At 32.8% G+C, this 72,089-nt stretch overlaps 2 protein-coding genes across 2 annotated transcripts; one reads left to right on the forward strand and one right to left on the reverse strand.

The window, feature by feature from the left end:
* The first annotated feature begins 22,291 nt into the window (after nt 1-22,291).
* Nucleotides 22,292-24,812, forward strand: LOC115720163 (probable UDP-arabinopyranose mutase 1). Its single transcript, XM_061112240.1, has 4 exons — nt 22,292-22,881; nt 23,618-23,868; nt 23,959-24,127; nt 24,234-24,812. Exons 1-4 carry the CDS (start codon nt 22,558-22,560, stop codon nt 24,576-24,578), a joined length of 1,089 nt encoding a protein of 362 aa, XP_060968223.1. The 5' UTR covers nt 22,292-22,557; the 3' UTR covers nt 24,579-24,812.
* Nucleotides 24,813-35,759: 10,947 nt separating this feature from the next.
* On the reverse strand, nt 35,760-36,827 carry LOC115710800 (uncharacterized). Its single transcript, XM_061112786.1, has 2 exons — nt 36,292-36,827; nt 35,760-36,156 (listed from the first exon to the last, which is right to left on the reverse strand). The coding sequence occupies exons 1-2, from the start codon at nt 36,825-36,827 to the stop codon at nt 35,760-35,762; spliced, it is 933 nt and encodes a 310-aa protein (XP_060968769.1).
* Between the last annotated feature and the right edge of the window lie 35,262 nt (nt 36,828-72,089).

Consider the following 72,089-nt stretch of genomic DNA (forward strand, 5'->3'; position numbering starts at 1 on the left):
CTGTTTCTTTATTGATGTTGAATAAAATAGATTACATTGAAATGGAGTTTTATTTAGGGCATAAAACCCAACAGGTAGGACATAGCATGAGCTTCCTACCGATAGGAAAGCTTTTTTTTTTTATTGTTTTTAAATCATGTGGTTATTATGATATAAGGTGCATACTCTTATAATATGACTACTTGTATATAATTAAAACTTTATACATATTATAATAATATTTAATTATATATTTTACTTAAAAAATAAAATAATATTAATAATTAAAGAAACTATTAATTTTAATTTAAATTATTATTTTTTTAAAGAAAAAACGTTAATTTAAGTTGTTTATATATATATTTATTTGTAAAAAACAATTTTACTTAGTTATCAATTTTTTTTTATACAAATAGCTAGTTATAATAAAATTGATTATTTAAGTATTTTCACCACGAGACCCAGACTCGGATCCGGACATGGACCCAGACCCAAGACCCCAACCTGAGACCCGGATCCAATCACAAACCCGGAACCCGGACCGAAACCCGAACTCAAATTCGGACGGGGACCCTGGACCTAGACCCCGAACTCAGACCCGAACCCAAAACTCGGGACTTGGACCCGGACCCAACCTGTAGTTGGTGTTGCGGTCGAGTGTATTCAAATATATTATAACTTTACATAATCTATTAATATAAGTTAATACCGAACATAGTATTGTATTAAATAATACTAATACAATACAATACAATATAATACAGTGTACCAAATGAGCCTTTAATACTCTATTTAATGTAATTATCTATACAACTTGAATTCATATATATTTTTTAATTATATAAAAAATTTAGTTTAGCTAAACGCTATAAATTATACTTGCTAACACATTCTTATGAATATAATATAATTTTTATGATACATTCTAATATTTATATATAAATATATATATTCATTTTAAAATTATATATGTGTTTTTTTAAAAACATATTTATTTATTTATTTTAATAACAAAAAAAATAAAAATAAAACAACAATGGCCATTTTTTCTTTTAACCAGAAAAAATAATTTTATGTGTACGTACACATTACCATGCCATATATCTTCTATTTGACTTTAATTTTATTGGTCAAAAAAACTACCTATACTATGAGGTATAAATTAAGGGTCCTATAGTAGAATTACCCTATATATATTTAGATAAAGAATTTATATATATATATAAGATACTTCTACAATGCACCTCTAAAAGAGGTCTACTGATGCACCCCCTATTTTCTCAGGATCTGCGAGAATTTTTTAGTCTAGTTTTTTTATAGTCGTCTATATTTTAGTTATTTAAGACATCCTGTAAAAATTTGAGAAATTTGAAAAAATTTAACAGGCCAAAAATAGTATTCAAACAGCTTGTTGCATGGTAGACTCTTTTATTTTATACACGTGTAAAATATACTGTTATACCCGAAATTCGACTACCATTTCAGTGGAGGACACTTGTCAAGTGAAGGGGAATATGGATCGATGTGTGTAACGTTAATCACATGTAATGGAATAACTCATTAAATGCGAAAGTAACAGAGTATACTTGCAACTCGCTAGCTATAAGGTCTTATGCGAGATAAAGATATGCAAACTATTGCCTCATGTATTAACGAGAAACAATACGACATTGGATGCATAAAGCGAGATATCAACTTTGTTACACCTGGGAAGCCAAATGCGATGCATATTGACTGTGAAAACACTTAGCGTATAATATACAAACTAAGTATAACAGTTGGGTGGACTCCAGACCTAATAAGCGAGGTGCCTATCTGGCTATAGGAAGGCACACTCTTGCTACTTTCACCAATCAATTTCATACGTCTTTCAGTGAGACTTATAGTCTTGACGAGTCAGAAGCTGACATCCAAATTATGATGACTGCTGAGGTTCTCTCTGTTAATAAGAACGACGACTGTCAAAATGAAGCGTTAAGCCTTCAAACAAAGAAGCAACGAGGCGTACATCGTCAACCTCGGAAAGATAGGGGAAAAAGCTCCAACTCGCTATCAAGGTCATTGGTATTGAGTGTTGGGATTTTATTCCCTAAATAAAATATGCAATTTGATTATGCCTTGAGCGCATAATCCTTAAATCTCATTACATTTGACATGGCAAGGCATTTACACACATATATCACTTGGGTAATAACCCTAGGCTACCAGACCATTCCTATTAGGGTAATAACCCTAATCCCGGTTACTAAATGATCATACATATCATTTCCAACATAAGCGCCACTGCGCATACTCTACGTGCTAACTACTGTCTTACCTGATGTCTCACAATAGTAAAGATTCTAAATCCCCGGGTGCTCCTGACCAGGTGCCGGTAATCCTAGTCACAAATTCTAGGATTTTCACAAATAGGGTTAACCCTTGATTTCACATTCATAAAATATTTACATAGAATTTAAAATTCAGATATTCACATAGAGCTCAAACAGAGCTTTCCAACGATATAAAGAACTCTCAAATCGGAGTTCGGAATCAAAAGTTATGGCTATTTGATGTTTGCATAAGGATCTGCCAAGAAAGAAAAGGGTGCACCGCGACATGCTAAATACCATGCCCCAACACCTGGGTTCAAAACCCAGAAAACTAGCAGCAAAACACGAAAATCAGCCCCAAAAACTCAACTAAACCATTCCAAATCACAACCAAACTTCCAAACCATCAAATAGGGTTGTTAACAATTATTAAAGAGTCAAGAATACATACTTGATGCATAAATTCTAACAATAACTCCCATAATTTCAGATTGTAACAATATACAAAATCAAGAACCAAACTCACTAAGTTCAAGCTCAAAACATGAACCTCAACCCATTCAATCATTTAATTTCCAGCTGCAAATTCTACCAAGCGTAGCTAGGTTTCAAGCACAAGAAGCATCTAATAATTAATTCCTTAGCTCAATAATGAAGCCACCACAAAATTATAGAATTCAACACAACTTAGGAAGATCAACACTAAATTCATAAGCATGCATTCAAGAGAACATACAACAATTTCATGCTTTAGAATCACCAATTTATGTCAATTTCAGCAAGAACTTTAGAACGTAAAACAGTAAGAGCACTACCTCAAGTATTGCAAGAACTTCCTTGAATTTTCCAAACCCCAAAGATGGCAAGATAAAACTTTCAACCAAGATTAAAACTAGAAAACTTAGAGTTTAAGAGAGTGAGAGAGAGGGTTCGAGTAGGAGGCCAAAAGAACCAGAAAAATCTTTCCTTTTTTATCAAAATTTCCATTTGGTTAAAATCCAATTAAATGGTCAAAAGACCAAATTACCCCCAAGGGCCATAATTCACACTCACACACGTACAAGGATAAAAGTAACATTTCATGCACAATTAATACCCAATTAATTTCAGATTATCACCATTAAATAAAAATGCCAAATATTTCAATCCAAATTGCATTTTGGGCCCGAACCCGGTTCAGCCCGAAACACCCGGTTGTGACTACACCGCGTCAACCTGTCAGAATATACCTAAAAAGACAACACAGGCATACTATATAATAATATAGTTTCATTAAGCACATAATTAAATTAATTTCATCATTTTACCCTTCTCGGGTCATAATTACTAAAATGCCCCTAACTCATCAACGGGGTCTTACCATGTTATAAATCATATTAATTCACATATATTGAACTATATAATAATATAATTCCTCAATTATTCATAATTATCTAATTATGATTTTACTAATCCATTTCATAGTTCTAAGGTATTACAATTACCCCCTCCTTAGAGAAATTTTGTCCCGAAATTTACCTGAACAACTCCGGATATTTCTGCTGCATATCCGTCTCGAGTTCCCAGGTTGCCTCTTCCACTTTACTGTTTCTCCACAGTACTTTCACCAGTGAACTGTCTTGTTTCTCAAGACTTTCTCTCTTCTATCGAGTATCTGCACCGGTTGTTCCTCGTATGATAAGTCTTGTTGGAGTTCCAATGCTTCATAACTCAGAACATGGGACGAGTCTGAGACATACTTCCAAAGCATCGAAATGTGGAACACGTCATGTACAGCTACCTGCGCTGGGGGCATAGCCAACCTGTACGCTACTTGCCCTATCCTCTCAAGGATTTCAGAAGGTCCAATTAACCTTCGGCTAAGCTTTCCTTTCTTACCAAAGCGTTTAATGCCTTTCATTGGAGATATTATGAGAAATACCATGTCTCTGACCTGGAAATCAATATCTCGATGCTTTGGATCACCATAACTCTTCTGTCTACTCTGGGCTGCGAGCATTCGCGCTCTAATCTTGTCTACTGCCTCACTTGTTCTCTGAACAGCCTCGGGACCCAAGAACTTTCTTTCACCCACTTCATCCCAGTGAATGGGCGATCTACACTTTCTGTTGGGTTTTGTGCCCTAAATAAAACCCATTTCAATATAATCAGATTTACTTATTAATAAAGATCAGAAATAACATTTTATGTTGCATGGTTCACATGATTTATTTCATGATTATATATATTATGTATGAATTCCATTTAAGTCCAGAACATGTGAATTTGTTAATGATTATAGTGTTGTCAGCACAGTGGAATATAATCTTAATTATATGTTTGAAAGTTTTGTTGGAAATTATTTTACCAGGATCTTAGATCTACTCACAAGTATGTTGTTTAAACATCCTAAATATGAACTTTCTAAAACGATAAATTAAACACATATAAAGTTAAGAAAACCTTACATTGATGCAGCGGAATTAATGTCTCCTTCCACTCAGATCTCTAACCCTTGTATCCTTTCTGTAGCAGAGTATAATCAAGATCTGAGCCCGAATGTCCTTCTTCTTCAAGTTTGATCCTTCACAGTCTTCCAATCTATCATTGAGTTACTGCTTGCTGTGTGTGGGCACTTACTCTTTCACTAGGGTCACGAAATTGATGAAGGAGAAAAGAGAGAGGGTTTCGGCCAAGGTGTAGAAAGTGGGGAAGGCTCAGTTTTTCTGAAGAGAGAAAATTCTGTCAGAAAGGCTTATTCAAAGATGTGTATTTGACTGAGCCATCACTTTCTATTTATAGGCAACTACTAGGTTTAGGTTTAGAATTATTTGGCATTAAAATAATGAAAATATTAATTTGAAAAATCAACTTAAGTGGTCGACCATGGTGTTGTAATGGGCCTCACTTAATTTTGCAATTTCATCAAATTTTATCTCTATTTTCTCAAAAACGCCAATTTTCCAATTCTAACCTTTTAAATGCCAAAACTAATTATTTAATAACTAAAATAGATTATTAAATAATATTGACATTTAATTTAATTATTAATTAGACATATAAAGTCCATTAATAAATAAATAAACCTAGAAAACTCTTTTCTTTACAATTTCACCCCTGCTTAGTGAAAATTCATAAAATTAGACATAGTCTAACTTTAGAATTATAATTGATCAATCACGAATCAATTAATGAGTCTTACAAGCAGAATGTTCTCAACTAGAATGGGGACCATGGATCTATATACTGAGCTTCCAATAAGTGAACCAAATTTACCAAGTAAATTCCTACTTATTAATTCTTCGTTGAATCCACTCTTAGTACTTAGAATTGCACTCTCAGACTTATATAGAGCATATTGTCTGTTTCACGATATCAATATACTATCTCATTTAACCATTGTTATAATCTTATTGTGATTTAAAGATCCTCTATATAGATGATTTAAAATCGAGATGGGATTTCTTTACCGTTCTCACCCCTCAATGTATTTTGCCCCTTAAAACACTTAGCTACCTGTAAATGGTGTTTAGTGATCTAATAATTAGTCAGTTAAACAAGAGCTCATCCATTTACTTCTATTTTCTAAGCTCGAAGGGAATCATCACTTAACTTCTATACACTAGTAGAAGCTATAGATTCCATATTTATGTTCAGCACTCCCACTCAATCATACTATCATGTTCCCAAAATATACGTATCACCCTGACCCAAAAGTAGGCTTAACTAATAAATCAAAGAACATGAATAGCACTCCTGAGTTGAGCCCAAGCATATCAGGATTTAGATTCTTTTAATCTTAAGATCAATTACTGATATTGACTTGGAAAGATATGTATAACGGTAAGTTTGTAATATCTTAACTTAGTTGCAATATCGGTCCAGTCCAATGTATACTCCATACATTCGAAACTAGCATACTTTACTAATGTCCTGGAAAGAACATAACACTTACTCCAAGTGTAAGTATACATCATCGCTGATTATCACATTAGTGTAAATCCAATAACACTGATGAAACAGGGACCAAAATTTTTGATTCATATGATCACAATCACATTCCACTGTGTTGACGATACTGTAATTGTGAATAAACATATAATCTGGATTTAATTGATTTTGTGTGTATGAATGTAATAAACATATTTAACATATTAAACCATTAGCATGTAAAATTCATGCAAACATCAATCACTTCAAATTTCTTATATTTATAACTAATCAGATTGTAAAGAGTTTTATTTAGGGCATAAAACCCAACAAACTCCCACTTGCACTAATATAAAACAAACTGTGCAAATAGGTCAATCTGGTGTCTTGATCTTCAGATCAAGTGTAGTACATTTGAATCCACCCAAACTTCTTGAAACTAGTTCATAAAACTCTTATGAAACATCCTTTACTATATGCTTTACTCATCAAGGGATACTGAAATCTTTACTGTTTTAAAAGTACATCTGAATTAACAGAAGACATATCTCTCATATTTTAAAATATGTAATTGAGATAATACAGTGTAGACTTTTCTTCAGTGATATAACTTTCTGGTATTTTCGAATAGACCAAGTTATAGTTCTTCTCTGGTAGAGGTTGAATTATTATACAATAATTCCTCCACCCCCAAAGTAAGCACCATCTTATAGAAATCGAAATTAGATGGTGAGATACAAAGACAACTGATACACAGTTCCTTAATATCTGACATATAGATCACTTTCATAAATCTTTCTTGAATATCTTCTAATGTTCCCTATTTGATTACATCTCAGATAGCTCCCACTCAATAGCAGATGTCTGGTTAAATAATACTTTTAACCTCTGATTGTTTAGAGAGTTACCTAGTTGCGACTTTTGTGTTAGTCTGAAACTTTAAGTTAAGACTAAGTCATCAACATAGCAGACTAGTATTTGAAGTGAAAAATACATGCCAGAAATAAAGTAATCAAAATTAAGATACCATCAAATTTTATGAGGATTAAGAATTCTTGGTTCAAGTCATTTGAATGGACTGAACTAGAGTTCTTTATCTTATTCTCATAATTCTGATAAGCTATTCCTATCCATGTGAATGGTTAGATTTGCTTTTCAGTAGTGTTCTTAAGTACCTATCACAATTATCAACCTAATGAAGATGGGTATAGAATTTTAAAATTCTCCCACTCAATTAAGGTAGTGTGAAACTTTAACAAAGAACTTTCAAAGGTATCAAACTTTTACTTACAACAGTAAAATCGAAATGGAACATACAATCAAGATCAAGAATTTATATTGACAATAGCTGAATCATTATATTACTTCCATGTTTAAACAAGATATGTGTTTCATAGAGAATTGTGGAATAGACTCCACCCCTAAGAATATACATGTAGGGTACTATGGATAACCTCCACCCCTAAGTATATAGAGATTATGATCCACCCCTAAAGGTTGTAAAGATCATGATTCTCTTAGTGTGATAGAGTTTATGTGGAGTTGAATACTATCCAGAGTTCATTAGATATAAAAGATCGTTGAACTGCATAATTTTCTTAACTTTTCTCCACCCCTATCAGATCATAAGATCCTTTTATTAAACAAATTCTTAATAATTGTATGAGAATGAACAATTATTGATAAACATAGAAATAATTTCTAGTGTTTATATAATATAACTCTATGAAGAGTTGTAAATATTATAGAATTTGCATCAATAATAAAAACACTTACACATACAAACATACAAATATAATGTGGTAATGATTGATGAAGATAAAATAAATGAAGCTCAATCTCATAATTTGCAATGGTGATTTCGAAAATAAAACTTTATTAATAAAAAAAATGTATTGCAACAATATGAGAGAAACAGGGATAAATATCCCTAACTAAAATTTGAAATCCAAATTGTCTTTAAATTAAAACAATTAATTCAAAAATTGAAGAGCTTCATCTTCATCTGGACGATTTCACCCTTGGTCCAGCTTTCTGATCCAACTCAATTGAGTTCAAGTAGCTTGGCCTATAAGAAGAAGAAAACAAATAAACAAAGTTTAGTCCAGAATCATAAATCCAATTGGATAATAATTCACTAAAACTCTTAAAGTTTATAAATGGAAATACCTTGTTTCTTTGCAAGAAGTTTAGGACACTGGGGTTTCCAATGACCTTTCTCATTGCAGTAGAAACACTTTCCTTTAAGTGTAGCATCACCAGAAGGAACAACCTTTTTCATGGCTTTTGTTCGCTTCTTGGTGTTCTTCCACTTCTTCTTCGATTTAGGCTTTGAAGCAGAGGCAATATTTGCTTCAGGTTTTATCGTCCCATTACCATTCCCAGGATTATGAGGTTTACTCCCTTTCTTCTTGGGTCCTCCAATCAAATTTTCATAAGTTTGAAGGTCATTGACTAATTCATGAAAGTCAATTTCCTTCTTATTCATGACATAATTTGATGTATATGGTAGAAATGCTGGAGTCAGGCTATTCAAGATAAGACTAACTTGAGTAGCACTGTCCATTTCAGCACCATGATCCTGGGCTTCTTGGAAATAACTGGACATGAGGAGAACATGATCACGCACGTTTTGATGAGGTTCCATCCGTTCATTAATGTACTTCTTAGTCGCGTAAAAGCGTGACTGAAGCGATGCCTTACCGAATAGCTCATTTAACTTCGTCATAACTTCAGCAGCCTTCTCAGTTTTAGAAAACCGAGTTTTGAGGGTGTCAACCATGCTAGAAAGCATAAAGTATAGAGCTTTGTTATTTGCTTTCTGCCAACGCTCATACTTTTCTTTCACAGCTTTGGATGCATTATCCCCAGGCACTTCAGGTGACGGCTCAGTTAAAACAAACAAGGCACTTTCTCCTATGAGAGCAATATTAATGTTCTCATTCCATTTATTAAAGTTAGATCCATTCAGCTTATTTTCAGTCAACGGTGATAACATGGGATTCATTTTGACAATACAGGATACTACAAAATAATAGAAATCAACAAATAGAAATTAAATAATGGTTTAACACACAATCAATTCAGAAATTATAAGCACATAGCAAGTAGGAATGATATGAGAAAATACTTTAAAAAAAACAATCCTAAATAATTTCCAAGGTTTTCAACAAACTGATATCAGTGTCCCGTTTAGGCGAGAGTCAAAGCTACCATCCATTGAATAGAGTTGTCAGCTCATCTAAAATGTTAAACATTCTAGCAACCTTTTATTCGATCAAGATCAGAATCCAGCGTTGTCCCGTTTAGGCGAGAGTCAAGGCTATTCTATCTCACGAGCTTCTACCATTGTTTCGCAATTTGCAAGTCAAATATGGTCGCCACCATTAGGGTGATCTATACCATATAAAACACTTACAAACCACTTATCATGCGAGATTAAACGGTGCGAAATTGTTAATGAACGTTCCTCCATTAGGGAGGATTACTCACTAAAACAAACGCGGTGTAAAACCCACAATGGAGATCGAATATCTTAATAATAATAAAGCTCATAGTTTATTGATAACTAATCAGATTGTAAAGAGTTTTATTTAGGGAATAAAACCCAACAAGTTTATTTCCTGATTTGTCAGAACACTGGATTTAGACTGACATGGTATAATCAGCGATAGGTATTCTTACACCTTGGAAAAGTGTTATGTCCTTTCCAGGACATTGGCAAACTTTACCAGTATCGGATGTATGGAGTATACATCGGAAGGGATCGATATTGAACTTTGATTAGATATATTAGAATTTACCGTAATATCTATTCAATTCAATATCACCTGTTGATCCTACATCAAATGATCTTAATCCTGATATGATTAGGTTCAATCTCAAGAGTGTTATTCGTGTTCTTTGATTTGTTAGTTAAGCCTACTTTTGGGTCAGGGTGATACGTACATTTTGGGAACACGGTAGTGCAATTGAGTGGGAGCGCTAACATAAATATGAAATCTACAGCTTCTATCTGGCGAATAGAAAGTAAAGGATGATTTCCTTCGAGCTTAACCAAACGAAAATAAATGGTGGAGTACTCATTTCACTTAGCTGAAATGTCATTTATACAGGGTTAAGTGTTTTAAGGATAAAATACATTGTAGGGTGTTAAGGTAATTTAATCCCTTTACAGTGTAAATCATCTATATAGAGGATCATTGATCAAATTAGGATTATAACAATGGATAACTAATGATGTATCTATATCGTGGAACATATAGAGCATTCTATATGACTAAGAGTGCAATTTCAAGTTCTAAGAGTGGATTCAATAAGGAATTATAAGTTAGGGAATTTACTTGGTAAATTCGGTTCGACTTATTGGAAGCTCGGTTATATAGACCCATGGTCCCCATACTAGTTGAGACCATACTGCTTGTAAAACTCAGTTAATTGATTTTAATTAATCAATTATAATTCTAAAAGTTAGACTATGTCTACTTTATGAATTTTCACTAAGCAAGGGCGAAATTGTAAAGAAAAGAGATTCTAGGTTTATTTATTAATTAAGATTCTTTATATGTCTAAATTAATAAATATATTAAATGGCAATATTATTTAATAATTATTCTCAAGTTATTAAATAATTAGAATTTACATTTATAAGGTTAAATTGGAAAATTGGCATTTTTGAGAAAATAGGAATGAAAAATAACAAAATGGAAAAGTTGCAAAGTGAGGCCCAATTTCCTATTCTGGCCGCCCACTATGCATAGGCTTTTACCATTTATTTTTTCATTATTTTAATGCCACAAAATTCTAACCTAAACCTAGAGGGCATTCTATAAATAGAAAGTATTGGCTTCAGGAAACTCATGACTTTGAACATTGTTTCCTTCAGACAAAAGCCAAGCCGCCCCTTCTCTCTTTTCCTCCCCAAAATTTCAAAAATTCCTTGAGTGATAGAGTAGTGCCCACACACATCAAGTGGTACCTCAATCATAGTATGTAAGACTGTGGAAAGTCACAAACAAGAAGGAGAGAAAGAGATCTAGATTCAGATCTTGATTATGCTCTGCTACAGAAAGGAATCAACGGCTAGAGATCTGAATGGAAGGAGTCATAATATTCCACTGCACCCAATGTAAGGTTTTCTTAAACTCTTATGTGTTTATTTCATTGTTTTAGAATTCATATTAGGATGTTAATCAAATATACTTGGTAGTAAATCTAGATCCTGGTAAAATAATTCCAACAGCTGGTATCAGAGCCATGGTAATGATTTACTTTCATGTAATATGAATTAAAACGATGTTTTACATGTTTTGTGTTGATTTGGATGGTTTCATGTTGGTTTATGTGCTTATGTGATAAAAGTTTGTGTTGTACGAATTTTTTTCCTTGAAAAATATTTTTTCTATTTTTGAAAATATTTTATTTGGATTTCTTGTGAAAAATTAAGAAATTTTGTTTTTTGCGGAACTCGATTCCGATAAAAATTGAAAAAGTTAAGAATTTTTGAAATTTGAGTGCCATGGCTGTCGAGTGGGTGCATCGAGTGCACCAGGCACTCGGACGAGCCAGGCAGACACGTGCGCCCATCACCCTGCAGCTGACCGAGCATTCTCGGTCAGGGACCCTGCAAACGCCAACGTTTCTCGGCGCCTCACTCCTTGTCCGCGCACATAGGAGGCTGCATTCTCCCAAGCGCGATTTTTTGGGATTTTTCCCCAAAAATCCAATTTTTTATGGGATTGTTTCCCAAAATTCATTTTTCCAATTTTAAATATTTCCAATTCGAAATATTTCCAATTTTAAAATATTTTTAATTTGGAATTTTTTTTTTCCAATTTTAAATATTTCCATTTTGGAATATTTCTAATTTTAAATATTTCCTATTATGGTCAGATTTAAAAATTTGTTAACTTCTTTAATATTTATTTATTATTTAATTATAAGATTAGAAATTTTGATATTTAACATATTTTAAATTAAAAGATAACTTTGTCTTTTTTTTAAAAAATATTATATTAAAATTATCTTATATGACAAATTAAATAATTAATAAATTTGAAATTAATATAGATATTTTTATAGATATACTTACCATAATATTTTCAAATTCAAAAGTCTGTTATTTTGTTAAATATTTAATTATTTATAAATTATAAGTTTAAAAATGATATTTTTCTATATATATATCATTTTTTTTTCTTATTGGAAATTTATAAATCATATCTTAAATATTTAAATAACTTAGATATTTTTGTAGAAATTTGAATATTGCTTAATTTGAGATATTTTGACATATAGTTATTGTAATTATTATTCATTTATTATTTTATTCCTAAAATAATAATTATCTAACCAAATCTATTTCAAAATTGGTTTATTTTATTAAATTATAAGATTTGAAAGTGATATTGAAGATTCTTTCTTTCAAATTATTGATCTTATTAGATATTTAATTTAATTTTGATTCAAATAAACCTAGATATTTTAAAATTAGTTTCTTTACTTTGAGATTTTAGGGTTTGTTTTAACAACCCTAAATTTTCAAAATCTAGTTGGTTAGTTTAAGAATAATAATTTAATTTTATTAATATCTTATTTCACATCTGTTACATGGACAATGTTTGTTTATTAATTTATATTATTTATTCAAAAAAATTTAACAAACCTATTATTTATTTGATCTAAATTGCTATGATTAACTTGTTGACAGATCCAATGATCTGATTTTAATCATAGTCCAATTGTCAATATAGATCTTATAAATAATTTGTAACAGGTAATTTTTTGTACTTCTTTCATCTGTGTAAACCTAGTAACATGATAGGACCCATCCAAATCATTTGACCTATGTGAGCCTATATGTTTGTTATTGGGCTTAGATGCATATAGGAAGCTCATTTAAGTTTTACTAAGTAAATGGACTAGGTTGCTAAAATAGAATTTGACATAAGTAATTTTATTTAGGCCTAATTAGATTTGGAATTATTCAATGAATAACAATTGTTTATTTTAAGGTTAAATTCCTCTCTTTTGGTCCTTGTGTGAGAGTTGGGGGCCAATAGAAGTGGGTACGACATACTGAACCCAGCTCCCCCTCACATGAACTACCCCAATTGTGAAGGCCCATTTGCCTTATTTAAATAATTGTATTAGGTTAATTATATTAGTCTAAGCTAATTAAAATTGAATTAGCAACATAATTAACTTTTAAAATATATGAAATTTATTTTTCATTTAATATTTTAAAGTTAATTTTAGAAAAACACTTAGTTAATGATATATAATCTAGATAGTTATTTCTAGTACTAATTATTATTTCTAATATCAAAATAGGAAAATATCATTGATTGTGAAATTAATTGTTTAATAATTAATTTTGGTACAATCTAAGTTTAGTATATTTTCCTAGTATTAAACTAGAATTAATAATTAAGATTCCTCCATACTTAATTATTTATTTCTTGAATTTAATACATTTAATTAAATTGAAAATTTCAATATCTAAGTTGATTTTCATCATGATACTTAAATATTGTTATTTTCATGTTATTTAATTAAAGTGGAAAATTATTTTAAGTTTGGAATCTTATTTCAGAATAACTTAAATCTGAATAATTTTCAAAATATATTTTATTTTATTTTATTAATCTTTTTCCCAAAATTTCGAAATTGCATTTATTTAATGCAGAAATTTAAAATTTTATTTGAAAATAGATTAAAGTTGAAAATTATTTATTTTAATTTTGGACCAACTTAAATCAATGATTTTTTCATTTTATGATTAATTAAAATAAATGAACTAAAATATATCATTATTAGAAATTGAATTGATTAGTCAATGAAAGTCTAGATAGTAATTTTCTCTTTTGCTTGAAGTATTTTTCTAGTGATATTTAATTAAATAGAAAATTAATATTTAAGTTGATTCTTAATCATGATACTTAAATATTTGAATTTTTTTAAAATATTTAATTAAATAGGAAAATTATATTTTTTGTTGTAAATTAATTTTATTAATTAATTTTGGGACAACATAAAATTAAGATAATTTTTCCAGGATTTATTTTTTATTTTATTATAAAGCATTTTCGAAAGTAGTATTTCTATACACTTCATTTTTCGAAATGCAATATATATTTATAGAAAATTAAATTTGAGTTGTAAATTAATTTAAATTAATTTTGAAACAACTTAAATTGCATATTTTTCTAAATATTTATAGAAATTATTACTAATATGGAAATAATTCACGTTATTTTCATATCCATCTAAGTATAATTTATAAATATTACATTAAAATTTATATTTAGAATTTTTCATTCTAAATTGGAAATTTTAATTAAATAAATATATTTAAAATAAATAAATTAAAATAAGTTTTCAGAAGAAAATACAACTTTCTTTAAATAATGAGCTTTATTATTAAGATATTCGATCTCCATTGTTGGTTTTACATAGTTCTTGTTTTAATGAGTAATCCTCCCTAATGGAGGAACGTTCATTAGCAATTTAACGCCGTAGAATCTCGAAAGATCATATTATTTGTAAGTGTTTTATATGGTATTGATCACCCTAATGGTGGCGACTGTATTTGGCTTACAAAAGTATGAAACAATGGTGGAAGCTCATAAGATAGAATAGCCTTGACTCTCGCCTAAACGGGACAACGCTGGATTCCAATCTTGATCGAATAAAAGGTTGCTAGAATGTTTATCATTTTAGATGAGCTGACAACTCTATTCAATAGATGGTATCACTGACTCTCGCCTAAACGGGACATTAATATCAGTCTGTTGAAGACCTTGGAAATTATTTAGGATTGTATGTTTTAGTATTTTCACTTGTCATTCCTACTTGCTCTATGTGATTAATAATTTCCGAATTGTGTATGAATTTATATTGAACCATGTTATTTTCTATTATTAAATTGTAGTTTAATTTTGAATCTTCATTGTTGGTCTAACTTGGTTTGATTTTCTAATGAGATAAATCCCTAATGGATTTTCACCATTAGACTAACATAATAGTGTTAGATCTCGAAAGATAAATATTGTATATGCAACATCTAGCTGTTCATCAATTGATGACACCTTAGACTAGTATTTTACAATATGAAACAAGAAGATTGTATAAATAAGAATACTTTGACTCTCGCTAATCGGAGAATCGTTGGATTCTTATTTAAAACGAAATTATCCTAATTCCTCTTAGCTTATTTCGAATTAGCTCAATAACATATCATTGGATGAATGGTCTATAAATCATTTCATGTAATTCTATATTTTCTCTTAAGAAATTAAATGACGCATATGATTATATTCCCATAAATTCTATCCCAAAATGATATAAATCCTCAATCTTAGAAATCTCCTACTTGTATGGGTAAATCAACTTAGAGTTAAATTAGTAGTGGTGGTCCAAGAAAGAATTACTCATTATACAGTTACACTTTCACAAGTGTTTCGAAACCATTTTCTATCAATGGATTCAAACTGTATTAGTTGAGTATTCTGTGACCAGGATCCACTTACACTATTCTAAGAACTCTTTAATGTAACTACATTGAGTCATCAAAAGACTACAACCATGTTTTATAAATCTATGGCATTTGTATCTTGTTCATAGTGGTTTTGACAAGATCATTCTCTGCAAAGAGTTAAATATGCCTATATCCACTGAAAGTAAGTTCATCTCATTTGCAGATGGATGTACATTCAGGGGTGGATATGAGTTTTTCGTTGTATTCTTAAAACGATCACTCTAGATTTTACCTTAAGCAAAAGAAATTTGAAATGTTTGAAAAATTTCATGAATTTCTAGCAATGGTGAAAAACCATTAAGGTAAGTGGTTAAAGATCTTGCGAACTGATAGGGGTGGAGAAATAGTTAGCAGATATGCAGTTCAAAGATCATTAATTTGATTTTTGAATTCCATCCAAACTTACCTCCCTAGAAATTTTGTTTTGCATATTGATGATTAGTTACTAGTCGTTGCCTAAATCCTTCTATGGTAATACAATTCAGAATGATGCAATGGTTGTATACTTAATGTAAATCATTACTAGATTCATAGATGACCTAATCGAAATCTTAAGAAAAGCTAGAACTGTTAGCCTTGGTTTGCATGTTTGTTAGCTATTCTAAGTGATTAGGGGTGGAACATCCCATAGTCAATGGATAAGAAAGTGTTTGTTTAAACAAATACTACTTTTCTAAGAAAATGACTTAAGTCTGAAAATAAAGTAACAAATAAAGGAGATAATTTTTTGTTGATTCCAAAACTGTTCTATCATCTTATTTGACATATGATGATCCCACTGCCTCTGTTGTCTTGACACAACCGAAGAGGTCAATACCATTTAGTTTTCTTAGACATAATTCACGGTACCTTGTCGTAGTGGGAGAGTTTCTAGGAACTCACCTTCTTATGACTTGGAAAGATACAACGGTAAGTTTATAATATCTTGTCTAAGTTCAATATCGGTCCTGTCCAATGTATGCTCCATACATTCGAAACTAGTATACTTTACCAATGTCCTGGAAAGAACATAACACTTACTCCAAGTGTAAGTATACTTCATCGCTGATTATCACATCAGTGTAAATCCAAAACACTGATGAACAGGGACTTAGTCTTTTGAATCATATAATCACAATCACATTCCACTGTATTGACAATACTGTAATTGTGAATGAATATATGTTCTGGACTTAACTGATTTTGTGCATATATTAAATATGTATATTAAACCATAAACATGTAAAATACATGTTAACATAAACCACTTCAAAATTCTTAAATTGATAACTAATCAGATTGTAATGGGTTTTATTTAGGGCACAAAACCCAATAAATACTCCAATAGAATGGCCTCAATAATTGATAGTATGGTGCGTGACTTTTGTTATTGGGTTTCAAGAAATCTAGATAAATGAACCAAGCTTTTCTAGCCAAGTGGGGGTGGAACATCCTGAATGAAAGTCAATCTCTGTGTTGCAGAGTGCTTACTGTGAAATACCTAAAAGGTAAAGAGTTCCTTAACTGTGGTTCCAAGAATTCAGATTCCAGGTTTTGGAAAAGCATCATTAAAACCAGGAACATCCAAAAGAAAGGTGCATGCAAATTGGTGGCGGTTGGAAGGGATACTCGAATTTGGGAGGATCCTTGGATTCCCCACTTAAAGGAGTTCAGACCAAAGCCCCGCTCTTCTAATACTGGAATCATAGATTTGTGGCTAAATTGTTAACTTCAGATGGTGGGTGGGATGTTCATAAGCTTAATAGCCTATTCGATCGAGAGACTGTGTCGGCTATCTTGAGAGGAGGGTCTCCTTTCGGTATGGGGCAAGATAAGTGGGTTTGGACTCTTGAAAAGGATGGGCGGTTCTCCTGTAAATTTGCTTATCTCTGTCAAGCTTTGGAGAGAGCTCCTTATTATGTTGTAGCTCCTTCTCTCTAGAATAAACTTTGGAACAGTAAAGTGTTAGAACGACATAAGGTTCTTTGGTGGTGCATCCTTCCCAATGCTCTCCCTCTTAGATCTGTTATTAGGAAGAGATTTCATATTGAGGAGGTCAAATGCCCTCTTTGTGGGAGGGAGGAGTCGAACATCTCTTTCTTACCTGTGATATGGCTCATCATGCCTGGCGCTCTTCTCCTTGGGGTATTTATCCGATCAGTGATACTGGAATCAGAATGTGGGATTGGGTCAAATTCATCTGGGATCTGAAATACAAGGGGATAGATGTGGAAGAGGTTTTCCTGTATGCATCAGTTGTGGTCGACATTTTATGGCGCACTCAAAATGAAAAGGACCGGTCCGGATTCAGGTCGTAGTCCGAGTTCCGGGTCCTGGATCTGGGTCTAGGGTCCTAAATTTGCGTCGGGGGTCCTGATCTCGGGTCAGGTTGGGTTCTGGCTTTGGATCTGGGGTCCGGGATTTGAGGTTTGGGGTCTAGGGTCCAGGGTCCAGTCTAGGCGAGGTCCAGTCAAGGACCTGGTCCATGTTTGAGGTTTGGGTCCAAGTTCAAGTCCGGGGCTCAAAGTTCAGGTCTGGGGTTTGGTTTGGGGTCCGGTTTGGGATAGGTCCCTTGTCTGGGTCGAGTCCCGGGTTTGGGTATAGATTGGAGATTGGGGTTGACCTCGGATCCTTTGTAAATATTTTAATACAAGCTAATATAAACCATTTATTATATATTAAATAATTTAACTTTTGTATTAAAATTTTTGGTCGTAATAATTAATGCAATATATTACTTTATCAAACATAGTGTTATTATCAACTGGTTATCCATTTTCAAGAAGTAATGTGAGGAAATTCCACTATTGTTGCTGGTGTTGTTCTTACTTGAAATCACTATTCAAGCATTGTCATCCTCGGTAGAGAAGTGGATCGTTGATGGAAAGGTTTTAGAGTTGGATGATTCAAACTTTGATTTCACCATTGTCGCCTTCGATTGTGTATTGCTCAACTTCTACGCTCCCTGGTTTGAGTCAGTTTCTTGGTTAAGTTCTCATTATCCTCTCGATGATGAGGTGGTGTGGTTGGTTCTAGTCGTAGACAAGATCGATGATGATAACATATTGAGGATCGATGATGATGGCGATGAGATGAGAGGTTGGTGGTGGAGCGTTAACTTTCTTCGTTAAATTAGTGGTGCATTTCAAGACCGAATTAACGGAGTGGTTTCGTATATTTCGTAAAGTATAATTTCCTAATATATAAATATGTTAGTTACCCTTTGTATTTATTTATATTTATTATCATATATAATCTTTTTATTATAATTTAAATACGTATATTTTATTTTTACAAAAATAAACTAGTTTATTTTTATTTTATTAATAATAACTCAAATTTTTGAGTTAATTATATAATAAATCATTTATGTAGCTGATTGTTATTTTATTGTTATTATATAGTCATAATTCTCTGTATTTTTTTTTTAAAAAAAAATTTAGATATTTAAGTTATGATTTATATTTTAAAAGTTAGGCTAATAATAGTAGCTGACTTTTATTAAATTTTTAATTAGCCTTTAACATGTACTTTATTAATATTTAATATTATATTATTTACTTTTATATTAGTGGTTAAGGTGGTTTTACTTTTTAATTAATTACTTAATTTTAATATGTTTTAATTGTACTTTTTTAATGAAAAATTAACATTTTATTAATCATTAGACTGGTAGAGAGTCAGTTGGAACATTTTTTAAACTGAAACAACAATCAGGATATAATATAGAAACTCTTGCAAATGAGTGAGCTACCATATTAGCTGATCGTTTTCCAAAATAAATAGACACATTTCTCAACGAACTTAACAAAACCTTACAATTAGGGCTATACATCGGTCGGTTTGGGCGGTTTATCCTATATATTTTCTAACCCAATCTAAAGTTTTGGTTGCTAAAATTTAAGTGCAACCCGCCCAATTTTAAAAAAAAAATTGTAAACCGACTAACGGTTTGGGCAGTTTGGTCGGGTTAACCTGCCCAAACCGGCCAAACTTTTTTTTTTGGTTTCTAAGGCAATAAAAATTAAAAAAATAAATTAAAAATATCAAATTCCACCAAAGCACAACACATATATATATATGACTTTGAAACTAACAATTAAGTATATAATTTTATATTATTATATAATTAATCATTTATGTTATATATAATAAAAACTAAAAAGTAAAAAAAAAATAAATAAATAAAAGGCAAAATCGGGTTGGTCGGGTTATTCGGTTTAATTGGGCAGGTTGGACCTATTTTCAACCCGCCCAATTAACAGATTGGGCGGATTGTAATTTTTATCGGTTTTTTCAGTTCGGTTTGGGCGGGTTATTCGGTTTGGGCGGTTTACAATTTTTTTTTTTGTACAGCCTTACTTACAATCATTAACCACTTGACCAAACATGTAAATCATGATAATGGATCTACGTATGGCTTGTACCACAGAAAGATAATCGGTTTCCAAGATCGTGTGTAGCCATTGATTATCTTTAATTCAACTCAAAGCTTCGCGGATCCCGATTGCCTCAACAACTTTAGGTGCCACCTAGCCATGAAACATCCTTGTGCATCCCTCTAGTAATAGCCCGCTTGCTCCTCTAGCCACTTACCTAACACCATAGCCCTAGGTCTCGTTAAACAATGCCGCATTAATGTTAATCTTAATGCTATTATCTTTTGGTGCTACCTATTGCCTTGCCCCATCCCCCAGTATAAAACCAGTAAACAAAATATTACCTGAACTTTGAGCAAGTAGCCATTGATTAAGATAGTTTTTAGCTGATGAAACAATGCTATCCACATCTACCACTTTGTTTCGCCAAACTTTATCATTCCTTGCATTCCAAATAGCCTAGCACAAGGCCACCAGCAACTTGATACAGTCAATATCAAGCATAAAAAGCTGCCTAATGCACCATTCAATAAAAGATAAACCAGGTTGCACATTTGTACTAATGCCCACCCGATCCCAACATAATTGAGCAGTTGGATAAGTGGCAAGCGCATGTGGAATGGTTTCCTCCTCTAATTTACAAACCGGGGATATATATATATATACACAAGAATAATTATATATAAATCCAAAATTATCATAAAAAAAAAAGACAACAACTCAACTTTAATATGCAAATAAATTAGACATAATATATTAAGTCAACAATCTAATAAATATAAAAATAATTTAATAAATTAAAAACACATACAAAATATTACTTATACACCATAAAAACTAAACATATATTATTTTAATCTTTGTTGAATAACTAACAAACAAATAGATAACAACTCCAAATTAATTAACTAATAATTTAATAACAATAAAAATTTATTCACGGTGATACGTTTCAAAAAAGAAAAAAAGTACAAATTATTTTTTTTTTTTTTTTTGAGATAAAAAAAAGTACAAATTATTAATATAAACTCATTACATTTTATCCAGTAAAAAATATAGTTTGAGAAAAATCATGATGATGAGTTAAATATAGAATGACATGCGCTTGAAGATATACCTAAACTTATTTAAAATATATAAACAAACTTGAAATCAACTTAAAATACACATTTGAAAACTAAATATTTATCCAAAATTATATAAGAACATATTATTATAAATTAAAGAATGTAACAAAAATACAAATATATTTATGTTTTTACATGCAAATAACTAACAAACAACTAAATATATATTTACTTTTTTATTGACCAACTAATAAATTACAACTGAATAACAACTCCAAAATTAAAATTAAATATATACCATGTAAACAACGTAAAAACAACACAACATCAACCCCCACATTGTATCATTCTAATACGAAACAACCAACAAATAACTCAAAAATGACATGTATCAATCTTATTTTGCGTCAACCTAGAATAAATTACAAACTAACAAAAAATCAACTCATCATCAATCCTACACTATACAAATTAAGAAACTATATTACAAAACAACAAAAAATAATACCACATCACCAACAAAATACATGATTATTAGAGGTGTTAATATAACTAAAAAATTATCACATTAATAATATTACACACCAACGTGTCCAAAATATATCATAAACTAATCTAATTTGCATTATTTTAAAAAATGTGAAGTATTTATTTATAGTATTAATAGCCTTAAAGTAAAATAAGTGTATAAAAATATCATAGTCATTATAATTTAATTAAAAGAAAGAATTATTATCTTAAATTAAAAATATAAAAAAATAATAAGTTTTAAAAAAATATATATAAAAAATAAATTATAAAAAAAATAATACGATAAAAAAATATAAAAGAGAGAGAAAAATGAAGAGAGAGAGAGAGAAAAATGAAGAGAACGAAGATAAAATGAAAAAAAAAAAAGAAAAAAAGAGAAAGAGAAAGAAAGGGAGTTTATATGTAAAAGAGATTAAAAAATTAAAAGAAAACACAACATAAACAATTAAAGTATATTTGTAATTAAAGAATTTCTTAAAAAATAAATTTTATAAAAAAGTAAAAAAATTAAATAAATAAAAATGTAAAAAAAATACTAAATTTAGCATTGTAAAAATCCCTAGCTGTTTGCTATCAAAAAAAAAAAATCCCTAGCTGTTGTTCAGCAAAAAAAAAAATCCCTAGCTGTTCTTTCAAAAAAAAATCCCTAGCTGTTTCCTAGAAAAAGTACATTTGATTAGTTTACCGAAAATACCCTTATATTGCCACGTGGCAGGGCATTGTGTGGACACTCACAAAGTCTCGGGGTTCATGTCTGTTTTCAAAATCCTACAAATACAGTCCCATCTCAGTTCTCATTTCTCTCAAAACAAAGCAACTCAAATCCCCAATTTCTCTTTCTATCTTATTTTTCCCTTGCAGCCATGGCTGACAGCAAGGTCTCTCCGACTCCATTGCTGAAAGATGAACTCGATATTGTGATACCCACAATCCGGAACCTCGATTTCTTGGAGATGTGGAGGCCCTTCTTCCAGCCATACCATTTGATCATCGTCCAAGATGGTGACCCCTCCAAGACTATCAAGGTCCCAGAGGGCTTCGATTACGAGCTCTACAACAGAAACGACATCAATCGAATTCTGGGTCCTAAGGCTTCCTGCATTTCGTTCAAGGACTCTGCTTGTCGTTGCTTCGGCTACATGGTCTCCAAGAAGAAGTACATCTACACCATTGACGATGACTGCTTTGTGAGTTTTGTTTTCCTCTTCTTTTGCCTTTTCTTTTGTTCAAACGGGTCTGCTTCTGATGTGCGTTTTGAGTATTGGATCGATTGGATTTTTGGATCCCGATGCCTTTTGGTTTTGAATTTTGAAATTAGATTTATGAACCTCTTTCGTTTTTCGGGTATGATTTGTGTCGAGGTTTAGTTTTCACTTGATCTGGCCTTTTCTTAAAGGCTAGATTTGATTTGTTTCGTTGGATCTGTATCTAGTTCTTGCTCGTTATTGTTTTTTGTCGATTAAAACGGTACTATTTTTTTGTAGTTTTCTCTGATCTGCTTTTTGGGTTTGAATTTTGAGTATTATTACTTTTCTACACTTTTTGGTTGGTTAAAAAAGTTTATTATGTCTATGCCGCCTTACTCATCAGATCTTTTTGTAGTCGTAGTTGATACAATTTTTCAGTTGACTTGACATTTTAATCATCACCCAAGTTGGTTTGTCTTGAATTGCATTGATATAGATCTTGATTGTTTTGCTGTCTAGCCATATCTACTTGACATTTCATGGGCTTTAGAAGTTGTAAGGCTAAATATATGTTGAGGTTAGAAGGTTGATTTTTTTGTCTCCAGTCTATAGCGTTGAGAGTGAGATTTTGTGTGAGCTTTGTAACTTATGAGATAGATCTATTAATCTTGTAAGTCGTGCTTGTGAAACTGGCTTTGCTTTTGGGAGTCTTACAATTTTCATTTTTGAATTTCAGGTCGCAAAAGATCCTTCCGGCAAAGAAATCAATGCTCTTGAGCAGCACATTAAGAACGTTCTGAGTCCTTCAACACCATTTTTCTTTAACACCCTCTACGATCCATACCGTGAGGGTGCAGATTTTGTCCGTGGTTATCCATTCAGTCTTCGGGAAGGTGTCCCAACCGCTGTTTCTCATGGTCTCTGGCTCAACATCCCAGACTACGATGCTCCCACCCAACTTGTTAAGCCTCTTGAGAGAAACAGCAGGTACATTTGCTGCTTCCTACATTGTAAAATTACTTGTTACCTATATGGAATTAAAATTTTCTGATCTTATCTGCGCGTGTTATTTGTTAGGTACGTGGATGCAGTCTTGACTATCCCTAAGGGAACTCTCTTCCCCATGTGTGGTATGAATCTTGCATTCAACCGTGAATTGATCGGCCCTGCAATGTACTTTGGACTCATGGGTGATGGCCAGCCAATCGGACGTTACGACGATATGTGGGCTGGTTGGTGTATCAAGGTATCTCCCATTTTCCATTATACGATCTTTCCTATGTAGTTATCTTACATGAAAATATCTTTTGTTCTGTTTTGTTTGGTTGCTTACTGATTTCTTCTTTATGTAGGTTATCTGTGACCACTTGGGATGGGGAGTGAAGACAGGTTTGCCCTACATTTGGCACAGCAAGGCAAGCAACCCATTTGTGAACCTTAAGAAGGAGTACAAGGGAATCTACTGGCAAGAAGAGTTGATCCCCTTCTTCCAAGCTGTCTCCCTTCCGAAGGAATGTACTACCGTCCAAAAGTGCTACATTGAGCTCTCCAAGCAAGTCAAGGCCAAGCTTGGTAAGGTGGATGAGTACTTCATCAAGCTTTCGGATGCCATGGTCACTTGGATTGAGGCTTGGGATGAGCTGAACCCGGTTGCTGGAAGCACTGCTGCTGAACTCACCAATGGACCCAAGAAATAGGTGTTTTGTGATTGACATAACCTTTTGACAGTCCTTAGAGAGTTGTTTCCTTGTACCTTTAATCTATCTTTCTTTCCAAAGCTTTTCGCGTTTGGAGCTCGGAGTATTCATTTGGCAGAGGTGGGAGGTTTATTCTATCATATTTATCTTAGTTTCATGAGTTTAGATCAATAAACAATACCGGTTTCTGTATTCCTTATTATAGATTTGATTTGAATATTCATTTTAATTAAATACTGTGTCTTTCCATTTTTTATTTTATTGGAAATTTCATTTAAGATTGTAGTATGTTATATCAGTGGCTTCGACTCCTGTCTTCATTTTATGACCAAACTCTTTTAAGTTTTTCGTACTTGAATCGGCCAATACCGAACTCCTTTACCTTTACGAAGAGTCAAAAAAAGTCCTCTAAAATCAAGAACTACAAACCATTGGTTGCCATTTACCAAATCACCAAGGTCTTTTTTAGTGGGAGACGACCTTTCCAAGTACTGAGAGTGCTTAACACGGCTATGATTACTGCCATAACTTTTGGGTTTGGCAAACGACTAGTAGTCGGTCAATGAATCGGACCGAATCCCCTTATTAATAAGGAGTACTTTTTTTCTTTTGATTTTTCCACTACTAGGTTTTTGCTCCTCTTCACATTTTCTCACTAAGTTTGCTCTCGGTTTTCAAGAATATTACAAAACTAGAACAGAGAAGAAAAGTAAAAAACAGAGCAAGAAGATGATTGTGTTCAAAACAATATGAGTACAAGAGGAGTGAGCCTTATATAGCTTAAGCTCCTAATCAATACAATGAAGAGAGGAGCAATAATAGAAAATCAGAAAAATAAGAGTATTGACGGTTCACATAACTAACCAACTAGCTAATCACTAACAACTCTAGCTCACTACTCTTAATACACCCCTCAAGATGGAGTGCTAATGCTAATTAGTCTAATCTTGTCTTTGAGAATATTAAATTGAGTAGGAAAAAGTGGTATAGTAAACACATCAGCTGGCGTCTTTTAAAGAAAAATTACTGGTTTTGATTATGCTTTGCTGAAGCTTAGGGCTGTTCATCCTTTCCAATCCACACTTTTTTGGTCAAACAACATCCAATCCCCACTTAGTGCGGATTTTATTTTTTAATCCAATCCAATCCCCATAATAGCTCAAATCCAATCCAATCCAATCCGCAAAAGTGCGGATTGGATCGGTTACTTTGGATTGGTTACTTTTTAATATTAAATTATTTAATATTTATGAAAAAAAATATTTTTTTTTTCACATAACTAGCAACAAAATAAAACAAATTATAGTTATTTTAAGTCTCCAACAACACATTAAATAAATAAAATAACAAATTAAAAATTTAAAGGAAGAAAAAAAATTGTATATATAAAAAAATATTTAATTTTATTTTAAATTGTATGTAGAAAAAAAAAAATATAAGAATAGAATATACATTTTATCTATGAAATTTTACAATATAATTGTATTATATGTATTAGACTTTTAAATTACTATTTTCTTTATATTAAAATGTTATTTGTATATATAATTTTTTAATTTTGTTATAAATATGTGTGGATTGGATTGGATCGGTTACTTTTACATGTCAATCAACATCCAATCCGCACAAGTGTGGATTTTGAATTTTCCAATCCAATCCAATCCGCACAAGTGCGGATATCCGCACAAGTGCGGATATCCGCACTTTGCGGATTGGATTGGATTGGATCGTGCAGATTGGATTGGATCGACTATTTTATGAACACCCAATGAAGCTTTTCACGAACCAAGTGACAATTGATTTTGATATGTTTAGTCCTTTCATGGAAGACGGGGTTGGCTACTATGTGTTGAGCAGACTTATTGTCACAATACATCAAGGAAGGTCCTTGGTGATCTATGTTGAGCTCTTTAAGGTCAGATAAAAGCCAAACCAATTCACAAGTCGTGTTGGCCACAACTCTATATTCAGCCTTTGCTAAAGAGCGAGAAACAATTTGTTGTTTCTTACTTTTCCATGAAATCAACGAATCACCAAGGAAAATGCGAAAGCCTGTAATAGATCGTCTTGTATCAGAGCAAGCTGCCCAATCAACATCAGTATAAGCCTTAAGTTTAATGGCTGAAGTAGCAGGGAAGAAGAATCCACGTCCAAGACAACTCTTAATGTACTGAAGAACTCGTTGAGCAACCTTCATGTGGCAAGACTTAGAAATAGCAAGATACTTACTTAGCTTGTTGACAGTTAAGGAAATTTCTAGCCGAGTAATGGTAATATACTAAAGCTTACCAACATTTCTTTGATACATCTTGGGATCTGCCAGATTATCCTTTCAGCTTGACAATTTTAGATTTCTTTACATAGGAGTAATAACAGGCTTGCATCCCATATAGCCAAGATCTTCAAATAATTGCAAGTCATAAGGTCTTTGGGAGATGAAGATCCCTTTGGTAGACCTGACCACTTCTAATCCAAGGAAATACTTGAGGTTGCCAAGATCCTTAAGCTAAAACTTATTGTTCAGCTTATGTAACACCCTAACTATCTTAGGCGTATTACGTGATTTTTAAACGTACTGTGCAGCTCGTTGCTAATCAACGAGGTTTATGGAAAAACGTGATTAATTAAAATTTTGCTTTTTGATTAAACTTGCAAAACATATTATAAAAGACTCGGGATCCCGATTATAAAAATATTTACAAAAAGTTTCACTGTTTAACTATTACATCAAAATAAAAGTCGTCTAACGACAGTTACAAAAATCTCAGCCTTGCTGTCCCGAGGATCGTACGCTCCAGGCCTAACCGCCCCGACATGTACAATCTCATAAGCTCGCTCACGGTCCATCAGCTATAGCCTTGCCTTTACCTACACATAAACGTAAACTGTGAGTCGACAGACTCAGTAAGAAAAGCATAATAATACTCATACATAATACTAACTGCCGTGTCCAACACGATACTGAGTCCCGCTACTGCCATGTCCAACATGGTACTGAGCCACTACTGCCATGTCCAACATGGTACTGAGTTCTGAACGTTCATAGGGACGGTACTATTGACACGTAACAACCTGATCGGTCGAACCGGTCATACTCCGCCGCCGGTCATACTCCAGCTGTACCGACGTGTTACTATATCCTCCCGATCGGTCGAACCGGTCATACTCCGCCGCTGGTCATACTCCAAATGTCGTACCGACGGGATACGTCAATAGCACGGAACCACCAACCAAGTGTCACTGATCGGTCAAACCGGTCATACTCCGCCGTGGTCATACTCCACTCGTACCGACGTGACAGGGTTGGATGGTTCGAAGCCAACATACAACTAATGTAATCTAGGCTTCCTACATGCTCGCTAAACATGTAATCTACATATGCTTACTGTTATACTAATCTTACCCGGATTCCGATTTCAGTGTGCCGGTCAACCCGACCGGAATCGAAGCCGAGCGCGGACATCGGCTCCTAAACCATAAAAATCACAACGCTATAAGTGACACGCTAAATCACTTCCCGGGGACTAAAACTTGGAACTAAAAGTTTCCCTATCGATAAAAAGCATGGCAATACCCCTAAAAACATAAAAACGAGGAAAACTAGGGTTCGGAAAAATTCCCCAACCTACAGCACGGCTGTTGCCCAACCGAATTCCGGTTACGGGAATTATCGAACCCTCATCCGAATTCCGGATGCACAACCGGAATTCCGGTTCCTCGCAGGCAGCCAACTAAAATTCTCATAACTCGACCAATTCAACCCCAATTGGTCCCAAACTTTCCAGACCTGTTCTAAACTATCCCTAGAACAAATCCAAGGCATCAAAACCACCCAGAAACCTCAAACATGAAAAATGCCATTGGAGCTCAAGCTTGAGTTCTAAACTCAAACTTGAGCAAAAACACCTAAACATGCAATCAAACCAACTTAATTCTACATAATCAAGCTCAAAATAACCTCTGGAAACTCAAGCAAACATCCTCAACAACACAGCAACAAAATATAACATTTTCTCTCAAAAATCACATATTTTTACATAGAAAACTTAAAGCTTTGCATAACCTATCTTACATGCTTCAACACAGCCCAATTTAACTTCAATTAACATGCTTTAAACCACATAAATTAACACAAAACCACAAGAAGAATAAAGCAACTATAAATCATGCAAGAATCATCACATTTTCATCAAAATTTCAATAAAATTCAAGAGAAAACCAAAGAGCTAACCTAGCTTGAAGATTGATTGGCTTTGGATGAGAATCCACTAAGAAATCAAAGCAAAAGTCCCCCCCTTTGCACCCACATGCACAGCCGAGAGAGAGAGAGAGGAATAGAGAGAGAGAGTTGAAAGTTTGTAAATTTTTCTAAGTGTTATGTTTTGTAAAATCACATAGTGAATAAAGCCACTTAACCCAAAATCATTTCAGCCAACAATTAACAATTAAAATAAACATTTATTCCAATTAATAACTCACATAAGACAAAACATTAATGGGGCAAAAAGACCATTTTGCCCCTCCACCATAAAATCACATAAATCATACTAAAGGGGCATTTTTGGGAAACTCTAAATTCCCGGCCATTCCCGACATTCCCAATGTCTAAAACCCGTCCCCAAACTACTAACATACTAAGTTGTGATTTCTACTGAGCCAAACGCCGAGTTCCGAAATACCGGACACCGGAAATGCAAAATATAAAAGCTACTGATGACATAATCATGCATTTCTGAATTCCATAAATAACAGTAATAAATTATTTAAATAGCTATAAATAATTTCATAATTAAACATAAACAACTGCTAATTTCCAAATTAACTAAGCGGGCTTTACAGCTTAACTTTGAGAGCCTCCAAGGCAACTAAATTGTTGCTAGCTAATATAACATCATCAACATGGATCAAGCGAATGATAAAAGCTTCTTTGGTTTGTCTTATAAACAAAGAATGGTCAGTAGCAGAATGGTGGTGAAATCCTTCTACAATCACGACAGTAGAAAATTTTTGGAACCATTGCCTTGATGCTTGTTTCAAACCATATAAGAATTTTTGAAGCTTGCACACTACATTTGAAGGAAGTGTACCTGTGGGAGTATACCCTGGAGGAAGGGACATATAAACTTCTTCATGTAAATCCCCATGCAAAAAGGTATTATTTACATCGAGTTGGTGAAGATACCAAACCATGGACTGCTGCAAGAGCTAAAAAAAGCTTAACTGTAACAAATTTTGTCACAGAAGTAAAGTTATCAGTGTAATGTATGCCTTCCTGTTTATTGTAACCCTTAGCCACAAGTCTGCCTTTAAATCTCTCCACTGAACCATCAACATTGTACTTAATCTTATAAACCCATCTACAACCTATTGCATGATGATCTGCAAGGAGAGAAACAACTATCGAGGAGTAATTTTTCTCAAGAGCATCAATCTCAGTATCCATGGCATCATCCCATTCTTTAATGCCCCGAGATTTCCTGAAAAAATTTAGGTTTAGAATGGCTAGAAATAGCCAAAATAGTAGCTCAAAAATATGGTGCCAACCTGCTATAATCAAGCACTTGGGAAATAGAATAATGATCCTGAGGCACAACAGATGATTAGTTTTGGCAAGAAAACAGTGATAGTCTTACAAATATGAAGGCTTAGAAGTAGTTCAAATAGGTCTGTTTGGAGATGAAACATCAAAATTGGAAATGCTTTCATGCTGAATATCAGAAGCAGCAGGTTCTGCAATAGTTTTTGAAAAGAAATCTTGATATTCAACAGGAAGAGTATCATTTTTGTAAAATGAAAAAAATTGTTTCATGGAAGTAAACATCTCTTCAACAAAACACCTTATTAGAATTCAAATCTAAAAGCTTGTAAGCTTTCAAACCAGTAGGATAGCCTATAAAAACACATGGTACAACTCTTGGAGAAAACTTAGTGCCATAATTAGGTAATGTAGATGCATAGGATAAACATCCAAAAGCTTTTAAATGGCTATAATTAGGTGGTTTGGATTTGAGAATCTCAAAAGGGGAAACATTTTGGAAGTTAAGTGTGGGAGTTCTATTGATTAAATATACAACAGTAGCCACACATTCATCCTAGTAAGGTATAGGGACATGGGATTTAAACAAAAGTGATCGAGCAACATTCAACAAGTGTTGATATTTTCTCTCAACAACAGAATTTTGTTATGGTCTATAAATGCAAGAATATTGATGTACAATTCTAAGAGAACTAAACAGCTTGTCAAACTGCAATTCTTTTGCATTATCAGACCTTATGACTTTAGCAGTCTTTTGGTACTGAGTTTTAATGAGCTGAATGAAATTCAGAATGGCAGTTTATGCCTCAAATTTTTTTTTGGTAAAATTGTTGGAAATATTTTACCAGGATCTAGATTTACTACCATGTATGTTTTATTAACATCCTAATATGAATTCTAAGACAATGAAATAAACACATATAAAGTTTAGGAAACCTTACATTGGGTGCAGCGGAATATAATGACTCCTTCCGTTCAGATCTCTTGCCCTTGATTCCTTTCTGTAGCAGAACATAATCAAGATCTGAACCTGGATCTCTGTCTCTCATTCCTTTGATGCTGATTCTCCTTCTTGATTGGATTCTACACAATCTTCCACACTATGATTGAGATACTACTTGCTGTGTGTGGGCACTACTCTATCACTTAGGGATTTCGAAACAAAGAAGAAGAAGAAAGAGAGAGAGTGGCGGCTCAAGAATTTTCTCTGAAAGGAATGAGATGCAATTGTGTTGTGTTTCCTGAAGCCATTACTTTCTATTTATAGAATACCACATAGGGTTAGGATTGAATTACTTGGCATTAAAATAATGAAAAAATTAAATGATAAAACCTATGCATGTGGCCGGCCAAGGCTTATGGAAAAAGGCCTCACTTTTGCAACTTTCCTGTTTTATCATTTCTGTTTCCCATTTTCTCAAAAATTGTTAATTTTCACATTCAACCATTTAAATGTCAATTTTAACTATTTAATAACTATAATTAATTATTAAATAATATTGTCATTTATTATATTTATTAATTAGAATAACCAAAGTCTCTTAATTAATAAATATACCCTATAAACTCTTTCTTTACAGTCTCGCCCTTGCTTAGTGAAAATTCATAAACTAGACATAGTCTAACTTTAAAATTATAATTGATTAATCAAAATCAATTAATTGAGTCTTACAAGCAGTATGGTCTCAACTAGTATGGGGACCATGGGCCTATATAACCGAGATTCCAATAAGTCGAACCGAATTTACCAAGTAAATTCCCTAACTTATTAATTCCTTATTGAATCCACACTTAGAACTTGGAATTGCACTCTCAGTCATATAGAACGCTCTATATGTTCCACGATATAGATACGCTATTAATTATCCATTGTTATAATCTTAATTTGATCAATGACCCTCTAATAGATGATCTACATTGAATAGGAACTAAATTACCGTTACACCTTCAATGTATTTTATCCTTAAAACACTTAGCTCCGTATAAATGATATTTCAGCGAAGTGAAATGAGATCTCCACCATTTATCTCTGTTTAGCCAAGCTCAAAGGATATCATCTTTTCACTTCTAAATTCCTATAGAAGTTATAGACTCCATATTTATGTTAGCGCTCCCACTCAATTATACTATCATGTTTCCAAACTGTACGTATCACCTTGACCAGAAAGTAGGCTTAACTAACAAATCAAAGAACATGTATAATACTCTTGAGATCGAACCTAACCATATCAGGATTAAGATCATTTGATCTAGGATCAACAGGTGATATTGAATTGAATAAATATTACGGTAAATTTTAACAAATCTAATCAAAGTTCAATATCGGTCCCTTCCGATGTATACTCCATACATCCGATACTAGTAAACTTTGCCAATGCCATGGAAAGGACATAACACTTATCCAAGGTGTAAGAATACCTATCACTGATTATATCATGCCAGTCTAAATCCAGTGAACTGACAAATCAGGGAATTAACTTTCGAACATATAATTAAGATTATATTCCACTGTGCTGACAACACTATAATCATTAACAAATTCATATGTTCTGGACTTAAATAGAATTAATACATTATATGTATATAATCATGAAATAAATAATGTGAACCATGCAATTATTTCTGATCTTTATTAATAACTAAATCTGATTATATTGAAATGGGTTTTATTTAGGGTACAAAACCGAACAAAAATACACCCAAGTATACCTAGAATGGTCATCCACAATGGTAATGAAATACTTGTGTCCCCCAATGGTAAGAGTATTATATGGTTCCCATATATCAATATGCTCAATATTAAAATATTCTTTGGCAATGTTATGATTAGAAACAAAAGTAACTTTCTTTGTTTTTCCTAGTGACAAATAGAACGATGAAAGTTAGGACAAGATTGGTTCTGAAATTTTATCACTTTATTCAATGAATGTAGTTTAATACAAGAGGGATGCCCCAATCTATAATGCCAAACTGTATCATTATTGATTTTGGAATTAGAATCTAAAGAAAAGACAAGAAGGTTGTTATTCTTATTAGGTGGCTTCAAGTAAAAGTGTTTCCATTCTCTTTTAGCCATCCCAATCAAATGGGTCTTCGAAATTCCTGAATCACACAGTGATCACAATGAAAAGTGAAAATGCATTCAGCAGATTCAAGTAAAGAAGGAATAAAAAGCATATTGAAATTTAAATCTAGTACATATAGGACATTTCTTAGAATGAGATTTTTGGAGATTATAACAGTTCCAAGACAGACAAATCTAACTGAATTCCCATTAGGAAGATTGACAAAAGAAATGGGCTTCTCTGTATAGGTATTATTGAATAAAGATAGATTATAACACACATGGTGAGTAGTACCAGCGTCAATCACCCAAGAAAAAGGCAGATGGGAGGGAATTTTACAAGATATTTGTGACACAGATGACTGGCCGGTTTGGACTGAGGTGTGTTGTTCACCAACTTTTTGAGACAGAATGCTCATGAGCCTTTGGCATTGGGCAAAAGTAGCAATGAGATCTTGCTCCACAAGTTTACCATTTCCATTGCCATTTCTATTTCTATTGCCACTTGCCTTTCCATTTTCCTGTGCATTAGTAAGATTAGCAATAGGTGTCTTGCCTGGTTCTGGTGCATTCCTATTGAGAAATCTCCCACATAATTTGTGTCCAGGAGGATAACCATGTAACCTATAACACTTAGTCATTATATGACCAGTAATCTCGAAGTGATGACACAATATTTTAGGTTTGTGTGGTTGAACACTTCCTGCAAATTGTCTAGGATTTCAGTTCAAAGATGAAGCAACAATATTTTCAATTTCAACATTATTTGATGTGATTGCTCTCTGCCTTTCCTCTTGGAAAAATAGAGCAAAGGCCTTGTTGATGCTAGGAAAAGGATCTTGCATCAAGATCTGTGATCGTGCACTACTGTAGGATTCATTAATCCAATGAGAAACTCAAGTACACGATCTTCATCTTGATACTCTTAAATAATTTCTATAGCACCACAACTAGAAACAGGTTGTGGCCTGTATGTTGGAATTTATTTTACCAGGACCTAATTTTACTAACAAGTATGTTTTTAACATCCTAAATATGAACTTGTAAAATGATATAATATAAACACATAAAAGGTATGAGAAACCTTACATTAGTTGCAACGGAATTAAATGACTCCTTCCGCTTAGATCTCTAACGCTTGTATCCTTTTTGTAGTAGAGTATAATCAAGATCTGAGCCCGACACTCTTTTAGTTGTTTGGATTCTTCACAGTCTTACACACTATGATTGAAGACTAACTTGCTATGGGTGGGCATGCACTCAATCAGTAGGGCTCGAATTTTGATGGTGAAGAACACTAAGAATTTAAAAATTAGTAGAGAGAAAAAAAGAAGAAGAAGTCTCAAACTCTCTAATATTCTGACAAGAAGAAAACTAGGTCAAGAGTCATTAGTTGGATGATGAGACATTTCTTTTCTTTTTATACTAATTCACTTAGGGTTAGGATTGAATTATTTATTAGAATAAAAAATGACAAAATAAGAGAAAAAATAGGGTTAAGTGGCCGACCCTTATGTGGGTCCATCACTAGTTAGATTTTTACCACTTTTCTCAATCATTTATCTATTTTTTTTTTACAAATACCACCTTTTGTAATTTCAATCCTATAAATACCAAAAGTATTTATTTAATAATTAAATTAATTATCAAATAAAATTGTCATTTATATTATTTATTAATTAGACTTCATAAAGTCTCTTAAATAACAAATAAACCCTAAAATTCTATTTCTTCATAATCAAGCCATAACTTAGTGAAAAATTCATAAACTAGACATAGTCTAATTTTAGAATTATAATTTATTAATTAAAATCAATTAACTGAGTCTTACAAGAAGTTTGTCTCAACTAGTATGGGGACCATGAGCCTATATAACCGAGCTTCCAATAAGCAGATCTAGAATTTACTAAGTAAATTCTATAACTTATTAATTCCTCCTTTGCAAAACTATAGATTTAGAATTGCACTCTCACTTATATAGAACGCTCTATATGTTCCACGATATAGATACGCTATGAGATTATCCATTTGTTATTATCTCAATAATCAATGATCCTCTATGGATGATCTACCTTGAGTAGGGACTAATTTATCGTTACACCCTTCAATGTATTTTATACTTAAAACACTTAGCTACCTATAAATGATATTCCAGAGTGAACTAATATAATCCCTGAAATGAGTACTCAACCATTTATCTCTGTTAAGCCAAGCTCGAAGGAAATCATCGTTTGACTTCTATATCCGGATAGAAGTTTTAGATTCCGTATCTATGATTAGCGCTCCCACTCAATTGAACTACCATATCCTTAACTTATATGTCACGAGAAGAACCATTTGGCCGAATTTAACGAACAGATTTAAGAACACAAATAATACAACTGAACTAGAACTTAACCATCTCAGGATTGAGATCACTTGATCTAGGATAAACTAGGTGATATTTTTTTTGATAAATCACTGAATTGTATTGCACAAACAATCTTTACATCCTACTAGCACCCCATCAAGGGCCTAAAAATCTATACAAGATCAAATACTTCTTTCTATACATTTCATCTATAAAGCATAAAACCAATCTTTATCTACATTCAGGATTTTCTTTGGCAAAAATAGCAATCTGAAGCTTTAGACTCCATTTTGTGTCCTCGATTAGTCTGTTGGAGTTTAACGAGTTCTCTTGCCATATTACAACATTTCTTGTCCTCCAAATGCTGTAAACCAGAGCAGCAATTGCTGCAGCATACACCTGTTTCTTGAATTTTGAGATTTTAGCCTTACCGATCCATCTCACCAATTGGGGAAGGCTCTTGGCTCGTGCATTCCATTTCAGCCAACTCTCGATCTCCAACAAGCACTGACTAGCAACACTACATTCAAAGAATAAGTGTTGTCCATTTTCATTTTGAACATCACAAAGGCTACATCTCTCATTCACTTGAATACCATATCTGACCAACTGATCCTTGGTTTTTAATCTATTAAGCATTGCCAACCACAATATGACACTATGTTTTGGTGTGTTCAGTCTAGCCCATACTTCATTACTCCATAGCAGTCTATTTTGAGGATGAGTGAACAACTTGTATCCAGCTGCAATGGTGTATCTTTACCTCAGAAATTCAGCACTGTCTGCTATATTTTTGATATGATCTTTTAGAGCTACCATCTTCTTCCAGTAAAAACTGAAATGGACAAAAGCAGAGAAGCTCCACCACTCCTGCTTCTTGATATATACACTATGCACCCATCTGAGCCATAAACTTTCCTGCTTATTTGAAATAGCCCAAATATACTTACATATGGCTGCCTTGTTCCATTCCTCAAGCTTTTTGATTCCTAAGCCTCCTGCAGATTTTGGTTGACAGACATTTTCCCAAGCTACTACCCCAGCTTCATGAAATAAAGCTTGGCCTTTCCATAGAAAAGATCTACAGATTGCTTCTAAGGATTTCAGCACTTTTTTTGGCATGATCATCATCTGACTCCAATAAGCCTGAATAGCAACTAGAACCGAGTTAATTAGTGTAATTCTTCCAGCAAATGAAAGATTCCTTGAGCTCCAACTCTTGATCCTGGCTGTTATTCTTTTAGTGAACAATTCACATTCTTTTCTAGAAATTTTCTTTCCACAGATTGGGATCCCCATGTATGTAAAAGGCAGGGCATGCCACATGAATCCAGATAACTGCAATATCTGATTCGCACAATCTTACTTGCATTAGGTTGCAGTCCAGATGTGAAAGAAAATAACTTTAGAGCCTGCAACATATATATCTCCATGATAGAATAGTAGCACATCATCATCAAATGCTAAATGATTCAGTTTAAGCTCAAAGCACCTATCATGAAATTGAAAATCCTCTTTCTCTCCAATCTTCCCCATTAGTCTAGACATATATTCCGTACCCAATACAAACAACAGAGGGGACATGGGATCCTTGTAACGCCCTAATTCTAAGGCACGCTACAGTGCTTTTTTAATTACAGTGCAATCTTTGCAAATCAAAGAATTTTCTTAAAAAACGTGTCAAATTAAAACTTTTATATTAATTAATAAACTTTATAATATATTAAAATATCTACAAGCATCGGGATCCCGTTTTCAAACTTTTTAAAGTTAATATTCCAAAATACATATATTACAGGTTGCACAACGACTACAAAATACAATTCCCAGATGTCCCGAGACCGAACATTCCAGGTCGTGCAGCTTTGACATGTACAATCTCATCCCAGCTCAGGTTCACTCCTGTTCAGCTTTCGCCTTTCCTTTACCTACATAAGGAAGCAGAACTGGCCGACCTGAACGGAAAGTCTCGTGCTAGATGGATGCCAATTATAGCATAGATGAGCGACTCACTAAATCACTTTCCGGGGACTTAAACTTGAAACTAAATGTTTCCCTATCGATAAATAACATGGCAATATCCTAAATATCTCAAAAATGGGAAATATAAGGGTTCCAAAAGCTGCCCCAACCGGCAGACCGGTTCCCAACCGGAAGTCTGGTTTTGGGACACCAACCGGTCGACCAGTTGCTACAGGTCCCCTAGAACCAAAATTTCAGTTCTGTGCTGGAAACCCAAAAAATGCCCCCATGACCTCAAAATCAAGCCAAATCTACCAAACTTTCTAGTATACCTGTATAATGCATAAACAATATAATCCAACTAGAAATTCCCAGAAAAAGTCACCAAATCAATTTATGCCATTAAAGACCTAAACTTGAGTTTCAAAGCTCAAGCTTGCTCAAAACCATCTCCATAGCTCAAAAGCAATATCCAGAGCTTAAAATCAATTCAAATTAAACCCAGAATTCGAACCCTATGCATAACTAAACCTAACAGCCACTAATTCCTAAAATCATAAACTCAAACCAAGGAAAAACTTAAAAACTAGAGAAGGGTTCCACTAGGGCTTACCTTAGCTTGATTCCTCCTTGAATTCCTAGCTGAAAACACCACAAAACAGCAGCAAAACCCCCTGGTTTGCTTCAGCCAAAAGAGAGAAAGAGAGGAAGAGGTTGTTTCCTTTAATTTTTGACTTTTTTTTTTCCTTTATTTCATTTGATTTTCCTTAATTGGAAAAAGGATTCTAATTAATCCTTTGCTGCCTATAAAAGTGCTAGGTGTGACTAACAAAACCAGCGACCTAACCCCCAAATAAAATTACTAAAATAGCTGTTAAACATGAAACTAGAGTATAGCTAGGGGTAAAATGGTCAAATCCCATAATCCCGCTCAATCCCGATATTTTATTTCCTCTAAAATATTTCCTGCTAAGAAATAAGATTCTAAACTTACCCATGTGATCAAACTGGTCATCCATTGCATTTTCCGTTGTCGCCGAGCAAAAATTACAAAAATCACATATTTCACATATAAGTCAAATAATACCCCTAGAGTTTAATAAAATCTCCAGAATTGAGAAATTATAACTCTAATATTTATTTCTAAATATTGGGGTCCACAAATAATTAATTTTATAAATAATCATAAAATAACAGAAATTAGTGCTAATTGTCTTTTCTAATCCAAATTACTAAAGCAGTCATTACAATTATCCCCCGTTAAAAGGATTTCGTCCTTGAAATCTAATCTGAATAGCTGTGGATGTTGAGTCCTCATATCAGACTCCAATTCCCAGGTGGCTTCTTCCACCTTACTGTACCTCCAGAGCACCTTAACTAGAGCAATAGTCTTGTTCCGAAGAACTTTTTCTTTTCTATCAAGAATCTGCACAGGTTGCTCTTCATAGGATAAGTCTGATTGCAATTCAAAGGCTTCATAACTAAATATATGAGTCGGGTCTGACACGTATTTCCTCAACATAGAAATATGAAATACGTGATGAACAGCCGACAACACTGGTGGTAAGGCTAGCCGATACGCTACCTACCCGACTTTCTCAAGTATCTGAAATGGCCCAATGAACCTAGGGCTCAACTTACCCTTCTTCTTGAAGCGCCTAATACCTTTCATTGGTGAAACCCACAAGAAAACATGTTCCCCTGCCTGAAATGTGACATCTCTGCGCTTCGAATCAGCATAACTTTTCTGCCTGCTTTGAGAAGCAAGCATCCGAGCCTTGATCTTATTAATATCCTCATTGGTCCTCTGCACTAACTCTGGACCCAAGTACTTCCTTTCTCCAGTTTCGTCCCAATGAATAGGGGAGCGACATTTCCTAACATATAACATCTCATTGGGAGCCATCCCTATTGTACTCTGGTAGCTATTATTGTAGGAGAATTCAATCAAAGGCAGGTATTTACTCCATGAACCCTCAAAGTCCATGACACAGGCTCGCAGTATGTCTTCCAATATCTGAATTGTTCTTTTCGACTGACCATCAGTCTGTGGGTGAAAGGTTGTGCTAAACTTTAACTTGGTACCCATAGCCTTCTGAAGACTCACCCAAAACTTCGATGTATACTTTGGATCTCTGCCTAACACAATAGATTTAGGGGCTTCATGGAGACGAACTATCTCCTTTACATACAGTTCAGCGTACTGATCTACGAAATATGTAACTTTCACTGGCAGAAAGTGAGCTGATTTTGTGAATCTGTCCACTATGACCCATACCGAATCATACATCCCCGTGGTTTTAGGCAATCCAGTTACAAAATCCATTGCAATGTCCTCCCATTTCCATTCAGGAAGGACTAAAGGTTGCAATAACCCTGCCGGCCTTCGATGTTCAGCCTTGATTTGCTGGCAGGTTAAACATTTGGACACGTAGTCCACCACATCTCTTTTCATCCCATACCACCAGAAGTAGGGCTTCAAATCCTGATACATTTTGGTGGTTCCTGGATGCAGTGAATAAGGTGTGGTGTGAGCTTCATCCAGTATCTCTTTCTTAAGCTCATCAACACCAAGTACACAAACTCGGGCCTTGTACAACAACATTCCATTATTCGAGGCTGAAAAGTCTTTAGGCCGACCAGCCATAACCTCATCTCGAACCTTAATTAGCTCGGGATCTTCTAGTTGTGCCTTTCTGATTCTCTCCAACAGATCAGATTGGAGTTATCAGTTATGCAATTTCCCAACAACAAACTCAATCCCTGCACTGACCATTTCAGAGGCTAGTTGAGGGGCTATCAAAACCGTGCTACAAACCTGCCCGGGACCCCTTCTACTGAAAGCATCAGCCACAACATTGGCCTTCCCAGGGTGATACAGAATCTCACAGTCGTAGTCTTTAACCAATTCCAGCCATCTCCTCTGCCTCATGTTCAAATCTTTCTGGGTGAAAAAGTACTTGAGACTCTTATGATCAGTATAAATCTCCCATTTTTCACCGTAAAGATAATTCTGCCATATCTTTAGAGCAAAAACCACAGCAACAAGCTCTAGGTCATGAGTTGGGTAGCGCTGCTCATAATCTTTCAGTTGACTAGAGGCATAGGCTATGACTCTGTCAGCTTGCATCAGAACAAATCCCAGACCCTGTCTGGATGCATCACAATAAACAACAAATTTCTCATGATCTGATGCCAAAGCTAACACCGGAGCTGTTATCAAACGTTGTTTTAACTCCTGAAAACTTGTTTCACATTTATCTGACCACACTTTCTTGGTCAACTCGGTTAGGGTCATAGAGATTTTAGAAAATCCCTCGACAAAACACCAATAATACCCTGCTAAACCGAGAAAACTTCGAATTTCCGTCACCGATTTTGGCCTTGGCCAATTCTTCACTGACTCAATCTTACTTGGATCAAACATAATCCAATTCGTTCCAACAATATGCCCCAAAAATGATACCTCAGACAACCCAGATTTGCACTTTTTGAACTTTGCATACAACTTGTGATCTCTAAGTCGCTGCAATACCATTCGAAGATGATGCTCGTGCTCCTCTTCTGACTCAGAGTATACAAGAATGTCATCGATAAACACTATAACACAGTTATCGAGGAAATCCTTGAATACCCTATTCATGAGATCCATAAAGGTCGCAGGAGCATTAGTCAATCCGAATGACATTACCAGAAACTCGTAGTGCCCATATCTGGTTCGAAATGCAGTCTTTGTTATGTCCTCTTCCCGGATTCTGAGTTGATGATAACCAGATCGTAAATCAATCTTCGAAAACACTGTCTTTCCTTGAAGCTGATCGAACAAATCATCGATTCTGGGTAACGAGTACTTGTTCTTAATCGTCAACTTATTTAGCTCCCGATAATCAATACACATTCTGAGAGAACCATCTTTCTTTTTCACAAACAGAACCTGAGCTCCCCAGGGCGATACACTGGGTCGAATAAACTCAATATCAAGCATCCCCTGAGGTTGCAACTTAAGCTCCTTGAGTTCTGCTGGAGCCATTCTATATGGAGCTTTAGAAACAGGTTCGATTCCATGTGCCAGATCAATTACAAAATCTATTTCTCGTTGCGGCAGCAATCCCAGAAATTCCTCGAGAAACACGCCGAGAAAGTCTCTTACCACCCTGACCACCTCAGGCCCAAATGTGTCGGGTCTGCTGGAGTCAATCACCACTGCTAGAAATCCTACACAGCTACTGTATAGTAAATCTCTAGCCCTCAGTACAGAAATAACCGGGGTCCGAGACCCCTGAACTGATCCAACATAGACAAATGGATCTTCACCTTCCAGCTGAAAAGTCACCATTTTCCGCTTACAATCTATACTGGCCGAATACTTGGACAGAAAATCCATCCTCAGTATAATGTCAAACTCAGTTAATTCCAATTTTATAAGGTCAGTGCTCAACTCCCTATCTTCGATCCTAACTGGCATAGACCTAATGCGCCTATTAGAGATAACCAACTTCCCACTAGGCATTAGGGTTCCAAACCCTCTTTCTAAAATATCACAAGGCCTACCCAAAAGTTCAATTATTCTTGTAGCTACATATGAGCGTGTATCTCCCGAATCAAATAATACTGTAAACAAGGAGTTGTTGATGAGAAGCTGACCTGTCACAACAGAAGGACTGGCTGCAGCATCAGCTTGGGTGATAGGAACACTCGAGCAGGAATCGATTTCACCTCAGCTTTCGTCTCCTCTTTCTTTGCCTGAGGACAATCTTTCTTGAAATGCCCCACCATGCCGCACAAAAAGCATTTCTTTCGGTTACACTCTCCTGGATGATGTTTCTTGCAATGAGGACACTCAGGATAAGAATAACCCTGACGTCCACCTCTGCCTTGGTTCCCACGGAACCGCTTACTTTGCCCTGAACTACCAGATGTTGGGATGACTTTCCTTTTCTGATCAGTGGTGGAGTCACCGCCATCCCTACCATAAACAGGAGTAGGAAAAGTGGGGCTTCCACTAACACTCGGAGTCACTCGGGGCTCCTGAAGGAATTTCATCGCACCCTCGGCTCTCAAAGCCTTTTCGACCATTTCAGCATATGAGGTTGCTTCAATGGTAGTAATCACCAAATCGTGCATAATCTTCGCACTCAAAGCGGCCAAATAATTCTCTTTCTTGCTAAAGTCAGTTGGCACGATTGCCACAGCGAGATTGGCCAGACGGTCAAACTTGGTAGTATACTCCGTAACCGACAAGTTCAGTGAACTCTTTCCGCTTAGCACTGCAGACAGCTTCACTGTAATATTTAGAGTTAAGCAATTCCTTGAATTCTTCCCAAGTCATAACTGTGACGTCTCGAGTGAGGGTTATCAACTCCCACCACACGAGAGCGTCCTCCTAGAACTGGAAGGTGGCGCAAGTCACTCGATCATTACCAACCACTCTCATAAAGTTTAGGATACGCTCAATCACTGTGAGCCACTGCTCAGCCTTCATTACATCAGAACCTCCCAAAAACACTAGAGATGCTTGCTTTCGGAAACCTTTCGTACAACGGGTCCAAACGGTTGCCAACAACAGGTTGTTCTGCTGGCACTGCTGGAACTACGACGGCCTGAGCAACTTGCTGAAGTGGCACGGCAGGAGGACCCTGCTGCCTCAACCTCTGAATCTCTTCATCCTGTTGGCGGATCCGATCTTGCATTTCCGCAAATCTTTGCTCTCAATCCGGAGGAGCTTGTGGTGGATTTACAGGGCGACCACCCTGAGCTCTGCCACGGCCACGGCCGCGACAACGGGGATTTTGGGGATTTTCCTGACCGCCTCCGGTCTCAACCATGTTACCCTGACTTCTTGTATTTTGCGGGGCGTCCATTTTATACGACTTAGCCTGCGAACCCATATGCCAGGTAGGTTAGACATCGATCATGAAACTTAATACCGCTCTTTTAGAACTTAAAGGCAACACACATAAAATAAATAATTAAAGTCTAATATGCTTCCTAACATGTTTTAATAATCATTTAAAATACTAAACAAGTACGGGCTTACTGAACCGTGAACCGAGCTTTCTCTGATGAAGACTGTACATGTCTTGGCAACCTTCGGTAGACAAACCTGGCAGCTCTGATACCAAAATTGTAACGCCCTAATGCTAAGGTACGCTACAGTGCTTTTTCAATTACAGTGTAATCTTTTCTAATCAAAGAATTTTCTTGAAAAACGTGTCAAATTAAAACTTTTATATTAATTAATAAACTTTATAATATATTAAAATATTTACAAGCGTCGGGATCCCGTTTTCAAACTTTTTAAAGTTAATATTCCAAAATACATATATTACAGGTCGCACAGCGACTACAAAATACAATTCCCAGATGTCCCGAGACCGAACACTCCAGGTCGCGCTAGTTTGACATGTACAATCTCATCCCAGCTCAGGTTCACTCCTGTTCAGCTTTCGCCTTTCCTTTACCTACACAAGGAAGCAGAACTGTGAGTCAACAAACTCAGTAAGAAAAGCATATAACATATCATATAATTTCCGACTTGTACTTAGGCGTCCATACACCTATTTACAAGGCTTAACAGATGAGTACGAACGTTCCATACTAGGGTATAGCCACTATACCACATGCACTGCGTACCTCGATGTACCAGTGTTGGTAGGGTTTGTTCATACCCTGAGTACCCCTGAGTGATATACCATGCTCTCCCAGTACCTCTCCGTACTTATGCTGGTATCACGGTACTCTCAAATAACATTCACTATACCAATCCACTCTATACCATAACTGTATAAGTGTTGGTAGTGCAATCAACATTTTAAGCATGCCTATACACATAACATATACATACACTCAGATATCTATATCACACATTATATACAGTTCTTACCTTCTTTCCGAATTCAAGTGTGCTGGCCGACCTGAACGGAAAGTCTTGTGCTAGATGGATGCCCTAATCACATTAATAATAACATAGATGAGCGACTCGCTAAATCACTTTCCGGGGACTCAAACTTGAAACTAAAGGTTTCCCTATCGATAAATAACATGGCAATACCCTAAATATCTAAAAAATGGGAAAAACTAGGATTCCAAAGGCTGCCCCAACCGGCGGTTCTGGGACACCAACCGGTCGACCGCTTGCTACAGGTCCCCCAGAACCGGAATTCCAGTTCTGTGTTGGGAACCCGAAAAATGTCCCCATGACCTCAAAGTCAAGCCAAACTCTACCAAACTTTCTAGTATACCTGTACAATGCATAAACAATATAATCCAACCAGAAATTCCCAGAAAAAAAGTCACTAAATCAATTTATGCCATTAAAGACCTAAACTTGAGTTTCAAAGCTCAAGCTTGCTCAAAACCATCTCCATAGCTCAAAAGCAATATCCAGAGCTTAAAATCAATTCAAATTAAACCCAGAATTCAAACCCTATGCATAACTAAACCCTCTGGTTTGCTTCAGCCGAAAGAGAGAAAGAGAGGAAGAGGTTGTTTCCTTTAATTTTTGACTTTTTTTTTTTCCTTTATTTCATTTGATTTTCCTTAATTGGAAAAAGGATTCTAATTAATCCTTTGCTTCCTATAAAAGTGCTAGGTGTCACTAACAAGACCAGCCACCTAACCCCCTAATAAAATTACTAAAATACCCCTTAAACATAAAACTAGGGTACTTCTAAAGCTAGGGGTAAAATGGTCAAATCCCATAACCCCGCTCAATCCCGACATTTTATTTCCCCTAAAATATTTCCCGCTAATAAATAAGGTTCTAAACTTACCCATGTGATCAAACTAGTCATCCATCGCATTTTCCGTTGTCGCCGAGCAAAAATTACAAAAATCACATATTTCACATATAAGTCAAATAATACCCCTAGAGTTTAATAAAATCTCCGGAATTGAGAAATTATAACTCTAATATTTATTTCTAAATATTGGGGTACACAAATAATTAATTTTATAAATAATCATAAAATAACAGAAATTAGTGCTAATTGCCTTCTCTAATCCAAATTACTAAAGCGGTCATTACAATCCCCCTGCCTAAGTCCTCTCTTAGCTTCAAAGAAACCATGTGATATTATATTGAATAGATATTACGGTAAGTTTATCATGTCTAATTCAAGTTCAATATCAGTCCCTTCCGATGCATACTCCATACATCCAATCCAAGCTTACTTTAACCAGTACCCTAGAAAGGACATAGCACTTATCCAAGGTGCAAGTAAACTACATTGTAGATTATCCTATCAGTTAAACCCTGTGTACTAATAAATCATAGGAATACATTTAATCACACAATCTTGATTACTTTCCACTGTGTTGACAACACAACAAATAAGAATATCAATGTGATAAGGATTTAGATGAATTTATAAGTCAAATAAATAAATAAATAAATGATCACATGAACCAAATAACACACTAAACAAATAATGAAAATAAATTTTTTTCTTTATTGATAATTGAATAGAAAATATTACATTGAAATAGAGTTTTATTTAGGGCACAAAGCCCAACACTGTATTCCTAGATCAGATACCAAAAGGATTTCTATTTAATGAAGTAAGTAGTAATAGAATTCGAACCTTAAATTAATGCGTGCATTGATCTCTTAGCTTCGAACATCCTAGGTGCATTCTTTTGATAATATCTTTCATGTAGCTCAATCCCCAACTTTGTTGCATTGTCAATTTACATGAAATTATTTACAATCTCTCTGGAAATCACATGAAGGATCCATGAAATCACTAAATTGTTGCATCTAAACCAAACATCATAAATCTCATAATCTTCTTTAGGCTTTGGTAATCGTCCATCGACAAACTTGATCTTGTTCCTTGCTGCAAGTGAAACTATCATCGATCGTCTCCAATAGCTATAGTTCTCACATCCAGTCAAGATTTTAGGAACAAGATTAACCATAGGCTGATCACCATTAAAAATGTAGTAAGGACTTCGAGGATTTTCTCCAGGTGATTTGTCATTAGCTTCGAGAATAGAGAATTTGTCAGTGTTCTTTGATCCATCTCCTTCATTAGTTGCACTTTAAGTTTGAGTTCCTCCACAAGCCATGAGAGAGAACAAGAGAAAGAACTGAGCACACTAAGATCGTGGCTCTCATACCATATTACAAAACTAGAATAGAGAAGAAGAGGAAAAAAAGAGAAAGGAGATGATTGTATTGAAAATAGTATAGGAGTACAAGAGGAGTGAGTCTTATATAGCTCAAGCTCCTAATCAATACAATGAAGAGAGAAGCAATAATAAAAAACCAGAAAAATAACAAAACTGACAGCTGACATAACTTACCAACTAACTAATCACTAAAACCTCTAGCTCACTACTCTTAATAAGAAAGGAACGTTTCATTATATATAAAATAAAATATGAGTGATAATAAAATCACAGTTGAAATATTTTTGGAGTTTTTTTATTTTTACACTTTAAAGTAGTTTTTTTTTTTGATGGAAGTTCATATAGCAACCAAAATTCACATAGCAACCCATATAGAAACTATCAGAGAAACCATCGGAGCAACCCAAATCGTATTTTTTTTTTCAAAAAAGTTAAAAATTGTTATATTAGGTAATCACCCAATATTTTTTTTTATGGTCGTATTAGTTATAGTCACAATATTATTCTTGTGATTTAAAAAAAATTATTATTCTTGTAAATTTTTGAAAAACTTTGAATAATTTGGAGTATTAAAAACTGAGTTCTTCGAATTCAAAAATCTTTAAATCTATTTCCAACACTATAATCTATTTAAAAGTTTTTAAAATTTTACAGGGATGATGTTATAACTATAACGAACACTGCCATAAAAAAATTAACTAAGAAGTTATAATAGGAAGAATAACATCCCTTGTTATAGAGATTTTTTCATTTTTAGGGTATAAATATCTCAAATAAATATTTTTTCTAATACAAAGAAAAATTTACATTTATACTATTTAATATTTATAAAAATATTAATTTTAAAGTTCATTATTTACAAAAATATTTTTGAAATTCAAAATTGAATAAAAATAGAACCAGTTTACAGTGTGTAAGACACGCGTGAGTGGGGAATTATATTCCATAAGGTGCTAAGTTATATAATTTCCCACATAAAAAACAATGCCAACTATAATAATTATTATTTTTTTTATTTTTTTTTGTTGTCGATATTGATTTTCATCCAACATATTATATAAACAAAAAGAAGAAAAAGTTGTGAGATATTTTGACTAAAATGACTAAATTAATAATAATATATATATAAAAAAATTAAGTATTTTATTTAGGTAATCTCACATGCAAAAAGTATGATAAACTTTTGCTAAATAAATTTTATATTATAAAATACAAAAAATTATGTATATTTGAGATTTTTTTTTTAATTTTTCTAATTAGATAGCTATTTATGTGTATTATTACTATTATTTATTGATGTGTTTTTGTATAGAGGTGTAAATAACTAAATCTAAATTTTAAAAATTAAAAAAAAAAACATTACACAATCATTTATATATATATATATATACAATTTGTAGAATTCATAAAAATAGCACCAAGTTATCTAGACTTCAATTAAAGGATAACTAAAATAATAATCAATTAAAAATATAATACACTACCTTTGTAATAAAAAATCAAAACAGAAATATAGATGTGCTCATAAAAAACTAAATATATATTAAATTTTTTTTGTATAACTTAAACAATTAAATCACAATGAACAAACAATTAGACAAAAAATAAAAATAAGGTATTAACACATTATATCAACTCAAAATAAACTGAAAACAACATACAAATAAATTTCAAAATTAAAAGTAACTACAAAATACTAGTGTACCAACTCGAAAATATGTGTACCTATAAACAAATAATTATATATTCATTTTTGTATTGGTCAAATAACTTAATAACAACTAAAAATAATTGTATAACAACACTACTTACATATGTAAATCAATTAAACATCAACAAATAATGTAAATAATTTAAAAGAAACAAACAAATAATCTCAATTAAACAAGTACAAATCACCAATATAACATAAAAAAACTACACGTTATATAATTTTATTTTTCTCTATCATAAACACCCATAAAGATATACATATATAAATATATATATATAAAATAACAATCTTGATATATAATTTTATTTCTTTCATCTTAAATATACAAAAAAATAAATATATATATTACAACAATTTTGATGTATGCACCATAAAAAACTAAACATGTGTATATATATAATTTTATTTTTTTCTTAGTTGAACAATTAAATAAAAACTAACAAACAACTTCATAACAATTTCGCTATAATATGTAAATTAAATAATAATCAAAACAACTCCACATGTTGCATAAACTCTAAAACATAATAATAAAAAATCTATGTACACCGACTTAAAAATATATTTACTAGAAAAAGACAAACATATACTCATTTTATCTTAGTTGAACAACAAAATAACAACGAATAAACAACTCAATAACAACTCACTTTAATCTAAAAATTAATTAGGCATCAACACATAGCATCAATATTAAAAATAAATAAAAACAACACACAAATAAAAAAAATATGTATATAGTATATTCTTTTTTTCTTGATTAAATAACTTAATAACAATAAATAAACAACTGTATAACACAACTTTACTCTAACATACAAATTATATAGGGATAAGAACAAGCTCCATGAAAAAAAAAATACCAATAATCTATAAAATAAATTTAAAAATAACTAGAAAATATTTGTACACCAACTCAAAAATATATATTCTCATAAAAAACTAAAAATATACTTATTTTTTTCTTAGTTAAACAACTTAATAACAACGAATAAACAACACGATAACAATCTCATTTTAATATAAAAATTAATTGGACATCAATACATTGTGTTAACATTAATAACTAAACATATACTTATTTTTCTCTTGATTAAACAACTAAATAACAATGAGAAAATAATGAGACAACAACTCCATATAATATATAAAAATATTATTAGGCATCAATAAATATTTGTGTTAACTTAAAAAAAAGACGTATACACAAAAATAATCTTAAAAAAAATAAAATAAACTTAAAAATAACTATAATTCACCTGAACATCAACTCAAAAATAAATAAATGTATACGATTATTTAGTATAATTTAGTTTAATATATAAACTTGGTTATATTTTAAGATTATTTCATAAAGAGTAGTGCTAATAACAACATTTTATTGCAACCTCTTTAGTCAACCTCTACGTCTAAAATTGCATGTCGAAATATTTTTTTACGAATCTATATAGTTTTGTTAACAAAAATACGAAAGGTTGTTTTTTTCTTTATTTTCAAAATATATTTTTTCACATTTCTATTATGGGAAGTAATGTGAAAAAAATAATTTTTTTTTTTTTTTTAAAAAAAAAACCTAATTAAAATAAAAAATAGAATCAGTAAAAAATATCTAATTTTAATACTTTATTTAAATTTTCTCTATATTTTTTATTCATTATTAATTGATAAAGAAAATAGTAATAAATTAGTTGAAAGTTGTGTTAGGTGTTTAAAAATACATATTTGTATATGTAAAAATCCTTTATAAAATTAATTTTATCTAATATTTTTTTTTTCAGATTAATGTAATATATTTTTATCTTAAATATTTTGTAGAAAAAATAACATTTGTCACACAATATGAAAAAAGAAAAAAATAAAAGGAGCGAAACAAAGACGAAAAAAATATTTTTCTTGAAAGTAAATTATATTTCTTTTTAAATAAATTAAAATGTTAGTACAGTATTAAAGTGAGAATAATATTTGTGGTTATTTAATTTATTCAGTCATAATTGTTCTAAAAAAAACAATAATAATGATCAAATATTTACTTTAGTTGTTTTTATTGTTTAATGAAATTTTTTCATCAGGTCATTTTATATTTATTTTTTCAATTTTTTAAACGGAAAATCTTACGTAACACGCCAAATGGCGTGTCCTCCTCCCACAAATATACATATCTAATTAAAAAGTAAATAAGGAAGCTTTTTAGTCAATTCTTGTAAATTTCCTAACAAAATATATAAATACGCTATAATAATAATAATATAAACAGACAAAGGTTGTTAAAAAAAAGACATATTATATGGCCGGAAAAAGTGCTCTTTGTATAGAACTTTGTAAAAAAAAATTCTATGGGAGGATCATACTAAAGTATCCAATAACCACTTTTATGCGTGATTCAGCTGAAAAAAAAAATCTATTTTATGAGTTTTTTTTTTGCGCATTTTTTCCTTAACGAGATTTTTTTTGAACGAAAATTGAATTTTTAACTATTCAATACACATGAAAAAATAATATAACTTTTTTTAATAAAAAATTCGGGTATGTATTTAGTGTCCAAAGAACATTACTTAATTGATATGGTGAACAATGCACTTTCTATGTGCTACCAAATTGATGTTTACTTAATTGATATGGTGAACGTTAGGTGTCATTTTGATATGGTGAACGTTATTAAATTGGATGTTTGCCCCTTAAATTAGGCATCATTTTGAGAACACAAGAAAAATGATGTGTGGTAAAACTAGTGCGAAATTAGGAATGAAAAGTAATAATAACTTGTCCCAAGAAAATAAAAAAACAAGCGTCATTTTGGACACACAAAATTTGAAGTATAAAAATAATAATAATATAATGTCCCATTAAAATAATAATATAATGTCCTAAAGGCAGAATGATGAGCACTACTTTTAACTTACGAGAATAAGAAAGATAATCATTAAAGTCACTTCTAATTAACCAAACATTAAAGGAACATCATCAAAATAACATATAAAAGCTACTATAGGAGCAATATCAAAAGACCATATAAAAACTACTATAGGAGCAGTATAAAAAGATCATATAAAAACTTTCAAGTATCAGATTTAAGCCTACTATAAGGAGAACCATAATAACAAATTAAATGCCAAACAACATTATTATCATGAAACTTAATATAACAATTCACATGATTGCTCAAGTAATTCAAAATTTATATATTAGCCATATTTTTTTTTATAATAATAAAAGACCTACACCTAAATATTTTTTAAGAACTATACTAGCATTAAAATTAAGCTTACGATTAACACTATTATTAGAACCAGAGCAAAGCTTATATTCCATAATAAACAAAATGACAAGTTTATATTTCTTAACAAGAAGAGATAAATTACATGATGCTTGTAGATTCCCTAGAATACGGGCATTCCAACTTAAGATGCTAAGCAATTACAAAAAATATATATAAATTAAAGGTAAAAACAAAAACAAACAACGAATGCCAAAACGCACCCAGGGTCTTGAAAGAAACAGCCAAAGCCCAAGCCAAAGTAAAGAACAAATCTTAAGGAGGGTTTAAGAAGAAACATGCATGTAATGACCACACTTTAGAATATGGATTAGTAAAGGCAATTAGCACTAATTATTGGTATTTTTATAATTATGCATGAAATTATTATATTGTGATTTCCATTTTTAGAAATGGGCATTAGAGTTATAATTTCTCAATTCCAGAGATCTTATTAAACTCTAGGGGTATTTTTTGTGTTATATGTGAATTATGCAATTTTTCTGATTTTTGCTCGGCGACGACAAAAAATGCGATGGATGGCCGTTAGAGTCACATGGGTACGTCTAAAACCTTTTTCTTAGTGGGATAAATATTTAAGATAAATGGAATACCAAGTTTGAGCGGGGTTATGGTTTTTGACTATTTTACCCCTAGGCTTGAATTAGCTTAAGTTTAAGCATCAAGGGAATTTTGGTCATTTTATTAGTGTGATGTGGTGGCTATTTGGAAGCTTGACAGCTGGCCTTTTCTCCTTCAACTTAGCCTAGGTTTATCTAATTATTTGAAAAATTAAAATTAAAAATAAAAAGAAGGAAAAACCCAATTTTCCTACACCTCTCTCTCTCTCCCTTCGAGCCTTCCTTTAACCAGCGATAACTTTAGTTTTTGGCAGTGATTTCAGAGGGGTTTTGGCTGAAATCAAGTGGGGAAATCCTAAGGTAAGAACTCTAGTTTCTCTTTTTGGAGTTTATATGTTGTTAGTTAGTTCAAGTATGTTGAAATTGAGATTTTGCTACTGTTTGAGTTAGGGTTTGTTTTTGATTGTTTTCTAGTGATTGTTGGAGATGTTCTAGGTCTGATTTTAATGGTTTTGGAGCTTAATTCTTGGATTGAGCAAAGAACTAAAATTTGGAATTATGGCATGTTTGGTTTTTGTCTTTGTTTCTGGTTTCTACTGCTTGGTTTGTGTTATTTGAGGTTATTATAGGTATTTTGGAAGGTTTGGGCACAATTTGGGCATGGTTTTGAATTATTTGGGTTACCTGGTGCAAACCGGTTAACCAGTTTTACAGTCCCTATAAAATTGGTTAACTGGATCAGGGTCTGGTTTCCTGAATATTTTGTGTTGTCAATTCATGTTATTTTCAGAGTTTTGGTTGGTTAAATTCTTGTTTGTTAGGGTGCTATGATTTTAGTGGTTAATCACAGAACCCTTTGTAGGAAATTATTTTACCAGGATCTTAGATCTACTCACAAGTATGTTTATTAACACCCTAAATATGAGCTTTCTAAAACGATGAAATAAACACATATAAAGTTTAGGAAACCTTACATTGGGTGCAGCGGAATATAATGACTCCTTCCGTTCAGATATCTAGCCCTTGATTCCTTTCTGTAGCAGATTATTATCAATATCTGAACCTGGATCTCTTTCTCTGAATCTTTGATGTTGAAACCTCCTTCTTGTTGAAAGTCTTTCTTCACGATCTTCCTCACTATGATTGAGGTATCACTTGCTGTGTGTGGGCACTACGCATACACTAAGGATTTCGAAATTCAAGAGGAAGAGAGAGAGAGTGGGTTCGGCCAAAGATAGGGAGAGAGAAGGCTCAATTTTTTGTGAATCAGAAGTGTCAGAAGAAAAGTGTGTTTTTCCTGAAGCCTTCACTATCTATTTATAGCATTCCACTAGGGTTAGGTTTGAATTATTTGGCATTAAAATAATGAAATTATCAGAGGGAAAACCCTATAAAAGTGGTCGGCCCTATACTAGTGGATTTGGGCCTCACTTTTTGCAATTTTGCAGTTTTATCTTTTCTGCATCTGATTTTCTCAAAAACGCCAATTTTCCAATTCAACCATTTAAATGCAAATTCTAACTATTTAATAACTATAAATAATTATTAAATAATATTGTCATTTATCATATTTATTAATTGAACCATACAAAGTATCATAATTAACAATTATGCCCCTAAAACTCTTTATTTACAATTTTGCCCTTAGTGAAAAATTTACAAATAGACATAGTCTAATTTGAGAATTATAATTGATTAATCAAAACTAATTACATGAGTCTTACAAGCAATATTATCTCAACTAGTGGGGGGACCATGGGTCTATATAACCGAGCTTCCAATAAGTAGATCAAGAATTTAGCACTAAAATTCACTAACTTATTAATTCTTCGTTGAATCCACGCATAGAACTTAGAATTGCACTCTCAGTATATAGAATGCTCTATATGTTCCACCATATAGACACATCATTAGTTATCCATTGTTATAATCCTAATGTGATCAATGATCCTCTATATGAATGATCTACACTGTAAAAGGGATTAAATTACCGTTACACCCTACAATGTATTTATTCCTTAAAACCCTTGACCCCGTATAAATGATATTTCAGCTTATGTAAAATGAGTACTCCACCATTTATGTTCGTTTGGTCAAGCTCGAAGGAGATCATCCTTTGCTTACTATTCGCCAGATAGAAGCTATAGATTCCATGTTTATGCTAGCGCTCCCACTCAATTGCACTACCGTGTTCCCAAAATGTACGTATCACCCTGACCTAAAAGTAGGCTTAACTAACAAATCAAAGAACACGAATAGCCTTTCAAGATTGAGCCTAATCATAACAGGATTAAGAACATTTGATCTAGGATCAACTAGGTGATATTGACTTGAATAGATATTACGGTAAGTTTAATAAATCTAAGTCAAAGTTCAATATCGGTCCCTTCCGATGCATACTCCATGCATCCAACCTGAGCTTTACTTTAACCAATGCTCTGGAAAGAACATAGAATTTCTCCAAATGCAAGTAAACTCTGTTGTAGATTATCATATCAGTAAAACCCTATGTCTGATAAATCTAGGAAACTTTATTCACATAGTCATGTTTACTTTCCAATGTGTTGACGACACAATAAACAGGATCAAGTATGTGAAAAGGGTTTTAGATGAATTTATACATTATGTACATATAATCATGAAATAAATCATGTGAACCATGGAACATTAAATGTTATTTCTGATCTATATTAATAAGTAAATATGATTATATTGAAATGAGTTTTATTTAGGGCATAAAACCCAACAAACTCCCACTTGCACTAATATAAAACAAAATGTGCTTTTCAAATAATCTCAACACCTTGATTTACAAATCAAGTGTAGTAGTAGTAAAACTCCTCGTAATAGGATCTGAAACGTTGAATTAAACACAACCTTTTCTCCACCATTACTCTTCCTTAATCACAAAATCATTGATAATGTGAAATTCCTCTCTATATATCTACTCTCTTGGGATACTGGATTCTATACTTTTGGCAACTACTTTTGGTTAATCAGGAAATTAACACTAGTAGTTTAAGGCAATTTGGAATGATGCCAAAAATGTATAGAACTTTCAGACTGAATAAGTACCTTTCCTGCAACCTTAACATTCAGTCCCATCCTGGTAGACCTAGAGACTTCAGATAGATTTTTACACTTCTCCAAAATCACTATTCCACCCCTAGAGTAACCACCATCTTATCAGAAAGATTTACTAGCACAAAGGCAAATTTCGAAATCTGATATGGTGTAGTCTAAGAGTTCTAAACACACCCTTGTAGACTAACATATAGTTCCTCTTCTTAATCTTAGGATTTACTTGATTGTCTTCCAATGTTCTTCTCCTGGATTAATCTGATACCTACTTATTACTCCCACTCAACAGCAGGTGTCTGGTCTAAGGCATGCAAAAGCATATCTAAGACCTCTCACTGTTGATATAAGAAATTCTTTCATGGCTTTATCTTTTCTGGAATAGTTGAGACTTTTCCTTAGATAAATAAAATCTATGTCTAAGAAGTTGTGAAGCTTCTATAGATTGCCATTAGAAAGAAAATGCTTCAGCATCTTACTAAAGTAAGTTACTTGCATTAGAGTAAGTAATTACCAGGTATACCACAAGCCATACGTTTAGATAAACTCAAACCTATAATACTAGGAACAGGAAGTTTTGTTAAGTCCATTGAATAGACTTATAAACGAAAATTTCCTTTTATGTCCTTGTAATAGAAAACTTTAGGTTACTCCATGTGAATGGATTAAACCATAGTTCTATTGGCTTTCTTCTTAGTTTATTATCTTGACAATCCATTACTTGTTTAAACTCACAATGGATTTTAATCACTAGTGTCTCCCAAGTCATAAGAAGGTGAGTTCCTAGAAACTCTCCCACTACGACAAGGTACCGTGAATTATGTCGAAGAAAACTAAATGGTATTAACCTCTTTGGTTGTGACAAGACAACAGAGGCAGTGGGATCATCATATGTAACATGATAGAACACTTTTGGAATCAAGAATTAAATATCTCCTTTATTTACTACTTGTTTTTCAGACTTAGTCATTTTCTTAGAAAAGTAGTATTTGCTTGATCAAACACTTTCTTATCTATTGACTATGGGATGGTCCACCCCTAATCACTTAGAATAGATAACAAACCATGGTTAACAGTTCTAGCTTTTCTTAAGATTTTGATTAGGTCATCCATGAATCTAGTAATGATTTACATTAAGTATACAACCATTACATCATTCTGAAATTGTATTACCATAGAAGGAATTAGGCAACGAATAGTAACTAATCATCAATATGCAACTCGAAATTTCTGGGGAGGTAAGTTCGGATATAATTCAAAAATCAATTTAATGATCCTTGAACTGCATATCTACTAACTATTTCTCCACCCCTATCAGTTCGCAAGATCTTTAACCACTTACCTTAATGGTTTTAACCATTGCTAGAAATTAATGAAAATTTTCAAATATTTCAAATTTCTTTGCATAAGGTATAATCTAGAGTTATCGTTTTAAGAATACAACGAAAAACTCATATCCACCCCTGAATGTACATCCATTTGCGAATGAGATGAACTACTTTCAGTGTATATAGGTATATTAACTCTTTGCAGAGATTGATCTTGTCAAATCCACTATGAACAAGATACAAATGCCATAGTTTAAAAAAATGTGGTAGTGTCTTTTGATGACTTAGGTTTATAAAAGAATTCTTAGAATAATGCAAGTAGATCCTGGTCACAGAATACCTAACTCATATTCCATACAGTTTGAATCCATTAATAAAAGATGTATATTAAACACTTGAGAAAGTGTAACTGTATTGTATCTGGAATTAGAAATATAAGAAAATTTCTGTTTAGATTCTAAAATTAAAGTCAAAGACTTAAATTCAACCAAATATAATGAGTAATTCTTTCTTGGACCACCACTACTATTTAAACTCTAAGTCAGATTTGCCCATACAAGTAGGAGATCTATAAGATTGAGGATTTATATCAATTGGGAATAGAATTTCGGGATTATAATCATATGCGTCATTTAATTTCTTAAGAGAAAATATAGAATGACATGAAATGATTTATAGACCATTCATCCAATGATATGTTATGAAGCTAATTCAAAATGAATAAGCTAAGAGGAATTAGGATAATTTCGTTTATAAATAAGAATCCAACGATGCTTCGATTAGCGAAAGTCAAAGTAATCTTATTTATACAATCTTCTTGTTTCATATCGTAAAAATACTAGTCTAAGGTATCATCAATTGATGAACAGCTAGATGTCGCATATACAATATTTATCTTTCGAGATCTAACACTATTATGTATGTCTAATGGTGAAAATTCACTAGGGATTTATCTCATTAGATAAACAAGCCAAGTTAGACCAACAATGAAGATTTGAAATTAAACTACAACTTAATAACAGAAAATAACATGGTTCAATATAAATTCATACACAATTCAGAAATTATAAACATATAGCAAGTAGGAATGACAAGTGAAAATACTAAAACTTACAATCCTAAATAATTTCTAAGGTTTTCAACAAACTGATATTAGTGTCCCGTTTAGGCGAGATTCAAAGCTACCATTCATTGAATAGAGTTGTCAGCTCGTCTAAAATGTTAAACATTCTAGCAACCTTTTATTCGATCAAGATTGGAATTCAGCGTTGTCCCGTTTAGGCGAGAGTCAAGGCAATTCTATCTTATGAGCTTCCACCATTGTTTCGCAATTTGCAAGTCAAGTATGGTCGTCACCATTAGGGTGATCCATACCATACAAAACACTTACAAACTACTTATCATGCGAGGTTAAACGGTGCGAAATTGCTAATTAACGTTCCTCCATTAGGGAGGATTACTCACTAAAACAAACGCGGTGTAAAACCCACAATGGAGATCGAATATCTTAATAATAAAGCTCATTATTTAAAGAGAGTTGTATTTTCTTTGATTCTCTTTATTTAATCTATTTATTTTAAATATATATTTACTTAATTAAAATTTCCAATTTAGAATGAAAAATTCTAAATATAAATTTTAATTTAATATTTATAAATTTTACTTAGATGGATATGAAAACAACATGAATTATTTCCACCTTAGTAATAATTTCCAATAAATATTTAGAAAAAAATTCAATTTAAGTTGTTACAAAATTAATTTACAACTCAAATTTTATTTTCTATAAATATATATTTCATTTCGAAAAATTAAAGTATTTAAGAATACAATTTTCGAAAAATGCATGTTAAAATAAAAAATAAATCCTGGAAAAAATTATTCTAATTTAATGTTGGCCCAAAATTAATTAATAAAATTAATTTACAACAAAAAATATAATTTTCCTATTTAATTAAATATATATATATAAGAAAAATTTCAAATATTTAAGTATGATGATGAAAATCAACTTAAATATTAATTTTCTATTTAATTAAATACACTAGAAAAATACTTCAAGCAAAAATATCACCAATCTAGATTTTCTTTTGACTAATTAATTCAATTTCTAATAATATACTTTAATTCAATTTATTTTAAATTAATCAATAAATGAAAAAAATCATTGATTTAAGTTGATCCAAGAATTAATTAAAATAAATAATTAATTTACAACTTAATCTATTTTTCAAATAAAATTTGAAATTCCAGCATTTAAGAAATGCAATTTCGAAATTTGATTAATAAAAAAAAAATATTTTGAAAATTATTTAAATTTAGTTGAAAAAATAAATTTCAACTAAAAATAATTTTCTATTTAATTAAATGTCATGAAAAAGAAATATTTAAGTATCATGATGAAAATGAACTTAGATATTTAATTTTCAAATTAATTAAATGTATTAAATTCAAAAAATAAATAATTAAGTGTAGAGAAGGCTTAATTATTAATCTCTAGTTTAATACTAGGAAAAATATACTTAAAATAAATTGTACCAAAATTAATTATAATAATTAATTTCACAATGTATAATATTTTCCTATTTAATATTAGAAATAATAAGTAGTCTAGAAATAACTATCTAGAAAATATCTTATTTGACTAAGTATCTTTTCCACAAAATTTGAAAAAAATATCTAATTTAAGTTGTATTAGAAAAAATCTAGAACTTAAATATTTTCAAATTTAAATTTAATTAAATATCAAAAATTAAGTTGTAACCACTTAATTCAAAAATATTCCATTTTAAGTTAATATTCGAAAAGATATTAACTTAAAAAATATCTAAAGAATCTTAATAACCAATGCCTAAAATTCCTCAACTTAATTTTGAAATTTGAAATTCAAAAGATATTCAGATTTAAGTTGGTTAGTTGTAGATAACTAAATATCAACTTAAATAGGAATATTTAATGAAAAATTTAAATTAAGCTCCAGAAAGAATCTAGATGGTTATAATGCTATATTTAATTAAATACAAGAAAATACATATAGTTTAGCTTAGAATAAAGAATTCTTTAAACTATAATTTTCTTAAATTAATTTCAAAATAAATGAAATTAATTATGTTGCTAATCAATTTTATTAGGTTAAACTAGTTTAATTAACCTAGTACAGTTATTCAAATCAGGCAAATGGGCCTTCACAATTGGGGTGGTTCATGTGAGGGGGTGCTGGGTTCAGTATGTCGTACCCACTTCTATGGCTCCCAACTCTCACACAAGGCCAAAAAGAGGGGAATTTAACCTTAATAAGAACAATTGTTATTAATTGAATAGGCCCAAACACTAAATGGGCCTAAATAAATTCTATCAAAAACTATGATAATTTATTTTAGCAACAACAACCTATATGCATCTATAATAAAATTAAACACATAGGCTCACACAGGCACACTTTGGATGGGTCCTATCATGTTGCTAGGTCATACACAGATGAAAGAAGATTGTAAATATACCTATTACAAATTATTATCTTGACCAAGGGAGCCATCAGATCATTAGATCTGGCAAAAAGTAACCATGGCTATTTGCAATCAAGTAATAATAGGTTTTGAAAACTTACACACAAGCTAAAACACATACTCCTGCAACAAGGTTAGTTGGATAGTTGGATGTAGGATTTATTTAATTTTAAATTAAATAATTAATTTCAAAAATAATTAATTAAAAAAAAATAAATTTTCGAAAATTTTTTCAAAAAAATTTGAAAAATTAAAAAATAAAAAATTCGAAATTTAATTAAATATTTAAATTAAAAATTAAACCTACAATTTTGAAAAATTAGGTTTCAACCAACCTAAATATAATTTCAAAAAAAAAAATTTGCTAACAACTTTTAAATTTTAAATGTTATTTTATAAATAAAAATTAAATAAAAAATTAGAAAATATAAATGAATATCTTTTTCAAATTTTAAATGTAATTTAAATAAATAAAATAACAAAATTTAAAAAATTAGCAAAATATCTTATATCATTTAAAAATTACATGATTATAATTATCGTATTTTAAATTTAAAATAAGATAAGATATAATCAAATTTTAAAATAAGATAGATTTTTAAGCAAGAAGATAGATACTAATTCTATTCAAATTCAAATTACACTAATATCTTGAATTAAATTTAAAAAATATTAAATTAATTCAAAATGATTATTAGAATTGAATTAGGAATAGTAATAGTATATATATAGAACTACACAAAAAATCGGAAGTTAATTCCATGAAAAAGCATGCAAAATCGAAGAAAAACGAAAAAATTGTGAGCTGTACGGACAGTTTTCGCGATCGCAGGAAAATTTCAGCACAGCTCCGATTTTTTCAAATCTTCAAAAATTCATAACTAATTCAAATAAAATCGAAAATAATGCCAGAAACAGAATCGCAATTATTTTTCACGAAAATTTACAAACATCAATCAATCATCAACTAACACTCAATACAACATGATACCATCAAAAAAACATACAAACTATCGTTTTTAAGTCCAAATTTCTTGCAAGTAAATCAATTACCATGACTCTGAGGCCAGTTGTAGGAAATTATTTTACCAGGATCTTAGATCTACTCACAAGTATGTTTATTAACACCCTAAATATGAACTTTCTAAAACGATGAAATAAACACATATAAAGTTTAAAGAAACCTTACATTAGGTGCAGCGGAATATAATGACTCCTTCCGTTCAGATATCTAGCCCTTGATTCCTTTCTGTAGCAGAGCATTATCAATATCTGAACCTGGATCTCTTTCTCTGAATCTTTGATGCTGAAACCTCCTTCTTACTGAAAGTCTTTCTTCACGATCTTCCTCACTATGATTGAGGTATCACTTGTTGTGTGTGGGCACTACTCATACACTAAGGATTTCGAAATTCAAGAGGAAGAGAGAGAGAGTGGGTTCGGCCAAAGATAGGGAGAGAGAAAGCTCAATTTTTTGTGAATCAGAAGTGTCAGAAGAAAAGTGTGTTTTTCCTGAAGCCTTCACTATCTATTTATAGCATTCCACTAGGGTTAGATTTGAATTATTTGGCATTAAAATAATGAAAATATCAGAGGGAAAACCCTATAAAAGTGGCCGGCCCTATACTAGTGGATTTGGGCCTCACTTTTTGCAATTTTGCAGTTTTATCTTTTCTGCATCTGATTTTCTCAAAAACGCCAATTTTCTAATTCAACCATTTAAATGCCAATTCTAACTATTTAATAACTATAAATAATTATTAAATAATATTGTCATTTATCATATTTATTAATTGAACCATACAAAGTATCATAATTAACAAATATGCCCATAAAACTTTTTCTTTACAATTTCGCCCTTGCTTAGTGAAAAATTCACAAATAGACATAGTCTAATTTGAGAATTACAATTGATTAATCAAAACCAATTACATGAGTCCTACAAGGAATATTATCTCAACTAGTGGGGGGACCATGGGTCTATATAACCGAGCTTCCAATAAGTAGATCAAGAATTTAGCACTAAAATTCACTAACTTATTAATTCTTCGTTGAATCCACGCATAGAACTTAGAATTGCACTCTCAGTATATAGAATGCTCTATATGTTCCACCATATAGACACATCATTAGTTATCCATTGTTATAATCCTAATGTGATCAATGATCCTCTATATGAATGATCTACACTGTAAAAGGGATTAAATTACTGTTACACCCTACAATGTATTTATTCCTTAAAACACTTGACCCCGTATAAATGATATTTCAGCTTATGTGAAATGAGTACTCCACCATTTATGTTCGTTTGGTCAAGCTCGAAGGAGATCATCCTTTGCTTACTATTCGCCAGATAGAAGCTATAGATTCCATGTTTATGCTAGCGCTCCCACTCAATTGCACTACCGTGTTCCCAAAATGTACGTATCACCCTGACCTAAAAGTAGGCTTAACTAACAAATCAAAGAACACGAATAGCCTTTCAAGATTGAGCCTAATCATAACAGGATTAAGAACATTTGATCTAGGATCAACTAGGTGATATTGACTTGAATAGATATTACGGTAAGTTTAATAAATCTAAGTCAAAGTTCAATATCGGTCCCTTCCGATGCATACTCCATGCATCCAACCTGAGCTTTACTTTAACCAATGCTCTGGAAAGAACATAGCATTTCTCCAAATGCAAGTAAACTCTGTTGTAGATTATCATATCAGTAAAACTCTATGTCTGATAAATCTAGGAAACTTTATTCACATAGTCATGTTTACTTTCCAATGTGTTGACGGCACAATAAACAGGATCAAGTATGTGAAAAGGGTTTCAGATGAATTTATACATTATGTACATATAATCATGAAATAAATCATGTGAACCATGCAACATTAAATGTTATTTCTGATCTATATTAATAAGTAAATCTGATTATATTGAAATGAGTTTTATTTAGGGCATAAAACCCAACACCCTTAGTTAGGGTTTTTGTTTTTCTAGATTAGGGTTTTTGCGTGTTATTGACCCGTATACGTGAATGTAACTAGGGCATCCATCCAGCACGAGGTATTCCAGCCAACTTAATTGAATTCATAGACAAGGTGAGAGTAGTATAGAACATATGATATGCATGCGAATGTATGTATGTGTGATATATATATGCATGCTTATTGTGATTCATACACTACCAACACATGTACGGTAGCGGTACAGAGTGCATTGGTAAAGTGTACGATGTTTGAAGAGTACATTACGGTGTTACCAGCACTAGTACGAGTAGGTACAAGGTGTATGTGGTACAACACTTAACAGTACTCAGGGAACGGTTCATACCCTACCTACACTAGTACGATGGTGGTATTGAGTGCATGTGGTACAGTGGTACATGGTCGAATCTTAGTTCAGAGCGTTCTTACTCATTTTTTGAGCCTTGTAGATAGGTGTATGGGCGCCTAGATACAAGTCGATATTATATTATTTTTTACATGCTTTTCTTACTGCGTCTGTTGACTCACAATTGCTACTTTTATGTGTAGGTAAAGGAAAAGTGAAGGCTGAACAAGAGTGAGTTCTGAGCTAGGATGGTGTTTGTACATGTCAAGACAACGCGACCTGGAGTGTTTGATCTCTGCACATCTTGGATCTTATTTTGTAGTCACTGAGCGGCCAGTTTATAAATGTACTTTTGATAATGTTTGGAAAGGTTTTAAGTATGGGATCCCGGTGTATGTAAATAAATATATATATATATATATAAGTTAATAAAATTTAAAGTTTATCAAAGTTGTAATCTAGCACATTATTTGAGGAAAAACCCTTTGGTTAGCAAAGGTGGTATGTAATTATAAAATCATTGTAGCGCGCCTAAGTATTAGGGCGTTACAATTTTGGTATTAGAGCCACCAGGTTTGTCTACCAAAGATTGTCAAGACATGTATAATCATCATCACAGAAAAGCTTGGCTCACGTTTCAGTAAGCCTTTACTTGTTTAGTAATGTATGTATTTAGTAAAGCATGATAGGAAGCATAGTAGTTTATAATTGTTTTTTAAAATCCGTTGCCTTAAAATCCATAAGTGCACTGGTAAGATTGCAAATTAAGCCGCTGCCTGAGCAGATTGACTTACTAATTGACAGGTTAGTTCTATAGAATGGACACTTGGTGCAATATGGAGAGTCAGAATAACATGGTCAGGGCTAGTAACAGTTAGAGAGAATAGAATAAAAATTGTCCCTGTAATCGAGGTGACTGCCATTAGAGGGCTTCTGGCAAGAGTGATGATTATCCACCACAAGCTCTGTTAAATTTGGAACAAAGATTCGCGGAGATGGAAGCTATAATTCAATGACATGAAGTGAAAATTTAGAGGTTGAAACAACAAAGATCTCCTGCTGTACCTTTACCTCATATGCCAATCATTTTCGATCCGGTATTACCAGCGGACCAGAATATGGCTAGTAATCAAGTGGAACCATTTCATGGGGGAAATCGGATGCAAGAGTCACCAGCTCTTCAGGGAGATTTAGATGTGAAGGATGCCCTTTGGACTAGGAGCCCTAAAAAATTTATTCTAAAACCTCATGAGGACATGACAGAAGGTTGGGTCACCACTCCCCTTATTTTCAATTATGGGGAAAGTGGTAAGGGTTCCTTAGTTGAGAAAAAGAGGGAACCTGCATCGACATTAACAGGTTCAAGACGAAATAAGCAGATCCGAAGGAATTATGGTAGAGGTGAACGTCAGGGTTATTCTTATCTAGAGTGCTCACGTTGTAAGAAACATCATCTTGGAGAATGCAACCAGAAAACATGCTTCTATTGTGGCATGGTTGGGCATTTTAAGAAAAAATGTCCTCAGGCAAAGAAAGATAAGCAGAAGCTAGAAGCAAAGCTTGTACCTGCTCAGATGTTTACTGTCATTCAAATCGATGTTGTAGCCAATCCTTCTGTGGTAATAGGTTAGCTTATTGTCAATAACTCCTATTTTACTGTGTTATTTGACTCTAGGGCTACACATTCATATGTGGCAACACGGGTAATTAATCTTTTGGGTAGGCCTTGTGACTTTGTTGAAAGAGGGTTTGGAACCCTACTGCCTAGTGGGGAATTGGTTGTCCTTAAAAGGAAAATTAGGTCAATGCCAGTCAGAATGGAATGTAGGGAATTGAGTGCTGATTTAGTTGAGCTGGAATTAGTAGAATTTGATATCATAATTAGGACGAATTTCCTGTCCAAGTATTTGATCAACATTGATTGTAGGTGGAAAATTGTAACTTTTCAACCAAAGGGCAAGGATCCATTTGTTTATGTGGGATCTGTGCAGAGGTCTCGGATCACGATGATTTCAGTTTTAAGGGCTAAAGATTTTCTACACAGTGGATGTGTAGGATTTTTAGTGGTTGTAATTGACTCCAGCAGACCTGAAACATTTGGGCATGAGGTAATTAGAGTTGTAAAAGAATTTCTCGACGTATTTCTCGAGGAGTTGTCGGGATTAACGCCTCAACAAGAAATAGATTTTGAAATTAATTTGGCACTTAGTGTGGGACTTGTTTCAAAAGCGCTATATAGGATGGTTTCAGTAGAACTCAAGGAGCTAAATCATACCTTCAAGGGATGCTCGATTTAGGGTTTACCCGATCCAGTGTGTCGCCTTGGGAATCTCCGATTTTTTTGTGAAAGAGAAGGATGGTTTCCTTCAGATGTGTATGGACAAATGAGAACTAAACAAGTTAACAATTAAGAATATGTATTTTTTGCCAGGATGGATGATTTGATCAATTCGCTTCATGGAAAGTCTGTATTTTCAAAGATCGACTTGCGATTTGGTTATCATCAGCTCAGAATTTGATTAGAAGATATTCCGAAAAAATTGCATTTTGGACCAAGTATAGTCATTATGAGTTTTTGGAAATGTCATTTGGTTTGATAAATGCTCTAGCAGCCTCTACGAATCTCATGAATAGCGTATTCATGGATTTCCTCGATAACCGTGTTATAATGGTTATCAATAAGATCCTTGTGTACTCTCAGATAGAAGAGGAGCAGGAGCAACATTTCTAAATGGTATTACAACGACTCAGGAATCACAAGCTGTATACAAAATTTTTAAAACTGTGAATTCTAGCTATGGGAGGTGTCTTCTCTAGGACACATTGTCGAGAACGATGGAATTATTGTTAACGCAGGGGAAAATCAAATTAGTGAAAAGTTGGCCGAGGTCACGACAGTGACGGAAGTGGAAAATTTTCTCACTTTAACAGGGTATTATCAGCGTTTTGTTGAAGGATTTTCTAATATCTCTAAACTATTAACAGAGTTAACTAAGAAGAAACAATGGTTTGTATGGTTTGATATGTGTGAAGCGAGTGTTCAAGACTTGAAGCAACAATTATTAACAACACTGATGTTAGCTTGGCCATCAAATCAAGAAAAGTTCATCGTTTAGTGTGATGTATCCAGATAGGCTCTGGGATGTATTCTGACGCAAGCTGACTGGGTTATAGCTTATGCCTCCCGTCAACTGACAGAATATGAACAACGTTACCCAACACATGATTTAGAGCTTGCTGCTTTAGTCCTTGCTCTAAAAATATGGTGACATTATTTGGGGGAAAATGTGAGATTTACACAGATCACAAGAACCTTAAGGATTTCTTCACTCAGAAAGATTTAATATGAGGCAGAGCCGATGGCTGAAATTAGTCAAGGATTATGATTGTGAGACTCCGTATCATATCGGGAAAGTTAATGTAGTGGCAAATACTTTGAGAAAATAAAGGTCCCGAGCAAGTTTTCAACACTGTAATGATAGATCCTCAGCTAGCCTCATAAATGGTTAAGACCAAAATTGAAGTTTTGATAGGAAAATTACACAACTTAACACTTCAATTAGATTTGTGGGAAAGGATCAGAAAGACATAATTGAAAGTTCCAGAGCTAATTAAAATTCAGGATGAGGTATTGGCCTGTCGGCCTAAGGACTTTTTCAATCATAAATAACGAAATGTTACTTTTTAAAGCTCGGGTTTGTGTTCCAGATTATGGTGAGCTTAGAAAGGAATACTTGATGAAGCTCACACTACGCCTTATTCGTTACACCCTGGGACCACCAAGAAATATTAGGATTTGAAAAACCTACTATCGATGGTGTGATATGAAGAAAGATGTGGTGTTGGAAATTTATTTTACCAGGATCTTAGATCTACTCACAAGTATGTTGTTTAAACACCCTAAATATGAACTTTCTAAAACGATAAATTAAACACATATAAAGTTAAGAAACCTTACATTTATGCAGCGAAATTAATGTCTCCTTCCACTCAGATCTCTAACCCTCGTATCCTTTCTGTAGCAGAGTATAATCAAGATCTGAGCCCGGATGTCCTTCTTCTTCAAGTTTGATCCTTCACAGTCTTCCAATCTATGATTGAGTTACTGCTTGCTGTGTGTGGGCACTCACTCTTTCACTAGGGTCACAAAATTTATGAAAGGAAAAGAGAAGGATGATTTCGGCCAGGTATAGAAAGTGGGGAAGGCTCAGTTTTTCTGAAGAGAGAAATTTCTGTCAGAAAGGCTTATGAAAACTTGTTATTTTTGACTGAGCCATCACTTTCTATTTATAGGCAACTACTAGGTTTAGGTTAGGAATTATTTGGCATTAAAATAATGAAAATATTAATTTGAAAATCCACAAATAGTGGCCGACCATGGTGTGTTAGTGGGCCCCACTTGATTTTGCAGTTTTATCAAATTTTATCTCTATTTTCTCAAAAACGCCAATTTTCCAATTCTAACATTTTAAATAACAAACCTAATTATTTAATAACTAAAATAGATTATTAAATAATATTGTCATTTAATTTAATTATTAACTAGACATATAAAGTCCATTAATAAATAAATAAACCTAGAATCTCTTTTCTTTACAATTTCACCCCTGCTCAGTGAAAATTCATAAAATTAGACATAGTCTAACTTTAGAATTATAATTGATCAATCACGAATCAATTAATGAGTCTTACAAGCAGAATGTTCTCATTTAGAATGGGGACCATGGATCTATATGCTGAGCTTCCAATAAGTGAACCAAATTTACCAAGTAAATTCCTACTTATTAATTCTTCGTTGAATCCACTCTTAGAACTTAGAATTGCACTCTCAGACTTATATAGAGTATATTGTATGTTCCACGATATCAATACGCTATCTCATTTAACCATTGTTATAATCTTATTGTGACTTAAAGATCCTCTATATAGATAATCTACATCGAGATGGGATTTCTTTACCGTTCTCACCCCTCAATGTATTTTGCCCCTTAAAACACTTAGCTACCTGTAAATGGTGTTTAGTGATCTAATGATTAGTCAGTTAAACAAGAGCTCATCCATTTACTTCTATTTGCTAAGCTCGAAGGGAATCATCACTTGACTTCTATACACCAGTAGAAGCTATAGATTCCATATTTATGTTCAGCACTCCCACTCAATCATACTATCATGTTCCCAAAATATACGTATCACCCTGACCTAAAAGTAGGCTTAACTAATAAATCAAAGAACATGAATAGTACTCCTGAGTTGAGCCTAAGCATATCAGGATTTAGATTCTTTTAATCTTAAGATCAACTACTGATATTGACTTGGAAAGATATATATAACGGTAAGTTTGTAATATCTTAACTTAGTTGCAATATCGGTCCAGTCCAATGTATACTCCATACATTCGAAACTAGTATACTTTACTAATGTCCTGGAAAGAACATAACACTTACTCCAAGTGTAAGTATACATCATCGCTGATTATCACATTAGTGTAAATCCAATAACATTGATGAAACAGGGACTAAGTCTTTTCATTCATATGATCACAATCACATTCCACTGTGTTGACGATACTGTAATTGTGAATAAACATATGATCTGGATTTAACTGATTTTGTGTCTGTGAATGTAATAAACATATTAAACCATTAGGATGTAAAATTCATGCAAACATAAATCACTTCAAATTTCTTATATTGATAACTAATCAAATTGTAAAGAGTTTTATTTAGGGCATAAAACCCAACAAACTCCCACTTGCACTAACATAAAACAAACTGTGCAAATAGGTCAATCTGATGTCTAGATCTTTAGATCAAGTGCAGTATATTTGAATCCACCCAAACTTCTGGAAACTAGTTCATAAATACACTTATGAAACATCCTTTACTATATGCTTTACTCATCAAGGGATACTGAAATCTTTACTGTTTTAAAAGTACATCTGAATTAACAGAAGACATATCTCTAATATTTTAAAATATGTAATTGAGATAATACATTGTAGACTTTTCTTCAGTGATATAACTTTCTGGTATTTTTGAAATTTACAAAGTTATAATTCTTTCTGGTAGAGCTTGAATTAATATACAATAATTCCTCCACCCCCAAAGTAAGCACCATCTCATGAAATCTCGAAATGAGTTGGTGAGATACCAGGACAACTGATACACAGTTCCTTAATATCTAACATATAGATCACTTTCATAAATCTTTGTTGAATATCTTCTAATGTTCCCTATTTGATTACATCTCAGATAGCTCCCGCTCAATAGCAGATGTCTGGTTAAATAATACTTTTAACCTCTGATTGTTTGGAGAGTTATCTAGTTGTGACTTTTATATTGGTCTGAAACTTTAAGTTAAGACTAAGTCATCAACATAGCAGACTAGTATTTGAAGTGAAAAAATACATGCCAGAGATTAAGTAATCAAAATTAAGATACCATAAAATTTTATGAGGGTTAAGAATTCTTGGTTCAAGTCATTCGAATGGACTGAACTAGAGTTCTTTATCTTATTCTCATAATTTTGATAAGTTATTTCTATCCATGTGAATGGTTAGATTTGCTTTTTAGTAGTGTTCTTAAGTATCTATCACAAGTATCAACCTGATGAAGATGGGTATAGAACTTTAAAATTCTCCCACTCAATTAAGGTAGTGTGAAACTTTTCCAAAGAACTTTCATAGGTATCAACCTTTTACTTACAACAGTAAAACGAAATGGAACATACAATCAAGATCAAGAATTTATATTGATAATAGCTAACTCATTATATTACTTCCATGTTTAAAGAAAATATGTGTCACATAGGTAATTGTGGAATATACTCCACCCCTAAGTATATACATATAGGGTACTTGTGGATAACTTCCACCCCTAAGTATATAGAGATTATGATCCATAGGGTACTGTGGAATAGACTCCACCCCTAAAGGTTGTAAAGATCATTATTCTCTAAGTGTGATAGAGTTTATGTGGAGTTGAATACTATCCAGAGTTCATTAGATATTAAAAGATCGTTGAACTGCATAGTTTTCTTAACTTTTCTCCACCCCTATCAGATCAAAAGATCCTTTTATTAAACAAATTCTTAATAATTGTATTATTAATTATTAATAAACATAGAAATAGTTTCTAGTGTTTATTTAATATAACTCTATGAAGAGTTGTAAATATTATAGAATTTGCATCAATAATAAAAACACTTACACATACAAATATATAAATATAATGTGGTAATAGTTGATGAAGATAAAATAAATGAAGCTCATTCTCATAAATTGCAATTGTAGAATTTCGAAAATTATAAAACTTTATTAATAATAAAAAAAATGTATTGCAACAATATGAGAAAAACAGGCATAAATATCTCTAACTAAAATTTAAAATCCAAATTGTCTTTAAACTAAAACAATTAATTCAAAAATCAATTGAAGAGCTTCATCTTCATCTGGACGATTTCACCCTTGGTCTAGCTTTCCGATCCAACTCATTTGAGTTCAAGTAGCTTGGCCTATAAGAAGAAGAAAACAAATAAACAAAGTTAGTCCAGAATCATAAATCCAATTGGATAATAATTTTTTAAAACTCTTAAAGTTTATAAATAGAAATACCTTGTTTCTTTGCAAGAAGTTTAGGACATTGGGGTTTCCAATGACCTTTCTCATTGCAGTAGAAACACTTTCCTTTAAGTGTAGCATCACCAGAAGGAGCAGCCTTTTTATTCTTCATGGCTTTTGTTCGCTTCTTGGTGTTCTTCCATTTTTTCTTCGATTTGGGCTTTGAAGCAGAGGCAACATTTGCTTCAGGTTTCATCGTCCCATTACCATTCCCAGGACTGTGAGGTTTACTCCCTTTCTTCTTGGGTCCTCCAATCAATTTTTCATAAGTTTGAAGGTCATTGACTAATTCATGAAAGTCAATTTCCTTCTTATTCATGACATAATTTGATGTGTATGGTAGAAATGCTGGAGTCAGGCTATTCAAGATAAGACTTACTTGAGTAGCACTGTCCATTTCAGCACCATGATCCTTGGCTTCTTGGAAATAACTTGACATGAGGAGAACATGGTCACGCACGTTTTGATGAGGTTCCATCCATGCATTACTGTACTTCTTAGTCGCGTCAAAGCATGACTGAAGTGATGCCTTACCGAATAGGTCATTTAACTTCGTCATAACTTCAGCAGCCTTCTCGGTTTTGGAAAACCGAGTTTTGAGGGTGTCAACCATGCTAGAAAGCATAAAGTATAGAGCTTTGTCATTTGCTTTCTGCCAACGCTCATACTTTTCTTTCACAGCTTTGGATGCATTGTCCCCAGACACTTCAGGTGACGGCTCAGTTAAAACAAACAAGGCACTTTCTCCTATGAGAGCAATATTAATGTTCTCATTCCACTTTGTAAAGTTAGATCCATTCAGCTTATTTTCAGTCAACAGTGATAACATGGGATTCATTTTGATAATACAGGATACTACAAAAATAATAGAAATCAACAAATAGAAATTAATAATGGTTTAACACAAAATCAATTCAGAAATTATAAGCACATAGCAAGTAGGAATGATATGAGAAAATACTTCAAAAAAAATTCAATCCTAAATAATTTCCAAGGTTTTTCAACAAACTGATATCAGTGTCCCGTTTAGGCGAGAGTCAAAGCTACCATCCATTGAATAG

The sequence above is a fragment of the Cannabis sativa genome, chromosome 3 (assembly GCF_029168945.1).
Source record: "Cannabis sativa cultivar Pink pepper isolate KNU-18-1 chromosome 3, ASM2916894v1, whole genome shotgun sequence".
NCBI lineage: Eukaryota > Viridiplantae > Streptophyta > Magnoliopsida > Rosales > Cannabaceae > Cannabis > Cannabis sativa.

Coding starts and splice junctions, on each gene's coding strand:
- LOC115720163 (XM_061112240.1), top strand. CDS start 22,558: ATGGCTGACAGCAAGGTCTCTCCGACTCCATTGCTGAAAGATGAACTC. Junction 22,882..23,617: donor CCATTGACGATGACTGCTTT/GTGAGTTTTGTT, acceptor TTTGAATTTCAG/GTCGCAAAAGATCCTTCCGG. Junction 24,128..24,233: donor GGGCTGGTTGGTGTATCAAG/GTATCTCCCATT, acceptor TTCTTTATGTAG/GTTATCTGTGACCACTTGGG.
- LOC115710800 (XM_061112786.1), bottom strand. CDS start 36,827: ATGGGGATCCCAATCTGTGGAAAGAAAATTTCTAGAAAAGAATGTGAA. Junction 36,157..36,291: donor GACAGTGCTGAATTTCTGAG/GTAAAGATACAC, acceptor AATGCTTAATAG/ATTAAAAACCAAGGATCAGT.